The following is a 72,089-nucleotide window of genomic DNA, read 5'->3' as shown; positions in this document are numbered from 1 at the left end:
CCATACCAGGTCATTTCTCATATTCATGGTTAATCTAGGATAAAGTCAGAAAACAACTTGACTTTTTCTGACAAACATCCAACAAACGTTACAGTCGTACCAGTTGCAGCTTTCTGGGAAGGTTGATCCTCATTCATCATAGCTCTGTACACAGATACAGATACACATATTTTTGTGTTCACAATCAATTCAAACATTAATACAAGAGCTTAGCCCAGACTGAAATTAGACAGTTAAATTCTTCACTGTAAACATTGGATTTGCTTCTTATATTTAAAATACAGTTCTGATTTCATCTTATTAGATCTTTTTTGATGCTAATTTTTACCCATTATTTATTATACAATCCAATTTTTTTCTTAGAGCGCAGCATCAAACTTTAAAATTAAAAGCAGGTGCAGGCCTAATCTCAAACCATTAAGGGTCTGCTAACATTCTTTACATATTAATTGAGGTCAAGTTTCTGGGAAAGCCACAGGAGTCTCTGACCTGAGTCAGAGTCTCTGACCAGAGGAGTCTCTGAACTTAAATGCTTTCTGAAACAATCCATTTTATTATCTATGCAGATCTGCCCTAACAGTACTGTTAACAGGGTAAACTATCAGTTCAAATATCAGAGTCACTGTATGGTGCTTCAACCATAGACAATGCATTTTTGCTGAGGAAAATACTATAAGCTCAACATGGCTGAGAAGGCAAAGCCTTCTCCTCATCTCTCCCAGCCCCCTCTCCCTACACTTGTCCTGAGTGTGGGGTCATCCAGGTAGACAATGGGGCTGCATCCCCAACCCCAGAGCACACCCCATGACAAGCAGGGCTGGCACAGGAGCCCAGCAGCATTATATCACCAAAGCCTGAGTCCTGTGTGAAAATGATGCCTGACCATCACTTTCACAAGGGTCATTACCCTCTGTGGGAATGATGGAAGTTAATGTTTTCCCTCCCTTTCCCCAGTTACTGTCCTGCTAATCATTAAAGCAATTCCTGGGAAAAAGATGAGAGTTCAACCCCTTGGGGCTGTGGTGAATCTACAGCCATTTTCTGGGTGGTGCTGCTTAGATGGGATTAAAATGGTAGATTTTCAGGAGAAGTCATAAAGCTCTTTTTGGTTTTGATATTGCTTTTTTATTAGCTGCACATGGCAAACTAAGACAGAATTATTTTAAATCCAGAAAGCACTCACATAGCAATGATTTTCAGCCTCTTTTCTCTAGGGTTGGCAATTCTTGATACAGCACAGTTCAGTGGGTATCAAGCATCCCAGGTATAATCATGATCAGAAAAACTCTGAATTCAGGAATTAAGATATTAAAAAGCACACAGTGTTCATCCGACATTTTTCAAACGTTTTATAGTTTATTGCAAGATGGGTTGGGTTTTGTTGGGTTTTTGGGGTTTAGTTTTGTTTACTTTTGAAAAATAACCTGACAGGAAATATAAACAGGCATTTGCACAACTGCCTTAAAATTACTCTTTCATCACATTTGCTGGCAGCTATGTTTCATTATAAACAATATGAGTGAAGCTGGAGGAACAATATAGGTTAACATGAACCCATGAAAGAATGATGCAAATGATTATGAGGAGGTCTTACAGGAGACTTTTTTTTCCTTTTGCCTTCTGCACATTTGTGCACTTTCCCTGAGAAAAAGGGCATTCCATCCCAATTTTGCTACAACAAGTAAACTTTAGTTTATTTTAAAGACCATTATGGTCTTCATTTTAAAAAAAATTCAATGTTTATATTTTGCATATTTGTTTATGATGGAATTTTTACCACTTTAGGCCAATATACATCCATCATACATCCTTAACAACTTTCCACATTCACACAAATCCTAGAGAAGTTAGACATCAATCTTAGGACTTTGTGGGAAGTGGGAAAAAATGAGAAAAACTGGAATAAGAGAAAAAATGGATTGCCATTTAGTTTCTTGTAATTCCTGGCTTTCCAGTGTAAAATGGTATTTAATTCCACATATGAATGTGCACATGAATATAAATGTAGGTTGTATGAAGAGAGAGAGAGAGAGATGCATTTATTTCTTGTGCACTTCCTCCTGACAGGCCTATTTCTACAAGAAAAGCAGATGTATGTGTGAGGCTTTATCTCTTAAGCATGACAAACCTCAGCTGAAGGGTATTCGACAGAGATGCCATGGACACTTGTCAGTTACATTTTACTTAAAACCAATCAATTTGTTTTCCCTTGGTCTCTCTCCACCTGTCATCTCTAATCATCTGCTAAATCTCTTTCATTGACAGCACTTCAGCTTGGATGATGATCTCTATTTCAGAAAGGTTTTAAAAATTTCTCATATATAAAGCTTTTATATATTTTCTTCTTGCATGGCAAATTTAGAGATACTTTATATTTTTGATATCTCACAATTGAATTGGATTATTTTTATATGACTTGACCCTATGATTCAAACAAAACACCTGTGCAGCCCCCTTTGTACAGTGAAACATTTTGAATGTGAAGTTCATACATGTGACATCGGGATGTATTTCTTGACCTACACAGACTTAGCCCAGAACTGACAGTAAAAAAATTAATTCAAAACTAAAGTTTTAGATTATGATCTATTATTTTTGTTTCAGACAGGAAAAAAGATTCTCCTCTGATTATAAATGAATTTATTTGTGATGCCATGTGATAGCAATGATATCCTGTCTCATACACACAAATAGTTCCGTATGTAAGAAGGGAAGATACAAGTACTGGCACTAAATACCTCAGCATCTTTCACTTAGAGGTCAGTTGAAAGAATCCTGTAGCTGCAATCCTTAAAGTCTGACTGTCTTCACTTTGCATGCAGATAATTTACTGGCACTGATGCTAGATGTACAATAGATTGAGGAATGTGTTACACATAGCTTTCTTAAATATTTATTTGCTGACATGGGCTACTAGGTCAGAGAGGCAGCCATGGGGTGATCTGTTGCAGATCTCACTGAAGTTCAATAGAGCTGGAGCACAGATGCTCTCAGGCAGCAAATGGAACTAGCTCATGGCAGTCAGTATTTGCAACTCTCAGTACTGGTTGCACGGACCAGAAATGTTGTCTGTGCAGCATCGATGAGACTGTGGGGAGACCTCATTGCAGTTACAGCTTCCTCATGAGGGGAAGCAGAGGGGCAGGCACTGATCTCTTCTCTGAGTGCCCAGTGACAGGACCTGAAGGAATGCCCTCAAGTTGTCAGAGGAGGTTTAGGTTGGTTATTTGGAAAATGTTCCCCACCCAAAGGGCTCCAGTTGAGCACTGGAACAGGCTCCCCAGCGCAGTGGTCACAGCACCAAGCCTGACAGAGCTCAAGTCTTTAGATGTAGACAATGCTCTCAGCAACACTTGGAGTTGCTGTCATACCCTGTGCAGGAGGCAGTCAGTGCTCCTGTGCAGGGCCAGGAGCTGGACTCAGTGATTGTTGTAGGTCCCTTCCAACACAGCTTATTCTGTAATTCTGTGAAAAAGAACCAACTAATAACATTGCATTCCCTGCACCTTAAAGCTCTTTTCTGTGGCTAAACCTGCCCAGACAGAGGGAAAGTAATACATTGAGGTTCTTTTTCTGAATTAAATCAATATTTATTGAGACAATAAAGAGCTAAAGTGTTGATGTTGTTGTTGTTGTCATTGCTACTACTACTACTACTACTACTTCTTCTACTAATACTACTGTCGTTACTTTTATTGTTATTTTAGTGCCAGCACAATGCTTGTACTCACAACGCCTCCAGAAGAAAAAGAGCAAAGAATAAGCCAACATCCACAGCACTGTCCTGCAGCATTAGGCAGCATGATCAGCACTGTATAAATCTTGCCTTCTCCACCCTACATCCCCCAGCCCTATATCCCACTTACCTTCTCAGCTACACCTCAGTTTCATACCAGCGATGCTGCTGGTACTTTGCAAAACAGTGCTCTCTTTATTTCAGATGCCGAGAAATAAAAGTGAAAAAAGCACACAAAAATAGTCCTGTGGGCAAGAACTGTGTGGGGCAAGAGGACACCGGGGAGAAAAGTGGTGCAGCACAAACATGGCTGGCTGGGGACCTGGTTTAGAGCACCTCCGAGCTCTGCCTTATTCAGAAGCACAGACACAGGCTCACCAAAGCGGGCCACATAGGTCACTGACACCAACTCCAGGCAAGTGTTGGGGAAGTTATTCATGGATGACAAAGGATATCAGGCACAAACTGGGAAGGCTTACAGTGATGGTCTCAATGAAAAGATGATACAATGTGACAGTGATAGAAAAAGAAATTATATGCCAGTATCTCCAGTATTTTCTTTACATTTAATCTATTGTTTTTAACAAAAAGTGAAAATGAGACAAGTGGCTGATTGGCAACTATAATTTTTTTAGTTATTTGTCTGTTTACTATGCTGCTTTCCAGCTATGTCCAATAGAGAGTATAGACCAGTCAGTGCAAAAGTCACAGACATTTTGTTGTTCTTATCCCTGACATGCTGTGTCTTTATCAGTAGAACTATTCAGATAGTGAACCCATATAAAATGTAACCTTAGCTAAAATATGTCCTCTGTTTTATGGTTGATGGCGATTTAATATTTTTGATCTCTCAGCTAGGACATTAAGGCCAGCAGTTTTAAAAACTCTCACTAGGCAGAATAAAGTCTGTGTCTGAAAAAACAGGCAGGATATCATTGATTTGTTTCTAAACAAACAGGGAGTTATAACAGCTCTTTAATCTGAGGACGATAGATCCTGAGATGGAATGAAGCACCTAAGTGCCAGCCAAGTTCAGTGAAAAGTGAATAGAGTGTATGTCATAATTTATTGTGACGTTATTTTGTGATCTACAAGAAGGCATTCATTGTGTTGAAAGTTCTTGAGAGAGACAGCTATTTGTGATCAATTGGTGTATATGCTATATGTTCTTCCCTTTTGAAAGACTGACTCTTTTTTCTCTGTCTATCAGGGGTTTTTTTATCCACTCAGTTATTTCATTATCCTTCCAGAAACTTCAGCAAATGGGCAAATCACTAGAGTACTTTAGGTTACTAACTGGAGCACATATACCATCAGCCTGTATTTATGAATGCAAATGTGCAAGCTGTAATGCCTTAATCAGTGAATTCAGAATTTACTGTGGTTGAGAAGACTATCTTAAGATGAAGACTGAAAAATGCAGTTTTACAGACTTGGGGGGCATTTCAGGATTTGCCCAACCATGATTAGATAAACTAAATATTCTCTTTCATGGTGACATTCATGGAATTCTTTGAAGACAGCAAATGAGCAACAACTCATGATAATCAAAAGAGGATTAGAGGAAAGGTATGTCAGCAAAATACAATAAACATATTGTTTAAAACTTGAGGAATTACATATATGTAATTCCAGTGCTTTGTTACCAACATTACAATAAGATGAAAAAACATTGCAATAGAATCACTCATAAAAAAATTGCAATAGAACCACTCATAAAGAAATTTTTAAAAACCAAACCAGCAAGAAGTCTTATACCAAAGGAGAATGAAAAGGTTTGGTGTTTTGGTACTGTGTTAGACCAAAGGCATGTTCACACCAGGTGATGTGTCAGTCACCAAGGCCAATGGTGAAATTAGGCATGACATCTAGATCAGAGTGCTTTTTGACATTCTGCAAGAAGCATGCTTCATATCTCAGTTGCAACAACAAGACACAGTAGACACTTTAAAACAAAATAAAAGCAGATTTTGAGGGACATAATAATGAGACATTCCAATTTATTAAAGCCTTGGCAAGAAAAAAAAAAAGGACACAAAGAACTGAAGTCACCTTCAGACCCAGAATATCTAATGAACTAAGGGCATAATTTCAACTTAGCCTTATTGACCTTTCAGAGCTGATGACTGCAGCTTCATTTTTGCAAGTTTCTACATCTTTACTTTCTGAAAAGCAAAACCACAGATGAAATTGTTTTAGATCAAGCTGGTATGCTTTATTTTGTAAGTGCTCCAAACTGGAAGACAGTTAATTTATCAATCCAGTGAGTACTGAAAATTTATTGGGTGAACTTACAGATATTGCTTCTTCCATCACCCCTCTCCCTAAAATCAGGGAATGACAGAAAGCACAAATAATGATGTACAGATCTTGGAGGGAAAACAGCAATACAAGCATTATATGGGTGCACTGAAGTTGTCAGTGGTATCTAGCAAAATCCCGCTGAACAAAAGTTTTGATAAAATAGGCTGCTAGCATAACACACAGAAGAATTAAGAAATATTTTCTGCATGTTGATAAGGGTACATCACAATGAGCTTACCAACAGACATATAAGTAATGCAGAAGTAAGCAAATTGGTTTTGGCGTGCCCTCAGCTGGAAAAAAAGTGTATTAAAGGAGAATTGAGATATCTGAAGTCATTGTTGGGTGAAAAACCTAATACTGTAATTTAAAACTCAATACTTGTTATAAATGCTAAAACATGTGCCAAAAATGTGATAAAATTAAACAACTGAACAAATTTAAAAAGATCTTCCCATATATCTACTGGCATAAGCCAAGTTTAGCTTCTGCATGACAACATTGTGGACATTGTCTTCAGATACTGAGATACTTGAACTTAGTGAAATCATGACAAAAGAAAAAGGTGAAGTATATATAGTACTGTGAAAAGAAATACCTCCTGAGAGATAGGGTTATCTTGGCTTGGATTGCAAGCTAAATGTAAGGTAAATTTTATCAAGCTGTTCAGAAATTAAAAAATATTTTCGAGGAACTGCTTGCATTTCACATGTGACTTCAGTGATTATAGACAGCCTGTCTTCAAGAGTTGCTCTCTCCATTGATGTTAATCTTGCTCAACTGATTCAACCTGATTGAAAGGCAAACCTGTATTTTCCACCAGCATGGATTTTTATTTTTTTTTTCACAGATACTGGAATAGCACATGAGTGAAACCTGTCTAAGATAAAGTCTGCATAAATGGAAGATATTATTTTGTTTTAGTGGCTCTGGGTAATGTTCCTATAAATTGACAGCAGCTTTGAAAACATTAAAAAATCTGACATCACACCAGTGTCATTTCTTAACAATGGGAATTTCCATAGAAGTTCATAGGAACCATATCATAGTGCAAGAGTTTGTGAAGACACCAGTTCCATGACCCAGGGGTCCTGGAGGATCATTGAGTACTTTTTTAGTGTTCTGTAGACTATTCATAACAGCCTGATTTAATTTCAATTTGAAATCCCGCAAAAGAAGTACATGAAGCATGTTGCTCCAAGTGTAATTCTACTGCTTGCATTTCTCATGTGTCCTACATATTAAGAATGCCATTCATCTAACATGCTTTTCACATTTGCTCCAGGATGAGATTAGTTATGTGCTGGCAGCATGTGTTTTTCTCTTGGCACTAAGGGACTCCTGAGTGACCAGCTCAGAATCTGATATCTTCAGTGCAAAGAAATATCCACAGCATAGTTTAGTGAAATAGATGGCATCTATGTAATTCTAAGTACAATATGCTTTATTTACAAGTACACACTTATTCTGAAAGAAAGGGATTACCAACTATGTAATGCAATCTCTTCCTTCTAGGATCTCAGTCCAAAACCAATGCCCATTTACAGGAGGAAAACTCTACCTTCGGAATTTACCCTGGTCAGCAAAGATAACAAAAAACTACCAAACTTATCCAGTTATCTTTTGCAGGAAAGTAAACATCTTCTATTGCCGCAGTAGCTGGATGGTTTCTTGCATCACAATAAATTTTAGGAGTGTTATTTTCCCTGACAAAAATTTCAGAGACACAGTAAACTAACTGAGCTCTATATTTGCTTGTCAGCACAGTGTTAAGCACCATCAGCATTCATTAAGCAGTAACCTTTACTAAATCCAACATCTCTGACTTAAAATAGCATGTTACAGTCATTTTTTAGGTATATATGATAGGAAATTTGAAATAATGCAACCTGACAATCTGTTCATTACTTTTCTGTACATATACGGTTATACTGGATATCGTTTAACAGTCTGGTCTGTTTAGAATATTTTATCTAGAGCTATAATGTATGGAGGGAAAATATTTTTCCCCAGAATGGATTTGTAAAAATGATCAAAAATAACAAGCTTCATGGACTAAAGAGGCTTACCCTCAGCAGACCTTGAAACTTGTTATTTTAATGTTTCTTGATACTACAGTTTTACGCTGACTATGTAAAATATGCTACCATTTCACACACCATCTCATATACTGGGAATCTTAAAACCAGACAATGAATGCTTTTTGATGAAACTGAGGTTTTCATGCCAAATTTCTTCTAAACTCATATCATAATTTATTGATTAAAACTTGTTTGAACTGCCTCCAGCAAGCAGATACTTGGATCAGCTAGCAAGGAATCAGACAATGTACATTAAAAATTTAGCAGATGCCCTCCAAGCATTTCACACTCTCCTGACCCCTCGCCCACTATTTTTTTTTCTCATTCTACTTAGTAATTTGGATTTGTTACCAGGATTGCTCCCCTTTTGCTGGTAGCACAGGAAACAATCAGAACTGCCTGCAGAGAGCATGCTCCTTTTCAGACTGCTTTAGGTCCAGAAATTAAGGATATATTTCACTCACAAACTCCTGTGTGCCAAACACGGGGTGCCTAGGGGTTAGCCCAATTTTACTTTTTGGGTAAAATGGTGTCAATGATGCTATTCTGGCTTTCAGCATCTGAGGACCTGCCCTGCTCTGCTGCCGCTGTTTGGTCAGGAGGAATGACAAACGTATATCCCCTTGAAATAAAATCAATCTGGTGATCAACTAGGTCTGTCAGAAGAACCAGAGTGACATTTTGCCATTTACTAGTTCCAGACACAGATCTATATTTGCCCTATGGGAGCTACTATTGTGAGAGCATGATTCAATAGAACACTTTAATTACAACACAAGTCCAGTCCACTAAGCTGATCTTCCCTTCTGTGACTGCCTCAGAGAGAAGCTGATCTATGACTCCATTCTCCCTCTGAGAGACACAGTAGTATTAGGCATGCCCCCAGCAGTTATTGGAAAATACTCACTCATCCAGGGAGAGCCTTCAAGTAGGTTTCATATGTTTTAAGAGAGTGCTTTACAGATAAGGTATTTTAATTAACATAAATAAGGGGTTGTTTCATAATACAGTTTTGGCAGTCTTTCAGGAATGGTGGTTTGCAATGTCTTCAATCTGAAGTCATGGAGGGAGAAGGGAAAACTTCCTTGAAAAGTCTTTCCATTTGGGAAGAGCCACAGTAGCCAGATAAAGTATATTGCAGAGATGTGAGTGTTCAGCTCTCCTAGATGAACACACAAGAGAGATGACCCAGGGGACAGAGCTACTGTTGCCTGTGGCTCACTGTGCTGAAATTGATGTGTGAGTGAAGCACCAAGCAAATACTACCTCTTTGCATCATCTTGTACTGGACAGTCTTCCTCCCTTCTCCCTTCTCTCCCTCCCTCATTCCTTCACTTGCCTCTCCATGTTCCACTGAGAGAACTGCAAAAAGATATACATAAAAGCTGTGGCAGAGATAACAAGAAATGAAGGAGTCATAGCAGGTGTTTAGCATTACTGTACCATCTGGGGCTGTCTAATACCAGCTAAAACAGTCTCCTCCACAACCACTCAGAAGGGTGGGATGCCACAGTTACTCGAGGTCAAGCAGGCAGAAAAAAAGGGAAGCAGAAACTCTGGCTCAAGCTTGAAGATGTTTACAGGAGCCAGCAAGATTGACCTATGCTATTAATTACTAGGCAGTATTCATACAAGTGCCAGCTCACATTCTTTCTCTAATTACTTTCACTGGTGTATCTTGAAAGTATTGGACATCTTGAAATCGCCCTTGACTCTGGCTGTGTGAGCCAGATTCCAGAAATGCAGTGTAAACCACATTAGCAAATACAGGAAAAGTATAGACCCTCCCTATCAAGATTAAATTAAGCTGAAATATTTCTCATCCTCCTCAGTCAAAAACAGAACAGACTTGAGGCCACCAGAATACACTGAAACTCAAGCACGTCTCAAAGCCTGGCACATGAGCCTCAGCAGGTTATTATCAACATTTGAAAGGTGAACCAATATAACTCAGTCCAGGCTTCACATCTGCTGTTTTGTTTATCAAGTGTCCCCCCAAGTCTGGCAATATTTAGTTATCTGTATTCTCTATCAGCTACAGCTAATGGGGGAACTTAGTGATTCTCTGCTCCAAAACATGGCCACTGCTAAATGTTTCTGCAGTAATGATCAGCTGAAATGCCCACATTTTGCATCTGGCTATACTGCGACAATCAACTAGGAAAACACTTGTAAATTCCTTTAATATAAGAATGCATTTGACTCTGGATCTACTCTTTTATTGGGAAATTAACATGCAATTTTTAATTATAATTCATGACATTTAAGGTATCTCACATGCTCAAACTAAAATATGGTGAAGATCTACAAAATCAGACTTTAGATAACTGGAAGACGATGAAGCTCTCTCTTTTCTGCTCTAGTTTTTTTGGGTTATTTTTTTTTTTAATAACTTATTTGTATAGTTCTTGTTAGGTAAGATTTCATTAGATGCTCTAGAGAAATGCTAGCAAGCTATTTTGCACTTGTAGTTCACAAACTTAAAAAAAAAAACTGTCATGATTCCAAATGAACTATCCAGATGAAGAATGGCTGGTCTGATTCAGAAAGCAACCTGTGATTTTATGCTACTGCATTGTACAGCAGAGGATTTCTGCAGAACTGATGGTGCATGCTATGATCCACTGGGGATGCCATGCCTGGCAACACTGCTGGTCATTCATACTGTCTCCTCAAACGTTCAGACCAACACACAAAACAAGCAAACCAAAAAAACCCCAGAGGGCCATAAATGAGATTTTAGAATGTATATTCTATAACTGTCTTTTAAATATATGTACAGCTCATAATGCTACCAGTAGGAGAGAGAGATCTTGAAATTCAATTGGCCAGAATTGCATTTAAGTTTCCCAGATTTCTATTTCATATCAGGTAGATGATTCTGAAGAGCTGAAGCCAACAAACTGAATCATGGAATGATTAAAGTTGGAAATGTCCCCTGAGATTTCAGAGTCCAGCTGTTAATCCAGCACCACCATATCCCCAGGTGTCACATCCACACACCTCTTGAACACTTCAGGACTGGTGAGTCCACCACTTCCCTTGGCAGCATGCTGCAGCACAAGAGGCATTGGCAAGGACTTGGGTGCACTTTGAGCTTACCCAGCTGGCTGAACACAGACTGAATACTTTGCGAGTTCCACCTTATCACTGTGTCATCTTGTTCTGCTGTAAATACATGGACTTCATGATCTTGCTGAGGTTATGTTTAATCGTCATTTCTTCTTTGTCATTCTTCAAATGACAGAATCAATTAGTTAGGTAAGATAAATATTCTTTAATTATATTCACCTCATATATGCTGATTTTTATTTTAAAAAAGGATCAGCGTGAAAGAAGTTGATGCAGTTACATGCAATATGTATATATACATATACATTTAGTGTTTGTTATTGCTGTGTTTGTAATGCTGAGATGAAAACAATGCTGTAATATTATGAGCACAAAAGCTATAAGGCTCTTACATATTTTCATGTATGTTGCATATTCAAGGCCAGCAGCTACCAGTATGATCACAACCACCTCACAGGAGTTAGAGGCCATATCTTCCACTCTGAGCTCTTGGTTGAGTCTTATGATGCTAAGAAAAAAGTGAATGTGCTGTCTTGTAATGTGGAAAGGATAAAACCCAAGTGCTATGATTTTTTTTTCCTATATATTTCAAAACCACACCATGCTTTGAAAAATCTACATGTAGGTTTGTTCAGAGGTTTTGGATTCAGTTACTGGTATCACAAAGCCAATATGGTATTATTTCTAAACATTAGGATTTTTCTTACTGTAATACATAGGAGTCAACTGCAGATCGAGCCCTGGAAGGAAATCTTCTGCATAGATGTGCCCTCCTAAGCAGTTCCTGCTTTTTTAAGCAGTCTGTTGATGCAACACAGTAACATGTCAGCTCGTTTTGCATTCTGTCTTAGAGTTTTGAAAAGGTTGGTCTTGACATATACTTCTTTAAACTAAATCCAAATGTCAGTGCTAAGCTTATAACTACTGGCCTCTCTTCAGAAAAGTATGCTTTATCACAGATTATAGGCATATAAATGATGGAAAAGACCTCTGATATCATCTTGTCTCTTCCCCTGAGCATGGGGCTGTTCTCCACAATATATGTCAGGCAGCTTTGTTCTTTCTGGTCTTAATGAATCTCAGGCTTTCATCAGACTCTTTTACAGTCTAATTTATCTTACTATCATGACATCCATCCAGATGTTTAGCCTACATTTTATTATGCTATGTTTCATCCAACACTTTTGAATTGTTGTACTTCATTCTAAGCAAATAATTGGGATTTGTGTTCTGTTCTCTTTGAAAGTGGAAGGAATCTGGACTTAAGTAGAAAATGTAAGAGGGTCTCAAGTGCATACAACACATACAGTAAAGGTGCTCACCATAATACAAACATCTTCACCTCAGAACTATTCAGAGAAAGAAATAAGTTAGCTCTTTTCTAATAGTTTTTTCCAAAATTAGCTTTCTCATCACAATTTTCTGGTTTGGTTTGGTTTGGTTTGGTTTGAACTGCAGTCTGCACACATCTTCTGTTCAAATACAATAGATACATTTGAATAGTAGTTGAATAGACACAGTTACTTCTACTTCTACACAAGTGTGTCTATTGCGGAATTTTCCTAATAATGTTTTTTTAATTGGCTGTTTTAAAATTACATCTGTGCTAACGCTCATGTTTGCACTGTCGTATACTCTCCAGCGTCCTAACACTGATCTTGGTTTCACAGTCACTTGTCCTCCAAAGCATTCTGCTTCATACATCCACATGCCCTTCAGAAAAATCTAGCAGGCACCCACCCTAATTAACAAGAAATGTTATCTAACTAATCTCCTTACAGAGCATAATCCTGATTAAAATGTCCAGGTGACCAGTATTTAATGGGATGAGTAAAAACATGGATCTAAAGAAAATCCGTAGTTTTAATTGGTTTCAATAAAATACTGGGTTCTTCTGAAGGCTGTTTACAAATAGTATTAACTAAAAAGGGTTCACCATAGTTTTCAGTCAACTGCACTTTCAGTACCTTTTCAAATAAGCAACAGACATATACATTAGGCTGGTCACTATATAGGTGTGTGTAAATGTGTATGGGAATGCTGTTTACAGATATTTGTACATACAGATGTGTGGACTGGCTGTTGTGCTGTTGTTCTTACGGGATTCTTAGCACCCAAAAGAGGGATGTGCAGCAGGAACAGCAAATTAGTTGCATCTTTTGTACAAAGAGAAGCACCAACACCTGAGGAATGCTGTGCCACATGAAACAGCAGCTATACCTATTGCTACCTACACCTATTACTCCTCTTGTCACTCTGCCTTTACTTGGTTTGGCATTGTGCACACTTTCTACTACAAAGTGTGTGGCCCAGTCACTCCCGGAGTGGTATTTGCTCCAGCTCTGATGACAGCTCTTTGAAATACAGTCCTCCCTGCTCAAAGTAAAACGTTGCTTACTCTAAGCTAGAGTTTGCCAGTGTTTGCTAAGCAATTTAAAGCATGATAAGCTTTCTAGCCTCTTTACAGCCTAAGTAAGAACTTTATTGTCTCTCCTCTCTTGAGCACCCTTCTACCAGAAGAAAAGCAAACCTAAGATACTTTATAGCCTTTCTGGCAGGTATTTTAGTAGTATTTTGTACTATAACCTCTGCCTGCTATATTTAATTTGCTTTAGTAATTACAGGTCTAAATTCATCACTGCCAAAAATCCATAGATTCAGCAGAAGACCCCCTATAGCAACCTCACCCCCAATTTTAAGTGTCTGCTGTACATACTCAGGCTCAGCTCTACATTGACCATGAGGTCCTTAGAAAATGCTCATAGAAATATATCCATCCCATTAGCTCTGCTAAGTAGATATTTATTCCAGGAAAGTTTTTCATTATTTCATTCAGTTGATTTCACAGTGCTCAGTTGCAACAATCTGACGGAGAAAATGCATTTGTTTCCACTGGAAGAAATCACCACTTTTCTTTCTTCACTGTGGCAGATATTCACCAAACTCGAAACATCTGCACTAGCTACTGGCTTCAGTAACATTATATGGAAGGAACCAGAGACAGAACCTCAGAGGAATGTAGGTCCCTGAGCACCACTGACGGAGTTCCTACACTTGAAAGCACCTGCTTCTCATAGCTGCTGGAGAAGACACTATGGTAGATTCATATTTGTCCCATAAATATTGCAAATTCTGAAGTATCTTTGAAGAAAAATGTCCCCAGTGCCTCTGTCATCACGTAGCCCTACTGTAGAGTTTTGATGAAGTGATTTCATGTGGCCCCACCTGGGCTGAATTTTAAATCTGCCATGAATTATGCAGAGATCAGTACAGCCATGAAGTGGATTGAGGAGGCTGCACAGCTGCTCTCCTTGCATGTGACATGAAGCATGTGCCACTTAGGAGAAACAGGGACAGTCTCCTGCCCCCCTCCCCACCATCCACCAGCAAATCCTCTCCTGATTAAGCAAGTTCACTTAAAGGTTGTCTGTTATCTGGCTTTATTTCATACAGATTTCCCCTTTTTTTTCTGCTGCTGAGCCCTCTGCAATGTCTTTTTGGTGAACTTTTATAATCTGTCTTGGCTTCCCATTAAAGATTGGTTAAGGCCCTACAGTGAGTTTGTGTGAAAATACAATGTGTTTTTCTGTGTCTGCATGTGTGTCAGTTTGCAAATCTCAGCAGGCAAATGACTGTAAACTATTTATTGTTCATCCTGCTTGAATGATCATCTACAGGCATTATGTGTAATAAAATTTACATACTAAAATGCTTTCTTGAGATTGTAAAGTTCCAGCCTTGCTTGCATAAACTTAAATCCCTGCACAGTCAGAATTGCCTGAAAAGATTTATGCATACTTATCTCTTCTGGGTGGAAAAGAAACCAGAAAAAAATCTCAAAAAGGAGATAAAAATGGATATAATATTGTAACAACAGAATAATACACACCAGCTAAAATTTCTTACTCATCCATAGAGACTCATGACATTTTCATGGTTTGCAGACACAACAATTTCATAATCATGCAGCTGCCAAGACAGTTGTGGATTATAACCAACCCCACAACTCATAGTAAACCAGCTGTGAAATAGAAAAAATAATTTGTGAAGGATTTCTTTAGTGTTAAGCCAACTTGAATGTTAGCACAAACAAATCAAGCATGCTTTTTCACACACTTAAAAATATCTTGGTCGATTCCATAACACTCACTTTATCTAAAAATGAAAGTGCTTGTTATACTTACTTCTATGCAGGCCTATCCGCCCCTGGTAATGTTACAATTAATAGTTTAGGACTTTGAGACTGCCAAAGTGACTCCAGTTACTTTAGAAAAGAAAGAAGCTATATAATAGATGAAAGTGCTATAACTTAAAATAATTCAAGTACAGAAACATGCTCAAGGAACTTCCAAATGCTTCTGTCTTCAATCTGCCACACAGCAAATCACAAAACCACTTCTAGAATTTTTAGTGTTTTTCTCAAGGTTGTTCAAGCTGCTTTGCAAAGTGCCCAGAAGGGCTGAAGGGACGGGCCTGCAGGCTGTTGATTTTAAAGGCTGAGGTTAGTGAAAAGTGCCATCACCACCACTGAGCACCTCCCACTACACCTGCCTTCCTGCTGCTGGGAGGCTGGCAGGGTGAGACCTGGTGCAGTGAGGGCAGAGCGCAGTCCAGAGACCCTGGACAGGATGGGGACATCCTCCTGTCCCCATATCCCACCCACCAGCCAGCAGGAAGCACAGCCAGCAGTCACAGGAGAGAGAGAGAGCCCAAATCAAAAGGCACACAATCTGATAGGAAAAAGAGAGTTAATAATGGCATGGGCAGTACATGTATATTCTTTCCTGTATATTCTCTCTTGCTGTCCTGAGCCTGCTGTAGTCATCTTGTCTGGGTAAGGAGCTTGGACAGGCATACAAACACAGGTGATTCCATAGCTCCTTCATACAAAAATCACACTTCAGCACAACCCCAGGCTAACACTCAGGATGAGGGTAGGCCCAGAGGCATGGAAATTTGCAGGGAGCTGGTGGGAGCTTGCTGGGAGCCCTGGCCAGCTGAGGAGCTGTGCTGGCCTAAAGGTGCTGCACAGAAATGCAACTGCTGCAGGCACAGATCCCCCCTGGCACCAGACAGCTGCTGTGGCCACCATGTACCCCAGCCAGGCTGGATATGCAATGTCCTTGCCACTGCTGACAGCTTCTGCCATGAAAGCTGTCTTGTCAACCAGCTGAGACAAAGCAACATCATTTTCCCACAAGCTATGTCTCCAAAGAAGCTGTGCATGTTTCCTTAGCCTGCCGAACCAGACTGAAAAACATCTCCCTCTTTCTGAAAAACAACTGAAGTGGAGCAATTTTGCCAGGAAAGCCTGTACTTGTCTAACCACTTGTGCCACAGAAAGCCTGGCATGCATTGCAGCACTGTGCTGCACCCCAGGCCATGTGGGACAGAGTCCTGCACGGGTGCTGCATCCCTTTCAGCTGCAGCACCTCCTCTTGTCCACTCTCATGCTCCTGTTCCTGCATCACATCTATTCATTACTTCAAACCAATGTATATCAAGGTTTTTGTTACATTTGTAGCAAAAAAGTTTCTCTTTGCAATTATTTTTTCCATTCATATATGTTGTATATATGGACGGACACACCAAGCTGAGAAATGTGAGATTGCATGATTACAATGCTAGGCTTGAGCTAAAAAATCTGGCTTATCTTTGTGTCAGAGCACAAATCAAGCGAGTTTGTGCCTGTCCATCATATGCAGAATAAACACACACAAAGTATTCAAGTGGTCCCAAAGAGTTTTCAGTTTCTTTTGCCAGGCCATATTTTGACCCACTTAGATGGTTGTGCAGTCTCTGAAAAGGTCCCCCCATAGTTCAAAATTATTTTATATAAAAGCCACTTGTCAGCACCAAAATATATTTTCTAAATTTCTGTTACACACTCATTCTAGATAGCACAGTGAGAAATGAGCACACTTTACAACAGCCCTCCTTCAAACACCCACTGAAGTATTTCAAAGTACATCAGTTCTGTATACAGACCTTTTTCTATTAATAACCAATGAATATTATTACAGTATTATTATTTCCAGTAAACCGGAACAGCAAAGCCTGTGCAAGCAGACTGCAGCAAAAGAGAGCAGTCTCCCAATTTAGTATTTAACTATTTCAGTAAGGCCACCTTGCTCCCACAGCCAGGATATCAAGTGACTGAGCCCTGACCCATCATGGCCATTTGGAAGCCCTTTGCTAGTCCCAGAACTGCTAGCCAGGTGTGTGACCCTGCTGTGGCCTTCCATATATATTGTACTTCACCTTGGCCTCTTTTCCTAACCTTTGTATGTTCTTGTCTAGGTAGACTGGAAAATCTTGGGAGCTCAAGACTTTCAGGCTGGGTTTCAGTCCTCTGGGGCACCATGGGAGCACAAGCCCTGCTTGGCCTCCCAGTGCCACCATAATTTCACCATAACTACAAAAGTAATTGTACAGGTAAAGGGGATGTCCATAAAGAGGTCTGTAAGTCTGAGAACTATCACAGCTGCATCAAAGCAATAATTAATTCTGCTGCAAACTAGAGTCCGGATGAGTTGCAAATCTGATGCCCCTTGGGATGTGGTCATAGTGTGAGTCTTCTAAAGGATCAGGTTGTTTAGCCCAGTGTTTTTGGACTTCTCCTGAACCTGCCTTTGCCTACTGAGCTGCTTAACTTCAACTTCTGACAGTGAGTGCACTACATATAGTGAGATACCAGTTAAATGTTTGCGTTTTTGTTTGAGTTTCATTGGGACATGCTTAAATTGCCACTTCTGGGCAAGTACAACAATGCCAAACCACAGACTTGCATGCTCCATTACTGCTAATGCACTTGTCACCTTACAAACCTGAAGTAAATCTCATAATCCTGGGTAAAATATCGACAAGAGTCCCAGGTATGCTGGGAATGCAGGACTAAATCCTTTGTGTCATAATTTACAGTTTGCATGTTACAGACACCTTTTTTTCTGTTTGTTTCTCATATCTGGGGCTCTGGCATACTTTGGCAGTGAAATGTAAAATATAGCAAATCAAATGGACATGTACCTTTAACTATCCCAAACAAAAGGAAGTAAAAATATGTTAAGCTTTTCTTGTATTTTACTAGTGCATATCTACTACCACAAACGTTTTCAGCAAGGCTCTCAAAGCTTACCATTCATAGATGATTAGTCATGCTCTATACTGTTCTTTGATATCTGGAATGGGACTTCATTAATTTGCAGGCATTCTTAATGCACTGCATAAGGTCAGAGATTACTGGTTTCCCACAAATGAACTTTTCTTCCTCCATTTAGAAGGATTTAATGGAAAGTAATATAAATGTTTCTGCTTAAGAACTGCTCCTGCTCGTTCATGGAGCCAAGTGCTGATCCCACACCACCACCTTCTGGAACTCTGCAGAATCAGAGGACGGCCTTGGAGACTCCTCTCTGCAGGCGTCTGAAAAGGACTGGAGACCCGGGGAGTGGTCAGAGGAAACGTCATTCACTGCACATTTGTCCTGCAGATTGCCAGAAAACTGCTGGTGAGTGCCATTCAAACACTCGTTACTTGTCTAGGAGAACCTTTGATCTAACCTGGAACAGACACTTTTTTTTTCACCTTATGTTAGCTTGTAGAATAAACAATAACAGAATTTCTTAAAAATAAATATAAAAGTGAGGATTTGCACAGAAATTTCTCTTTATCAGTGTAACACCACAAAAGCGTCATGCCCCATCTCCAGCTCCCTGGTGTCACAGACAGGACAGACAGAGACCTGTGTACCCAGGACAGACACACCAGACACGCCGTGACTCCCCTGACTCAGCAGGTCTCCACACCCACCCCATCTGCTCCTCCAGATGCATACCTGGCTCAAGCACTCTGACAGGCTCATCAAACCAGCCTTACACCATGCCAGAGGCACTGAACGCAGCTTCACACCTGGAATATGATGAGGAAGTTTTTGGAGGGTAACAAGAGAAAGCTAGAAGATGGTCAGGGTGAGAAGCCCAGTGAGAGACTCCCCACTCCTTCTGAAGAGGGCACAACAATCAGTCTTAGAAAAAAGGTTTACTTCGGTTTACTTAATTGTAATCAGATTATCCTTTGGTTAAACAATACCCGTAAACCAGTAACTGTTTAACAGTCCATAGAGAGGACTTTCAAGAGTATTGGCTCGTTAATAAATTTGTTTCACAGGGTGCTCCTGATATCCCAATAAGTCACACCACAAGAGATGCCCTGATCCCATCAAAGTCAAGGGCAAAAAGTCACATTGACTGAGCAGAGGATGTACTTGGCCTTAAAAAATAGGGAGAAAAGTAGAGTAGGTCCTAACTCTGTGAGCACCTCTAAGATACAGGTTAGAATCTGCCAACATTTCAAGGGAGGTTTTGTTCACTTAGAGCATCCTAGACCAGCTCCCACCAGCAAGCACAGCTGACTCTCTCTGCCTGTTGAGTGGTCTGACTTCACACATCTGAGCTTGGTGCTAATCTTCCAGACAGAAGCAGATGGGGCTCAAAATTGTATGAGGAGTTAGTATTGTACTTTAAATAGTACATAGCATTGTATTTTAAAAGCTTAACAACCAAATTATTACTAGTATATATATAAACTGGAAATGAAGATTGATGGTATCCCTCTGTCAATTTTGGCTTATGTTCCCTGGATTCCATGCTTACCATGCAATACTGAGGGTGTGAACATTCAGGCTTGTGACACACCCGTGAAGAAAGCAGGGAAGCACAATTTACTGCCGGAGCTGCTGCCTCTGCAGTGCTGGCTGCTGGCAGAGCGCCTTACAGACGGGGGCACTGCTGCTCCAGGCGCTCTGCAAGGCGAGAGGCTCATCTTTCCTCCAAAGCATTGGCTGTGCCATTTCGTCAAATGGATGCAAAACCCTTGCTCACTTGCCAGGGTCCTCCACAGGGGCAAGAGAAGAGAAGATCTCCAAGCTGAGTCTCTGCTCGTGATGGCAATGTGGCACAGAGCAGGAGCTGGCAGCTGTGAGCACCCATGAGCTGTCAATTTTCAGCCCTGCTCTGCATACCAGTAAATAACATCTACACATTTTAATATATATTTTGACCACTGTGGTTTCACCACAGCTTTTGCATTCACCTAATGAACAACAATTAGAAGGAAGAGAATCAGTTAATTCTAGCCTAATTCTAGCCTACATACAGCAAAGTGCTGATGCAAATGTGGGCAAACGAACTTGCAAAAAGAATGCCCGTGTTTCTGACACTCCCTCTTCATCAGTTTTCTGGATCACTAAAAACTTTCGAAAAAGCCGAACTACTTCTGACAGAATAAAAGTCAGTAATACTTTGCTTAAATTAAAGAATAGTGTAAATTAACAATATCAAAGGTACAATCTTTATCTGCTGCCTATGCTAGCCTCTAAGTCTTTTGTGACTTTGTCATCCCTAGCCAGAGCTGCTTTCATAGGCACTGCACACAGGAGACCATAAGGAATTTTGAGAAATTTATTTCTTCTAAAGAAGCAATACGGAAAGTCAATGACTCAAGCATCCCAAACCTCAGCTTTTTTGGCAGCATCTAAGCTGTGATATATCTATACCGTAATTGAGGAACAGAACTGTGTTCACCTGGTGGTCAGATCTACATGGCGAAAGGTGTTTTGCTGAAGCACTGGCCTCACTTCCCTTCTGATGGATGTAGAGGGAGGAAGATGCCCTCTACATACAAGACACCATGGTTTTCAGTGCATGACACCATGGCAGCTGTGGACACCAGTTTCAGAGGAGATGCCAGGCTTTCATGTAGCTGTGAAGGCAAGCTAAGCCCCAGGCAAATGTGCACAGAGCTAAAGGGAATATTGTGCCACACATGGGACACAGAAGGAATCGGCAGACAAGTGCTTCTTCCCTAGATTGCCTGGCTACGTACCTGAGCGTGCCTCATCCCCAGGCTAATGTATGCAAGAGTGAGACTGAACCAGTAATCCCCAAAGCCACAGCCTTCATCTCAGGAGCAGAATGAAGGGGCAGGGACACAGCAACAGCAAATGAGCAGGTAAAACTATGAGTACATCATTGACTGCACTGGGTGGAGGAGGGTGGGGGATCCAGCAGCTGTGCCCAGGGTCAGAAATCCTGTGTACACAGAGGACAAAGGGCCTCTTGTCATGTGCAGAAAGCAAAGGTCACTTTTGTGTTCTTTCAAGATCTCTAGGGGTAACAATTTGCAGGTCAAAATTCCTGACCAGAGACAAGTCTCTGTGCCTCCTCAATGAAGTCAGCAGCCGTGGCAGCTGATTGAACAGAGTCAATGTATTAAACTAGCCTAGACTGGACTTCACCTGCTGGTGCCACCCCTGGAGCCATCCTCCCACCAAGGAGATGCCAGTCAGGAGCTGACCATTTGCCCACGCAAATGGTAATATCCTGCTCCCAGATTGCATAGACAGCACTTGCCATACAGTGGGTCCCTCCTCAGTGTAACAAGGCTGGCCTGAGACAAGGCAAACCACAAAACAATCAGCAGCAGAGAAAAGAGAAACAGCCTGTCTCTGTATTCTCTGTCTTACCACATGCCTCTTCACAGTTAATCAGATCAGCAGATCACACTGCCACATTCTGGAGAGTTTCAGCTCTTGTGTTTAATTTCAAGCTGTTGAGTCTGTGTTGCTTCCTGGAACATGCGATCCTTTCCCAAACACATAGTTTGAATTTATTCAGAAGGAGGTTCTCAGGATGTGAATGAGCTCCAGACTCAACTCTTGTTGTATCGACATGTAGGATATGTCTCTAGGATGTGCTGTAGTAATAGGAATTGGTCAAAACCCCAGTCAATGCTGGTAATCTAGTGTTCAAGGTAGATTCCAAGTCAGTACATTTATTACCCTTTCTTTCATAAAAATAATGTAGCACAAAGCAAAGATCATGAGGGTGCCCTCCCTTTAAAGTACAAGGTCTGAGTTATCAACTTAGGAAGACAGAGGCCTGATCAAAAACAAAGCGCAAAGACAGTTTGGCAGATACTGGGTTTGAAGTTATGGACCCTGGGTCTGACATCCCGTTACCACGGTTTGATCTAAGCCAGCCCCATGTAGCCCACAGTGGGATGCAGGAGAGAATTGAAGGAGTAAAAGTGGATTGGCTCATGGGTTGAGTTAGAGACAGTTTAATAGAAAAAGAAAAAGCTACATTCGCAAGCAAAGCAAATCAAGGGATTTATTCATCCCTTTCCATGGGCAAACAGGTGTGTTCAGCCATCCCCAGGACAGCAGGGCTCTAACAGACACAGCTGTGACATAGGTAGACAAATGCCGTCATTCCTAATGTCCCCTCCTTTCTCCTTCCTCCTTCCCCCTGCACCTTTACACACTGAGCATATGGAATGGGATAGTCATTTGTGTCACTGGTGGGCAGCTGCCCCGGCTGTGTCCCCTGCCAGCTCCCTGTGACCCCTCCCAGGCTCCTCGCTGGTGGGACACACTGAGGAGCAGACAAGGCCTTGACACTGGGTGAGCACTGCTGAAGGAGAGGTAAAATATCGCTGTGTTACCAACACTGTCCCCAGCAAATCCGCACCTCAGCCCCACACCACTGCTCTGAAGAAAGTGAATTCTACCCCAGCCCAACCCAGCATAGCTGTGCACTGTGTATCTGCTGCACGGTACTAACATACAGCGTTGTAGCTAACACTCTCTGCTTCAGCCGCAGCAGTTTGCCATCACTTGTTGTCCCTTCACTGTCCCTTAACTGACTGTAACTCTGTGGTACCAAACTGAGGGAGGACGGCCCTGCGAGCTGTGCTCTCCGCGCTGGTGCTCATTCAGGGGGGGCCTGAAGGCACCAGGGGCCTGCCCGCGCTCAGGCACAGGCGGGGCGGGCAGCGCGCCCCAGGGCCCTGGTGAGCTCCGGCGGGCCCTGGTGAGCCCCGGCGGGCCCCGGTGAGTCCCGGTGAGTCCTGACGGGCCCCGGTGAGTCCCGGTGAGTCCCGCGGAGCCGCGACCCCCGCCGGGGACGGGCGAGCGGCGGGCCCGGGCTGGCTCTGCACATGCTCGGTGTGCCAGCCCGGGCCGGTCGCACTGCCCTCGCTGGGCTGCGAGAGCTGCGGCACCGCCGAGCTGCTCGCCGGCTCTTGCACTCGCTGAAGACATGGCATTTTTCAGGATCTCAGACAGGCTTCCAGGAGCATCTTTTTAAGACAGTCCATAACAGAATATAATGTTTCCATCAGGCTCTTGCCTTGGCAACAACCTGCAGTCGTATAGCGTGTTTAATTCTCTGAGAGGAAGACTGACGACAGCTATCGTTTAACTGTGTACTGTAATATATGAGATTCTACCCTGAGAACCCTGGAGGTGGCATTTGTCTGGTCTGGTTGTAAATAATGAGATAGATCACAATGGATTTCAGTTCCTCATCCGTGTTTGACCAGCACAAAGGTAAGTCACGTGCTACTAATTTCAAAATCCTCTGGTCCTCCAATGCGTCCCATGCAAATGTGCTGATTGCTTGACAGAATAAATAACATTAATTTTTGGGAAATATTAGGTTTATTTTGGTTTCATGTAGAGGAATTTCTTCCATCAGTTTTAGACTGGATGGGTATTTCAGTCTATTGCTTCAGTGATTTAAAAAAATTAATTTTCAGCAGAATAGTAACAGCATCTGGCTACTCTTATGGTTAGCACTGAGATATATATATATTTATCTTTATCTTGTATTGGTCTTTTTGTGGTTATAGATACTAAAAACAGTTGCAGTACTAGCAAACAGAGCAGTTTTAAATGGAGTAAAAAATTTAAGAACAGCTTCTTTTCGTAAGTCTACACTGAAAGGACTAGAAGCTGGCAACTGAAATACTTTGCTTTAGGAAATTTATCTGTATAGGTGAGTATTGCCACAATTGCAAATTTAAGATATCACTAAAACTCCCAATGTAAAGATTTTCTACATTGTAAGGTTGCTATGGAAATACAAATGTCTCTTTCTTGTCTATTTTGAAGTTAAAATGTTAAATTTCATGTCTTTATTTGTCAATGCAAGATTTATGTCTTACGGCTTAATCCACTACAAGTGTAGTGACATTCCTTTTATGTTCCCAAAGCAGGACACTGTCATTGCTTGATTATGCCTGTTGCAACAAATTTCTCTTGTAAGTTGGCTTACCAAACAATATGTGTGCAGTGGCCACAGTTTCCAGTGCAGACCTGCAAAATATCTGAGCTGACGTGGCCACACAGTCCCCACAACAAAAGGGCTGACAGTGGGACAAAAATGAAAGCAGGAGGAAGACGAGGCACTGACTTTTTGGGAAGCTGAGTGCTACAGGTTGTACTTCTGTGCTTGCCTATACTTCTTTGGTGAACCCAAAGTGAATACAGCCCATATAAAGTGGTGGGTTTATGACTGCCCTTCAGCCACAGTAGCACTCAAAGCCTGAGCAGTCTTGGGAGGACAACCCAGCTGGGACCCCCATGTCATGGGGGACGAGTGGGAAGTAAAACTGAGTGACAAGAGAGAAAAATCTATTACCAACAAGTATAAAGGAGAAAGGGAAGTGCAGTGGTAAAAGGGTGATCTGTACTGCAGGAAAAGAGACAGGTATTCCTAAATCATGTGTGGATGACCTAAGGAGCATTTTTCCCAACAGGACAGAGGTGTGGGGCTGACTGAGCTTCTGCAGCTCCAACCAGCCATTCCAGCCTCTGCTTCTGCAGCACTATGAGTGTCCTCCGTGCCACATGCCAGTCTAGCAGGGCTCAGAGTGGGGAGGCAGAGGTGAAATCCTGCATGCTGAGTGCCATCAGGATGGCTGCCAGGGAGCCAGTGGAAATGGTACCAGGAATGAGGCTGGGATATCACCGAGGCTGGAGAAGGCAAAGCCAAATCTCCAGATTATTTAGGGGGCAGAAGGCAGTGCAGGAGACCTCAGACCCAAACCATTTTATCCAAGTAGAAGGGATAGTGTTGGGAGGCAACATCTACGTATACCTCCCCTTGCTCCTAATCTGCCCCTCTTCTGCTGCCAGGCCACTCTCCACACTGAGCCCACCCTAATTTCTGTCCAGAATCACCTGCAGCCTGTGCCACTCTCCACCTACATCAGCTCCCCTGCCAGAAGGTCCCTTCACTATACATTCATCACCTCTGCTGTGCCGGCGCTGCAGGAATGCTTGCTCATTAGGTGCTTTGTGATTTACTGCGTGCCTTCCCGGGTAGCTGCGTGGGAGGTGGATGGGAAGCAGGAGCACAAAACACGCAGTAATGGGATACTGAGCTCATTGGTTACTATGCAAAGAATACTCTGTTTAAAACTTACTGTGTGGATAGTGGATCGTGTCTAAATACCATCATATTGTGTTGGTACATTATTGATTTAAGCAGGTATCCTTTTTTTAGCAAGAAGAAGGGAAATGTCTTTCATTGCAGCAATTTATAACAATGAAAGAATACAAACTATCTTTCAAACACACTAAATTTCTCTCTCTTGGTCCAAAAAAAAATTCAGCCCTCCACACAAACCCTTTTTTCTCCATCCCACACATCAGAAGATTCTCCCAACTATAAATAAAAATAAATCCCCAGCATTTCAAGTCTGAAAATCATACTGTCTCTTTACAATTCTTTTGCTCAATAATATATCATAATACTTACAATAGTAACAGGAATGTGGGACTTACGGAAGGCAAACAGCACCAGAACCCCTTCCTTCCTAATATTGCTTGGTGCCATTTAAATAAATGTCTGCTGTTCCTGATTTCAAATGTTTACTAAATAAACAGAGAAGCCAGACAAAGGCCTACACTGGTGCATGCGCTGCCAGGCACCCACAGGGATTATTACTTTGTTGAGTGTTCAATAAAATTGCAGTGGTAGAGAGTAAGTTACACTTTTCAAAAACTGCCCCCCCTCACCGCCCCTGGATGCTGATGTGCTGAAAACCAATAAACTACACAGTACTGTGTCCTGACAGCCAGGTGTAGAAGGTCATATATGGCCTTTGGCTAGTGGTGGAGACAAGGGGATTATGAGACAGAGGGTAATAAATTACATGCATAAATGGTTCTTTTTCACAATGAATGTGAATTATCCTATTATTCTGTCTTCAGTTTTTAATGTCTTGTGTTTAGGAAGTCCAAAATCAATCATTATGTACATGAACATGTACACCAAGCTCCTGCAAATTTATATAGAACTTAAAAATCCAATGTGCTAGAAAGCATGCACTTACGCGCCTCTAATGTGCACTTTGTAGAACAACAAATCAGCCAACATCACAAATCCTGTAAAACATGCACTCTTCATAGTACATCAGAGGAGAATTCAGGAGGAAAATTAAGGTAATGAAAAGTACAATTTCACTGCTCTGAATCCTGTAATAATTCTCTTTTGGTATACTCTCTTTCTTGATCAAAAGAAAACTACTTTGCCTTGAAGAAATTATACATTCTTAAAACACTGCAGGTTATTTTAGAGAGACTGATGTGTAACTTTGATTGTTTCTGAGGATTTTAGCACCACCCTCTGTCATTTAATCTTTTCTTCGAGACCTTTCCACACCACTACTGTCAGCCTGCAGTTTCTCCCCTGCCTTTCTCTATACACAAGCACTGAAATGGATCTTCTGCCTTTCTGAATGTGAGTAACAGCTTCCTTTCACCGGTATCACAGCAATTCTCTAAAATGTAAAATGTACTTGAAATGGGACCGTACTTAGTGACATTTCTTGAACTGCAGCATAGCAATGGAGTAACTGTAACACATCAGAAGGTGAAGAGTCAGGCATTTGGTTGTTCACAATCCCTTTCTGCCATGTGGTGCTTGTGACCCAGCCACAGCAAAGCTCCCAGCAGGGTAAGCTCACAGAGGGTGGGACACAAGCACTTCAGTACTTCACTGTTGCCTTCTGCAAAATGCCCACTCTCTGAACCATTCCTCTTCTGCCCAGGAAAATGTCTTCAAAAATAAATGTCCTACTAGCTTTGTGCCCATACTTCTCCATTCCTTGACAGGGTAAGCTGGAGGAAGATAAAGGGGTCATGTTGTTCACCTGGAGCCAAGACCGTCCAGCACAAATGGCATCCAGGCTCTCCCAGCATTTTCTGCTCTCTGTCATGTTAAGCATCAGAGGACCATTTATCTGTCCTCCTTCTCACTCCCCCTCCACAATCACACAGGTCAAGACATGCCACTTGAAGTTATGTCACCCTACAGAAATGGAATTAACGTCAGTCATCTTTATTCAGTTCCCAACAGGAGCACCCATCCATTCCTCCTGGCCCAGGCTCCCAGGCAGGGTGACAGCCTGCTCCACCTGCCTCTCCTTGCTCTGGCAGATTGGACTTGTGGGTGGGGAAGTGTAAATCTTTGTGGCTTCATGCCACCATCCTTTAACAGGAATAGAGCCTGTGTTCTGCAAGAAGAGGCAAGGGCAAAACTTCATTCCATTCATTTTTCCATCCATCCATCCATCCATCCGTCCGTCCGTCCATCCGTCCCTCCGTCCATCCATCCACAGTTTTACTTCCCCTCCTTATGCAAAAGGATAATAAGCTCTGGGGAAAGCAGACTGAGCCCAGCAGAAGCAAAGGGGAAGTGTCTTGGTTTTACCTAGTGGAGAAAGGGCAGAGATGTTCAGAGACACCCATGAAGGAGTGCACCCTTGTCCTCATCTTCCTGCCACAGCACCATCCAGGTAAGCAACTGCTCTGCTCAGGAGATGGAGATTTCCCTTTGGTGGCTAGATTTCTGTGCTCCTGACTCTCAGCAGGAATACTTAACAATACCTACAAGGCAAAAAAAAAAAGAGTACAATATTTACATAGGTAATGCATCAAAGGAGGTGAGGGCCCCTTTGATTCACAGCCTGCCTCACTGCATCTCGCAGTTTCTTTCCTAGTGCCTGCAGCATCTTCCCTCTAGCACACCCACACAGCACCTGCACAGCTGTACACGACAGCAGCAGTGAGAGGAGCCATGCTCAGGGCTGGCACCACCCTCTCTGGGTGTACCTCCAGAGACTGGAGGACAAGAGGAGCAGCACAAGCTACCAACCACCCAGACCTGAGCTTGTCATTAACATGTTTTTGCTGAGTGTACTGATTGTGGGAGGCATCTTCCGGTCTGATGTAGTAAGGAAATATTACTAACTGAACCAGTGGTGAAGTCACTTCTTTTTCTTCACCTGCTGATGATGACTCTCCAGCAGCAATGACTCCTCATCCCTCTGGATTTCCCAAGCCCACAGGACAAACCTCCTGAGCCAAATGAACAGTTGCTTCAGCAACAGACCCCTCAACAGAATAAAAATCAAGTTAACATTTTTATTCACAAACTTTATGAAGTGTGTAATTTAAAATACCAGTTAAGAAAGAAAATAAATTAGATTCTCTTTAGCTGAGGAGAAATGGAGAGGGAGTCTGTGGCAAAGGCAGATTAACATCAGCTTTTTAATTTTCCCAGAGTTCCAGCTTTGACAGACTAACCCATTCCAGGGTAAGAGCAGATTGTGTTTCCATGGCAGCCAAATTTGAAGTCCAAAGTACTGATTGCACCCAGTGAGAGAAGATCACGAGCAGAATTAGGCTAGGCTGTGAAATCCAGCATAGAGCTCATGTAAGTTCATCTGATACAACATCTGATCACAACATGAGCAGTGTGGCTAATAATTTACAACATTATTTGTAGATCTTTTATCACTTAAAAAATATAAATAGTCATACTATCTCCAGAAGTTTGACAGGACAGATAAATCACCAGTCACTTAATCTGTCATCAGATTATCTTTGATCAACTCTCTAGTGTGATTTAGGCATTTTCTCCAGTTATCAAGGTAGTGGAGTGGCTGGACAATGTTAGGTTTTACAGCTCTGACCCTGTCCTGGTTTAGCCTGGAATAGAGTTGGTTTTGAGACTAACGTTGAAAACACAGTTCTGTTTTAGTTGTTCGTAGTTAGTGCTCACCCTAAATCCAGGACATTTCAGTGTCCTGTGCTCTGCATTGCTCAGGTGCCCCAGAGGCTGGGGGAGCAAGGCCAGGAGAGCTGACCCGACCTGGCCAAAGGGATGTGCCCTACACAGAGCAGCATGGCCAGGATGGAGCTGGGGGAGCTGCAGCATGACAGGCTGGACACCAGTGAGCAGGTGGCGAGCAGTTGTATTGTGCATCACTTGCCTTTCTTAGGTTTTATTCATCTGTTTCTCTCCTTTTATTACAATTATTAATGATGCTGTTGTGGTGGCCGTGGTGATGATGATGATGATGTGTCATTTCAATTATTGAACTGTTCTTACTTTAACCCAATAACTTTACCATTTTCTGTTTCTCCTTCCCACCCCACAGGGGTCAGGGCAGTGACTGAACATTGGGGGCATCTGGGGTTAAACCCCAACAGACCCTCGGCCATTGTGAACAATACAACTCACTGCAGCTGTGCTTATTTTTGAGTTAATAGGGAAAAGAAACATGAGACTGTTTCTGACCAACAATACATATCTAGAGCATTTTACCATTACGTCAGATTTGACTCTGCACCCAAAAATCTAGTCTTTTGACTCCTTGATTTAAGAGGTTAATAGTTCACTTGAAGCCAAAGGAGGTGCATACATGTGGAGCATGACATGACAAGTTTGAAAGGAAGTGAAAAGGAAAGAAGCAAAGAGAGTCTTATTTCTTTAGAAAGAAAAGCCTGAGGAATGTTCCAGAACAGGTCCTGCAAGGCATCTGCTTTAAATAATAACTCACACTGTAGCTGCCAAACAAAATAAACCTCTCCTGGCTTCCAAGCAATAGTCCACTTTTCCTTTTTGCAGGAATTATCAACACAAACCATTGCTGCCAGAAGTTTACTCTCCTGAGAAGAGAATTCCCTTGGATATTACAGGGAAGTGAAAAGCCTCAGTCTTCTGACTGGTACAAGGATAACACCGAAATTGAAAACACCTGAGTCCTGATTTCATCCTATCTCATAAAAGTGCAGCCAGAAATATTATGAGCTAGTTCAGTTATTACATTTTTTTTCAAGTCATGTTACGTTAGTATGATTTCTTACAAGAAGTGGAAACTTTCCAGAATCTTTCTTAAGTACTTTCAGTGTCTATGTTTGAAAGTTTTTGGAAGAAGTTATGATGAAAACTAATTTTCAGATGACTAACAAAAACCACAGTGCTGTTTAGATACACTTTGTTCCGCCCCAAGTTACACAGTCATTTAAACTGAGTGAGACAAGTGTCATTATTTTTCCTGTTTGTCATTTGTGCTTGCTCTCTCTTTGCTCATGGATGTGCTCCTTGTCTGAAGGTGATGCAGCAGAGGAGATGGACCTGGCTGTGGTTTACCAAGCAGCAGCAAACGGCGATGTGAACACCCTGACTGCAGTGATCCGAGAGGATCCTTCCATCCTGGAGTCTTGTGACAGAGAGGGTAAATGAAGGCCCAGCTTGTTCTCAGGAGATCTGTGGCTTCAGCTTGCAAATTAAACTTTCCATTTTTTTATTCTGATTTTTTAGTTCAGAAAATTATATTTAGTAGCAGAATATGGGAAATTTGAGTTATTCCTTGGAACATCCACTGGAAATACACAGTTTGGATAATTCCTTCCCCCTGTAATTGTAAGATATTTTTATATGATTACAAATAAGCTGTTTTACTATGATTAGACAGTCCATTACCATTTATTTAATTTATCTTATTTAGGGGTATGCTGAGAAACTGCTGACATTTCAGGGGAAGAATATTTTTACCAATGCCAAATGACATACATTCTGGACATCTCTAAAGCAGAGGTTATAGTATGTGTACAGTCACAGTTTGAATGGCTTGGTCAAGTAATTTTTTTGCCAATGGTTACAATGTGCAATTATCTAAATGATCTGTTTTATCTGTCAGGCTGTGCTCATTTTGTGTTCCAGTTACTATTTAATGTTATTACAAATTATTGTACATTGGCTGGATTTTATATGCATCTATTTCCGAAGTGAGTAAGAACCACAGATCTCTGGAAGCTGTTCTCAAGGACAACTTTTTTTGTCAGAAGTATTTTTTTAATAGCAGTTTCTTATAAGGGATCCATTTGAACACTGTCTTTTCTAATCTTTAACAGCTTTTACCAAGCTACCAATTTTTCATATACTTTAAACCAGGCATTCTAACTGATATCTTTAAAACATCTACTGGTTAGCAGAGAAAATTTACTCAAGACAAAATGGTCCCTGTCCACTCGTTAATGGGCGAAAGACTAGGTGTGAATAGTGGGTGGAGTAGGAGGAGATGGACTGGCCAGGAGTACTTCAGCTCTGGAACTAACTTATCTCCTAGGTTGTCCATGCAAATGTAACTAAAGAGCAGTATCGCAGCACAAAACATACAGCTCATATCCTGCACATTTTTTAGGCTCTGCATGACCTCAGGTTGAGTAGCACATTTCCTCAGCAATTCATTGAGTTCAGTAAGAAAAATTATTCTTCAACTATAGATGAAGTTTCTACTAGTCTTATAGTTTCTAATACTCTTGTTTATTCCCAGCCTAGTAATTTTAAAATGCTTTGTCAGATTCTGCAGGAAAATCTCCTGCTGTTTTTCAATGTTTAACAGAATGGAAGGAAGAGGGAGCAATTAAATTGTACAACACTTCATGAAGAAATTAGAGTATTAGGTTTAAAAGGAGATTTCAGGCGTTTCTCAAAATGGAAAATTTTTGCAGAATATTAAAAAGGTTTCTATAAAAACAGGAAATAAAATATCGTAGAGCAAATCCAGACTTCAGATTAGGTTGTTCTCTGCATAAAGGGCCAACTTTTATACCTTTGCGAGGGAAACAGCTTGATTTTGTAAGTCTTTTGAATATACAGACATAATGAAGCTGGGGTTTGAGAAAATTAGACAAGCACCATCTGGTTACTAGTCATTCTGAAGGATATCAGCCTCCAAAATGGCGTACAAAGCCAAAAGTTCATTTTGGGAACTTATCAACAGAAAAGCACTTTTTCCTCCAGAAGCAAGTTAATGAGGCAAAACTTTTGCTAATATGGTCATGCTCTTTTTAAAAACAGCAGTCAGCGACTGTCATAGAAATTACTTCCTGACTAAAAAAAGCTGAGTACAACTATTGGACAGTTGTCAGAGAAAGGATTTGTTAGTTTGCCAGTGTTAAGATTAGAAAATAAGAAACTATATCTTATAGACATGACACAACAAATGTTAAAATAAATTTGGCTTTCTTCCCCAGGTTGCACACCTTTGATGCATGCTGTGTCAGGACGCCAGGTTGACACAGTGAAGCTTCTGTTGAAGATGGGAGCTAATATTAATACTCAAGATGCTTGTGGACGTACCAGTTTATCTCTGGCAACTTATTTGGTACCAAGACTTGGGGGACAAGGATGGAGTGAAGGGAGTAAATGTGCAGACCAAATAAGATTTCTGCTTATACTACAGAAAGAAAAAAAAAGCACAAAACATTTGGTTCTAGACAAGAGTGGAATTGGTTTTGAAGCTTTACTACAATGCAAAGCTGAGCAGTTATTATTACAAGAGGATCAGGTCTCCTGTCAGGCACTCCTGTCAGAGTGTCCTTTCTCTTTTGGCTTGTAAAATCAGTGCATGATACGAGGATCTCACAAGAAAATTGCTTTTTTTTGTACACTGCAAGTCCCCTTTTGTTGTTATTAGGCAGATTGACTTCTCCCCCTTGAATAGCCAGCATTAGATATTTATGCTCTAGTGAGGGCTTTCCTGTCTCAAGCTCTGAAGATCAGCAGGCAAGTGTTACTGCACATTGTATGAACCAGGGCATTGCTTCTTTTCACTGTGATGCTGGACTTTGGATAGCCAGGTTGGGGGCTGAAGTTCTAGGTGCTGCAGGTGCTGGTGCACTTGCTCAAATCATAAACAATGCAGCCCCTGATGTTCAGTCTACCTGCAAATTACAGGAGGGGCAGACATCCCACTCAGACATTTGGGAAAAGAATTGTACTTAAGAATGTGTCTGAACTGAAGCAACAATAGTCTTTTTCTCCTTAGTCTTCTACTCCTTGCAGGAGGTAATTCAGGTTTCAGAGAGAAGGTGGGGACCAAGTTAGCTGAGCAGACTGGGTTTCCATCATTAATTGGACAGAAAGGAGGAAGGAGTGTGCAACCATGGCTGCGCAGTATGAGTTAAGCTGGATGACTGCCAGCTCATTTAAACAGACACTGTGGCAACCTAATTAAATGACATCCCTTGCACGTAGTTTCTTCCTGAAAATTTAGGACAAAAACAATGTTCCTGCTTAGCTATGCAATATTCAGCCAGAAAATAAGTGTAGAAAATAACAAAACAGGCAGTCTCATCCAGTGCAAGGAGCATGCCCAGCTTACTTGACAACAAACATTTCCTCTGCAAGATATTTTAAAAAAATCCCATAATAAGTGTCACGCTTCTTTTTTCCTTCCTCTTTTCCCGGAGGGGAAGAATATTCTTTGGAAAAAAATAAATGACTGGAAAAGACTTAAACCGCCCAGGCTTCTAAGTTTCCATTTCTGTTTCTGTGAGGGATATAACGAGAGGTCCAGAGAGAATTCTGCTGTGATGTCTGTCCAGACAAATGGATTCAGGAGCGTTGCACAGTCAAAGACTGTGTGTGGCATTTGGAGGTCTTGTACTTCCACCAAGAGCTCCAACAGGGGTGTTTTGACCCTATCATTCCACACATTTTCCCCAGAAATGCTCGTAATGCCAATCCAAAATAGCTCATACAAGAGGGAATGGTCTTTGTCAATTGTCTGCTGAAGTTTTAACAAAACACTTAAACTCATGCTTGGTTTTCTTCCGACAAGTATATGCTGAAAGATTTATGCAGTCACAACCAGACTGTTTACTTGCTTTTATGTTGAGGTGATCAATAGAAGGTTTTAGTCCAAGAACTGATTCATCCCATCTGTTTTGGTGCTATTTTCAGTCTAACACTGCCACTAGTACAAACTTCTGCAACAACATTTATAAGACTGCACTCTAAGGCTTTTTACCATTGATTTGCCGTCTTTGCTAAAATCTCACAAACAAAATCAGATTGAGTGCTCGTGTTCTTGGTTTAATCCAGCATGATTGAATTCACGTGCAAGAATATGTGTAGTATCTGCTAGTGATACAGGAATTAGCAGGTTTTTAATCACTGTTTGTGCTTGCAGGGGGAAAAGAAACAAACCCAAAAAAAAACCCAAAAAACACAGTGTAAATGAAACACTTCATCAGAGAAATTAACAGCTGAGGTAGTTTGAGACCCAGACTCCAAAGAGGAACTACTCCTAGTGCTTAGAAGCCTCTACTGAGGAAAAAAATTCCAGTTTCTCTGTTGACAGAAATGGCTGCAGTCACATGTGAATCCCATCATCAACAAGAAAAGATCTGGCCCTATACTTTTCACTTTCCTCTTTGATATGGTCCAATTTCTTTTTTAGGGCTGGCTGGAAGGCTGTGTCAGCCTGCTCAGGAATGGTGCTAAGCAGAACATACCTGACAAGAACGGGAGGTTGCCACTACACGCTGCCACCGCAGAGCCTGACGTGAGGTATGTGCCTGGCTCCCCAAGGAGAGCCCACAGCAGGAATAATAGTTGTGACAGCTATGCTTGTGACCTGTGTCTTTGTTTAGTGGTTACCGTGAAGGGAGTAGAGAGGAGGAAAAACATTGTGCAATGCTTGTGTACCAGAGATCGATGGCCGGGTAAAAGAGAGGAGCCTGTTTTAGTATTGCAATAGCTGGAGGAGGGAAAATGATTAGAAGAGAGATTGAAACCCTACGTTTCAATCTCAACTACCAACTACCTTTTTGTCCTACCACATGAAATAGTACAAGACTCCTTCTCTGGATTTCTCCTCTGAGTGGCATGGCAAATGTGAGAAAAGTTTTCCACAAGACAACCTCTCTGAAAATCCCCAACCCTAAAGGGGAAGTTAAGGACTGGTGGTCTGGCTCATTTTTAACCACTTTTACTGAAGGTAGAGTAACAGCTACAGAGTGTCTTCACAGAGCTCCTAAGAAAGATTCTCTTTTTCTGATTCCAGCTTGTGACAATAGGACAATTTAATAAATTTTGATTTGTATATCTGAATAAATTCACTCAAAAAACTCCCCTAAGTCATGCCTGAAGGTGTAGAATGACATTAGAAACAGGTAAAATATTCAGTACATGCAATATGTTCATGGAACTTCATCAGTGAGTCCATAATTTTGTTGCTGTAGCCATGTCAGACCAGGTCAGACATCTGGCCATTTCTGCTGGTCTTGTTCTCCAGCCTTTTTTAACAGCTTTATTAGTTTTCCACATTGTCTTTGCTTTTCATGCATCACTTGGAGAGAATGATTTGAGGTTTCTACAGAAAGAAGATCCCTATCATTAAACAAAGCCCACACAAGAAAGAAGACAATGTTTGTACAGCACCACACATGTTGCTACTTGAAGGGAACACTAATCTCCTCTACCAGGAGCACACTAGGTCCCCTGAATGTTTTTCACATTCTCCAAGGATACAGACAGACCCTTCTTTGCTCTGCATGGTTTTCTTTTTCCTCTGTCTTCCCACTGGGTTTGCTCCATGCCCAGACACAGGCCTGTAACACTGAGCAGAGGTTTTCCCATCATGGTCATTGTCAGTGCCTTGTCATCCTATGTCATTGCCAAAAGAGAATATGCAATGGCCAGTTGTGAAATGCTTTTGCAGCTAAATTTGAAAGCTAGCAGTCTGCTGCTACAACCTCACATGCTGAAGGCAGCATGGAAAGACAAGAGACAATTATTGTATTGATTTGATAATTGATTTATGTGCTCCAGTGCATTCCACAGAGCCTAACAGGCAAGGTGGAAAGAAAATTCATTCCTGATCTATGCCTTTAAGAGTAGATAGCCAAGAAACCTCAGCTGCTTGGGTGGATATCTACATATTTAAATGTAGCACTTATGTTGCCATAGTGGTCTAATGGTGTAACTGAGTCAAAGTTTGTTCATGATAAGCATTCTAGGCAAATAATTAGATTTCTTTCACATACAGTGGTATCATTGATCATATCAGGAATTGAACCACAGAGTCCTGTATCAGATGACAAAACTATGTGATAAATGGTTTTACAAGCATACTATGGTTATTTCACTTTGGTTTTCCTCTCTAGCTGGTATTTACCAAGACGTGTTTTCAGACACGGAATTTCTGAAGTTCTGAGTCATTTTGCTAATCTTTCTTAACTTTTACAAACTTCTACCCAACCACTCACAACAAGCATAGTGTCATCCTTTTCAGATTTCCTGCAGTATGACTCCATTTAGAAACGGAGATGTGACCTCTTTTCTACAAGAATTTGTATCCATATGCAAATGGATTTGAAGTCAAAGCAAAATCCCTGTGCTGGAATCTGCCCAATCATCACCCTTTGGGGACTCTACTTTAAAAAAATCCTAAATTTGGACTTTCAACACCTGAGGATGATGTTACCTATAGATAAGATTTCCACCTGCAGAATTGTCAAAATCATCCCTAAGCAACTGTAAATATCTTCTTTTGAATATTTTATGTAGCTAGTTCTTTATTACCAGTAGGGAAGAACAAAGTTGACATGAAACGTTAATCTGATGCACACACTGAGCACAGTTCAATCCAGAAGATACACTAGAAGTGGTTGAAGATAAAAAGTAGCAAAATATTTTTATTCAGTCTCCTCTGCATAGAAATAAATGCAGGGTTTTATACATTTGTTTCTGTGTTATCTTTACATTTATCAAATTTCCTTCCTTTACACTTCATTATTTTTTACTTTCCTTGCTAAACAGTATGTCTTCTTCATGTCCATGTTCTGAAGGTTTCTACCAAATTCACACCTTTAGATGAGCCACAGGTTGGCACACTGATCCACTGAGGTTATATCCTTCATTTTGCTATAATCCTAAGAACTGCTCATTCATATTAGGATTGGCTTTGCTGCAGCATGTGAATGGAAGGAGTTTTTAATTTCCATGGTCCACGTACATGATCTAAACAATTAGCATCCTGCTATAGAACACAGCCAGCTTTGCCAAACCTGTAGTGATTTCAGAACATCTTCACAAGATTGCAAAAGGAAAAGATGTTAAAATATTATGGTATTTGAATAATATTTCATTTAACTACGTTATTTTTCCCACCACCAGACAGGAGTGCTTGTAGTCCAATATTCTATAAAATGTGAACCTATGCAGTGCTATATTTTAAGCCATAATAATGGCCCTATTCCAGCAGACATTCTGTATGGCCTTGTAAAATATTGGGGTTTGTGTGTGTAAACATTCAGCAAGCATGCATCTACACACGTATGCACACAAATGTGTGCACGACATCACAGTACTCCGAGAGTTAAATAGAGTGAAAAATCCTTACAGAAGCTGGCATCTCTGTTACTTAGGACATTATAAAATATGTTGGCAGCAAATTTCTAAGCTACCAAAACCTGCACACATGTACAGTATTTTACATTCTGATTCTAGCCCAGCAGTCAGCATAAGAGTTATTCTGAGTGGATCTTCTTTTAATTCCAAACTCTAAACTTGTGTTGTTACCATAAGCCTTAAAGTCCAATTTGTTTTGCTCATATGACAAAGCTGAGACCTAAGATTCTGACCTGTGCCAGTCGCTAATACTGATTTTTCATGAAATTGCACATTTTGTTTTTTAAAAACTGTCGGTTTTTCAAGTTTAGTCAGGAATACAGAACACTGATTATATCATTGTTTCCACAGGCTTCTGAGCTTGCTCCTGCAGCAGTCAAATCTTAGTGAAATTAATCACCAGGACAATGAGGTGAGTGAGCTTGTGCTACAAATCGCAGTCCTTGGCACTGGAAGCATAGAACTGTTCAATTTTACAATAAGGCTAAGTCAAAAATTTCTATAATGCTTTTGCTAAACTCTGCAAAGTATTATCTCTTTCTTCTTTCTATGTACTATGCACCTGTAGGCTAATAAAGCTTCCCTCTATTGAGGTAGCTATGAGGTACCTTGAATCCATCTCTTAATTATTTGTCAAGACAAGAATTTCCCTTTATTCTTCTGAAGTTAGACACTGGACCAAGTCTTCACCTTTACCAATCCTAAGTGTTCAAGGCCAGGCTGGATGGAACTCTGGGCAGCCTATTCTAGTGGAAGGTGTCTTTGCCCATGGCAGGCAGGTTGGAACCAGATGATATTTAAGATCCCTTCCAACCCAAACTATTCTATTATTCAATGACTCCTTGATCCCACCATTCAACTCCTGTTCTCAGGAAAAGTATCAGAGAGCTGGCATTACACAGAACAGTCACGGAAGCACAAAAATTGGTGCTGTTTTCTTCTATTATGGAGTTGTGTCCTGCATGTACATGCATTGTACATAGGAAAGAGTTAACTTCCCACATCTTTTTCTCCAAATAGAGAAGCCAAAACACAAGAGAAATTTTGAGTGTATTTTCATATGTTTCTGTTCATTTTGACAGTTGCTCAAGGATGTGTCTCTTTTCCACAGAGTCAGAATGGCCAGAGGGCTGTATATTTTTCTCTTTCTTACCCACTGAAAGGTTTGCAGACCCTGCTCACAACACTCTAAACCAGACACATGCATTGCCTTGATGTAGAACTATGTTACTAATGAATTGCATGGAATGGTGGATCATCATTTCAAACCAGAATATTTTGCTGTAATGCACTGCTGCATGCAATTTGGAACTTTTAGTCCATCTCATTGTCATTTGGCACTGACAATATATTTGTTCAAGTGTCAGTATTAAGCCCTGAATACTCATGTTTTTTGAAAAATGTGGATCCTAATAAATGATTGCAGCTAACAGAGCTGTTCTCTTGGCATAAGTAAAACACTTCAGTTTTCGCATTTGACTCTTGAGAAAATCACCCTGATGAATGCATGAACACATAAACAATAAGAAATACATCTGGAGGTTTCATAGCTTCCACAACCGTGTCTTTCTGTGTGTTTATTAGTGAAGCCTGTGAGATGATAATGTGAACAAACATTCCCTGTAAAGCCTTGAATCTGAGCAAAACAAGTATCCCACTATATTTCTCACAACCATTTATTGGGGTTTGTCTTTTTATGTCCCATATTGCTTCTTATTTTTTATGAATGTGCAGTTGTTTGTCCATCTCACCTCTAAGACTGTTTTCTGCTGGACCTTCAGCTGTGGCAGTTCTGATACCACTCTCGTGTTTCCACTTGAGAACAGCAGTTTGTTTACCTACAGATGCCACTCCAGGGTGGTATCCCCAGTGCAGATGGGGTGGGCAGGGCTGCAGAAAGCCCGCGGGAGCGAGCTGCTGCGACAAACAGCTCAATGCTCTTTGCTCAGCTGGGTGCTCCGAAAGGACGCGCGGAATGCACAGAATATTAGAAAGGAAACGGAGAAGAAAACAGGAAGCTCTGTTTGAATCCTTTGTACAGCCACAATGGCTACAAGAGTAAGCTGAAAAAGGATGTACAAGAAAAGGAACAGAAAAAGGACTACAAAGATGATAATAGTTACAGAGCAGCGGTCTCACATGGGCAGGCTAACTAGAGCATACTAACTGTAACAGGACTTTGAGCTTGGCAACTACATCAGAGGGATGATATAAATCTGTGATATCATAAATGGCATGGAAATGAAAAGAGAATTATTATTAATTGGTCTGGAGGTTTTGCATATAAAAAAATGGACACTTCTACAAAAATTACCATTTTCTACAAAAATTACCAAAAATTTCAAAGAAAATTAAAATAAATATTTTTTCAGAAAATGCATCATTACCTTTTAGAGGGCGGGATTTCATATGTAGTCTTTAATCTGATTACCAAAATATTAGGTGGCAGTATATTGTCAAGCCTTGTTCCTTATATTTTTGCACTAAGCATCTGCTACTGACCTCTCTGAGTTTTGTCGTTGTACTATAGCAATTTTTGAAAACTATCCACAGTTTTACACTCTTATCTTACAGCTGATTTTGCTGGCTACCATGGAAGAAACAGAGAGAAAGCTAATTTTTCAAGGATTTTTTTTCTTGGCCATATCAACACAATGACAGAGGATAACAGAAAGATGGCCTAGTACGCTGTAGTTTCTCCTTCTTCAGTGATTTGCATGCTCCCCAGGACCTGTACTCATTTCCCAGCTGGAAATCACTTCTCTGATGCCTCAGAGATAATGTGTGTCCATCAACAATGCTAGGCCCCCATGCCTACTGACATAAATGGCAGAGCTCCCATTAATTTCAGTTGGTGCAGGAGTTTACCCTCAGTTTTGGTTTTACAAAACCGAAACCCCCATGATTAAGCTTTGCAAACCCTAAGTAAAACCAAAACTGCTCTCATTCAACTGCTTTGTTTTGTTATCACCCATACCTCGGCCACAGGGGAACTTAAAAGTCTTATAAGATGTGTGATGAGTGAGAGAAATTAATGCCACGGCATTCAGGCTTTTAGTCAGAAAATCACTGCAAACAGCTTCCACTTTAATGCACTGATAAGCTGTCTGCATCAATATAGCTCATACTTTACCTGGATTGTTTCCAACTGGCTTTACTGGGGTTCTAGTTAAAGTTTTAATTGTTTTTCCACTCAACTTTTTTTTCTTTTTTTTTTTTTTAATACTTTTTATCCTTTTGGAAATCAGGCAAGACCCTTGAAATGCATTTTTTCTCATAAGAGAGTAAACAGCACCTACCGAAAGGAAAACGTTGCCACACCTGAAAATATTAGAAACATAATAAATTACTCAATTTATGCAGGAAATTCTTAATTATTATGGATATAGAGTAAAATACAAGTGAGTGTAAGAATGCTGAAGGTGCAAATATAGGCAATGAATTCTCTGATCTATCTGAAGGTGCAAATATAGGCAATGAATTCTCTGATCTGTTAAAACCGACTGGATGTAGCTAAGATGGAATAGAAATGCAGCTGAATAACCTACCATTTGCTTTGTTTTCTCCCTGAAGAGTAAATATATAAATGTTTATATTGTGACTTTTTTGTGGGCATCACTCTGTCAGTTCTTTAGCTTGCTGACAAGTGCCAGCTGCAGTAATAGCTTATAATAATTTTTTTGGATCGAAGATAAGACCAAGCACAAACATCATACTGTGTAATGCCAAGGCACCAGCCTAAGCCAGGCTTTTCTTGCAGGATTCAAGCTGAGCAGGGAGGAGCTGTCCCCCCAGCCATCATGGCCTTGACCACGTGTTACTTATAACAGGCTGTAGGCACACATGGAGGAAGCATTTGTGTTTGTGTCCATTTTCTGTAATAATTCCAAAAAGCTAATTGCTTGGTTCCCCCTCGTGACTCCACTAATTCAGAAGCTGCTACTAAATATTTCAAATCAGGGTGAAGAGGGAAGAATGTGTCCACCCTGGATGGTTTCAGGGCTGCCTACCTTATCTACATAGACTTAAAGGGTGCTCCTATGAGTGACAATAATTTGCCCTCTGGGTTTGTGGCTTGCAGGGAATGACTTCACTCCACTGGGCTGCTTTCCACAACAGACCTCAGCACACCCAGACTCTGCTGCACAAGGGAGCAGACCCAACTCTGGTGGACAAGGACTTCAAAACAGCTCTGCACTGGGCAGTACAGGTGAGCCACAACACGGCCCCAGTGGGATGTTTATTGAAATGAGTTGGCTATTGCCCTGTTCTAAATACTCTTAAGGAAGTAGTTTGGGCTGTGGAACAAGGAAATGGGATGCTAAAAATGCCCACTAAGCCCCAGCGTTTTGCCAGTGAATATAGATCAAGGATCTAGCATCTTCTTTGGAGACCAAGGCATACCTAATAGAAGCATAGCCCTGTTGCCCCAAAGTTTTCATTTATCTCAAGTGGGACTACGTGTATGCTTTATGTTGAACTTGTGCCTATTTTATTTTCACTAAATCAGGGTTGCATAAACTAGCAGCTTACTTGCCAAAGGCCTTTGGGAATAAGATAGCATAAGCACAAGTGAAAACATATTTTGAGAGCTACAGCTATGAAAGAATTATCTGAAGGGCTGAGACCCTGCTTCTCTGGAGACTGGAGAAGACATGGAGCTAAACACATTTCCTGTTGAACTGTGTGTTTCTATCTCATGTGCAAAAGAGCATTGTCAAATACTCAGGCCATCATTAGAGAAACAAACCATAAAGGTTTAATATGGTATTAAAAACTGTATTATGTAATTGTGTTAATAAGTGATAAGTCAAATACAGCATAATATACTGGTATTCCTAGTTTAGTGCAGAAGACTGCCCGGATGAAATTGCATGTTTTCAAGTGCTCTCTAAGCATAGCAAATTCAGGTATCAATGTTCAAAACACATACACAACAGGTAAACCAAAATAGAAATCACATAAAGATCCAGCAACCTTTTCATACAATTACCAAATGTTTGCATTCTCATCTTTTGGTCTAAGTTTTCTCTTCTTAAAAGAAGTGTCACCAAGGAAATTTGAAATTCTGAACTGCCATATACAATATTACAGATAAGGACATCTGAACAAACAATCTTCAACCACAGCCTCACAAAAAGGATTAACATATAATAGGCCTAACTTTTTTTTTCTGAAGGATATTTTGAACAGGTATATTTTGACCTCTGAAACTGGTAATATTTCAAAAGTTTTGTTCTTCTTTAATCATAATCAGTCTTAAATTTGACTTGTTATTTGCATTAGAAGATTAAAGATATCTACTCCCTGTTGTGCATTTTCACCAGGCTTATTCCAGTTCTGTCTGCTTCCAATGGGAAACATCTGAATCCCATGCCAACTCCTGCATGATAGCCAGTGGTCTATATCATAGGTCTGGGAACAACCTGTCTGACAAACAGAAAGACAAAAGTGAATCCACTTTATAACCCTCAGAGTTCCCCTCCTTTCTAGAGGGGAAAGCTTTCCCTGATTCAGTTTTTTGTATGTTTCATTATTTAATTCCATTGTTAACTCTCACCTCCACACTTCTTTCACAAATGTGCAGAAAAAGTCTTGGGGAAAAGAAATGGGGAAACGGAAACTGCACAAAACCCACTTGGCCTCAGGTGGAAGGATCTCACAAATGCCCTCTTTTCCTTTAAGCTGCTCCCGGAAATCAAGAGGAAGTGTGCAGAATGACACACGCACACCCCTTTTTCCCTTATTGTGAGATTTCTGCTGTGAAACCCTTTAAGTTACTTCTTCCTTCCACATGCTTCTCCGCTTTCTAGGTCCAGAAGTGGCCTTTGAAATGCCAGAGCATGAAATAGATCTGTTCACATTTCTACATTTCTCTTACTCAAATAAGAAAACTCTTGGCCAAGAAAACAACAACTTGTAGCCAGTGCTCTCTGCTGCCCATTTAGGCCCAGGAGATTTGGATACTGTGGACAGGCACAACTTTCTCTGCTGTTGCAGAGAACAGAACAACAGCTCTCCTGGATGGGATCATCGTTATGTCTAATTGCCTCCTCTCCTCTGTGACTGCTGGAAAGGAGATATTTTTCCTTTAAGAATTGTATAAATATCTTCAGAGAACAAGAGACTCACAGAGCTCAGGCAGTACAGCTGCAGGGGTTATTTTTGGCTGAATAGGGCCCTGTGTTTAATTTCTTTTTTTTTTTTTAAATGTGAGGGGAAGACCAGACACTGCACAGAAACTTGTTTCAGAAGTTGCAGGAAAGAGGCACTTTGTTCACACTGGGCTGAAACACACAGTAGGACCATATGAAAATCATTGCCCACCATTCAAACCCAAATTCATGAGCATGAGGCATATTTCATATGAAATCATTGTTCCGTGCTGACTCTTTCCAAGACTGCATGTGTGTGACTTTGTCTTCCATCAGGCATCGTGGGATGATCAGTCCCATCCATGTAGCCAGACTGACCTTGCCCACGCCAAGGCCTGCTCTTTTGAGAAACTCAAGTCTCCTGCCGTTCAAGTTCACATCTCAAGTGCAAATGTATCAGTTTCAAAAACACTGATCATTACTGTTTGGTATGAGAGTATCTCATGCCAGATTTTTTACACATGCAGTGTTTCTATGTGCTGGTGCAGACAGGCCTATTAAAAGTGTCTCAGGAGGTATTTCTCTCCTTTCACTTCAGCCACCATTAATTACTGTAGTGAAAAGGAAACACACCTTTGAAATACAAAACTGTAAATGATACAGGGACAAAGGGTATAAAGCCATTCTAACAATTCTACATAATGTTATTATTGAAATCCTGGTAAAATATAATATAAAATATACCGTACAGCATGCATTATGATGCTACACAGTTCTGTACTATAACAGTATTAGTACTACCTTGGAAACCGCCTGGGAAGATTTGGAATCTTGCTACATTGCCTTGCCAGTTGTAATCATTTTTACCAGAATTTTCTTTGTCTTGTTCTCTGTCTCTGGCTCCCAAAGTCAAATGATTACATGAAAATACCAGCTTTCTACTAAAGGAAACACAAAAAAAGACCAGATTTTTTTTTTTTAAGTAAAGAAATTCAAACCTGTAGGAATAAAAAGAATGCAACTAGAAAGAAGCTATTAAAAATAACAATCTGCCATGGGGAGTCGTGCCTATGATTTTTAAATAGGCTGATTTGGAGTGCAAACTTTTAAAAAATTGGAAGCCAGAGTATTTGTTCCATAGCAACAATGCAGTTATTTCATTCCTCTGTTTCCAGAGAGGAGAGTGAAATACCTGTATATATAAAACACACTGTAAAGGAAATGCATAAGTAAGTATTAATTTGTGTTTGGTTGGCGAAGCACCACAGTTTCTCTGTAATTGGTTGGAAGGTGAAAGCACACTTAAATGCCAGGATCTCTAGGAAAGAATGTCTCTGTTGCTGCAGGACATCTTGAGGACACAGCTGGCTATCCAGCCAGAGCAGAGGAAGGGGCCAGAGAAATGAGTCGTGGCTCAGAATCTCTCCCAAGGGATCACTTCTCTCCTTCTCTCTGCCCAGCATCCATTTTTTTCATGTGGGCTACATACAGTGGAAGAATTCAGAGAGACTTCCAAAGCCATCTTAAAACCCAGTGAGTGTTTCTCTGCTGCAGATATGTCTGTTGTTGGACTGACCAGAAAAGGTGCATTTGCTGGGCATGGTTCACTGTCTAGTTGGTTTCAGGCAGATTTCTTTCCCTGCAAAGTTGTACTTCATTTCTCCTTGTTTCATGCAGTTTTCTAAAGATGGCTTGAAAGGAGGAATAGCGATTTCCTTTTTTATGTCACTAAGCTTTAAAGACATTTTTGACTATTAACAAACAAGTCAAAAAGATATTCAACTTCCATTTTTTAAATATGCACTTTTAAAATCACCTTCTTTTGTAAATATTGTCATTCTAGCAATGGTACAACTCTTGCTTGCGGAGCCTGGAACATTACTTAGCAGCAGGGATCTACAGAGTGAGCTGTCAAGTTGCAAAACAAGATAGAAGAATTTGCAAATAGTTTTGAGTAAGAAATAAACTTGCTTTAATACCAGCAGAAGCTTTTTCCATTAAGTGCCCTAAATATTTGTGACACTGTCTAAAAAAGCGAATTAAATGTGCTTGAGTGTTGGCTCTGGCACTGAGGCAAACTATCATGGGACAACCTGTGTCCCTACTGCTATACTCTCTTACCCAAACAGGGTGTTCATACACAGACCACTTACTGGCAATGATCTGGTACCCATTTTAGCTCCAGCAACTGGTAGGGAAAGTATTAATTGACCCAGGCCTAAAGAATGCCAGGGAGGATTTTAAGAATTATTTGGTACAGACAACTAAATTCCAGTGCTGAAGGATGTTCATAAGTGCTGCTTCATTTTTTATGTAGCTGCAAACTATTTCTTCATTTTAAGTTGTCACAGAATAAGCTGAAGAGACTCACAAGGATCAAGTCCAACTCCTGGCCCTGCAGAGGTCACCCCAAGAGTCACACCTCTGCCTCAGAGCATTATCCAAACTCTTCTTGAGCTCTGGCAGGCTGGTGCTGTGACTGCTTCCCTGGGAAGCCTGTTCCAGTGCCCAAAAACCCACTGGGTAAAGAAACTTTTCCTGATATCCAACCTAAACCTCCTCTGACACAGCTTCAGGCCATTCCCTTGGATCATGTCACTGGTCACCACAGAGAAAGAGGCCTGTCTGCCCCTCCTCTTCCTCTCATAAGGAAATTGTAACTGCAGTGAGGTCTCCCCTCAGTCTCCTCCAGGCTGAACAGACCAAGGGACCTCAGCTGTTCCTCATACAGCTTTCTTGAAGTCCATTCACCATCTCCATTGCCTTCCTTTGGATGCTCTCTAGTGGTTTAGTGACTTGATTATACTGTGATATCCAGGAGTGCCCCCAGCACTGGAGGTGAGGCTGCCCCAGTGCAGAGCAGAGCAGGACAATCCCTCCCTTGCCTGGCTGCTGATGCTGTCCCTGATGCCCCCAGGACACGCTTGGCCCTCCTGGCTGCCAGGGCACTGCTGGCTCATGTTCAGCTTGCCATGGACCAGAGCCCCAGGGCCCTTTCCATGGCACTGCTGTCCAGCCTCTCATTCCCCAGCCTGTCTGTACATCCAGGGCTGCCCCATGCCAGGTGCATAATTCAGCACTTTCCTGTGTTGAACTCTGTATGGTTGATGGTTGCCTCTCTCTCTAATTTATCAAGGTCTTTCTGCAGAGCCTCCCTGCCTTGGAGGTTGTCAGGAGCTCCTCCCAGTTTTATATCATCTGCAGACTTGCAGTATTGATATAAAAACTCACAAGTACAGCCAGATCATCAAAAAAACTCTTACTGAAATAATAAACTGTTAAAAAGTAAGTCTTTCAAGTATGAACATGCCATAGACAATGTAATTGTTCACGCCAATCAAATGTCTGAGGTAATCAATTACAGAATTCCCACTGAGCTTAGCAGGAATTTGTCTTGGGCAGATCCTGTAGGTAGGTACAGAATAATTGCCAGATCTCTTCCCAGCTCACAGTCTATGTGTAACTGCACAGTGGATGCCAGAATATGAGTAATGTATGTGCCACACACTTCTTGCATATCTATACATGTCCTGATTTCCTATGCCTGACAAAAAGGCAGCACTTGAAGACAAATACTTCCATTTCTCTGATAGAATAAATCCTTATTCTTCTGCAGATTTAAAAAATTACCTCTTTTCCAAAGCACGCAAACAGCTCATTTGGAGAAATCAGTCCTTGCAACAATGCAATAGCAGGGGAAAGTTGCCAAGTGATTTTAGTCATAGTCATAGTCATTTACACAATAAATCATATGCACTTAGACTCCAAGGGAAAATAAATTCTCACAGAAACTTGGCCAGTGTTTCATGCAGGGTTTTGTTTGAGCAAAGAGAGGGCTAGAGAGGCAGGGACATGTGATAGCCGGAATCATGCCTCCATGACTGCCTTTGTCATTCAGTACTTTTTTCCAACACACATGAAGGCTGCTAAAAGGAAAAATATTTTTTTAAATATTTTAAATGCCCTAGCTGTACCAGAGGCAGCAATGCTCTGAGGACCACAGGACTTTCCTGTACAACAACACATTCTCTTTCCCACAGTGCCACAAAGTCAAGCCAAGCTGGGTTGCTCTGACTCTGCAGAGATGCTGTCTCAGTGGGTGTGTAAAGCTGCAGCGCTTGGGTTAGGAGAAGACAAATGAGCTTCTCTCTAAGCTGACTAAGTCTCACCAATATATCTACAGTGGTGTCAGAGTTGTTAATTTGTATTGGTTTGCCATAAGAAACACACTCTGTGAAGTGCCTGGGCTGCATTCAGGGAATCTCTGGCACAGTTTCCCTGGCAGGAGGTAAGATGAAGATGGTATTATAACTTGCTTCTTTCCTCATCACAGAGACCAGTTTTCTGTGTCCTCTCAGGGTAGAGAATCCACAGGGTGCTCTGAATTTTTGCTCACTTCCCCACTGCCAAGTTCAGCCATCTAGCAGCCAGGAAATTAGGTAGAGTGAAGATGTTTCCATTTCTTAGCTTTGTCTCATCTTGGGTGCAGAAGGGGGAGGTGCTGAAAGTCCTCGATGCATGGGGGAAAGCACCAATGTGTGCAAAACTCTTCAGTAAGCCAAACTGCCAATATAAGGACATTTCCCACAGCACTGTTTGCTGCAGACTAGAAGCAACATTATGTCTCTGTTTTTGAGTTCTGGCATTCCCCATCCTTAAAACAGCAGACACCGCACCTACCACAAGATAGATTTCTGAGAACTGCCTTAATATCTCATTCCAACCTGACTTATCCTCACAGCTGATGCAACATTCATCTTGCTCTGATTCTAGAGTGAAGTTCTAAATCATATTACAATAAAAGTAATGATGTGATGCACTGCTCCAGTGCTCTGCCTGTGAACATGAGGAAAATGGCACATCGGTGAAATTAATCACATAAGGGAAAAGAACGAATTGGAAGAACAGCTGAGTTTTGCCAGTATAGCTGTAACTAAACACAGTTTCTTCCAGAATAGCCTTGAGTTAAAGACCAAGGCTTTTCAAGATCCAATCAAGAGAACCATGTGGAAAATAATGTGGAATGGCTTCTGCTTTTGGTAAATACTGAATTTTAGAATAAAGAAAAAGGTTAAAAAGTTATTTGAAGGGAAAGATGTATTTACCAACATAATAGTTTCATCTAGGGTTATAAAGGAAAAGTCCACAGACAAGTTATTTGTTCAAATTTTGCTATAGGTTGCTCAAAAATACTTTAAATGGCTCATGTTTCCTTATTTCAGCAACGAGAAAAAGATTTTTATTTCATTTGGCTGTTTTATTTCTAATGGTCCTGCTGGTGTTACAGTTGATTTCAGCTTAAAGGATACTATGTGTGTTTGTTTGTGAAGGATAAGAGGAAAGACAAAAGGAATTCTCTAACATAATAATCAAACAGCACCCAGGGATAGTTTCCAGGAGGAAGCTAGAAGTATTTATGTAGATGTAATTAATTTTGCTTTTTTTGTAAAAGTGAGTTACCTCCCAGAGTAGTGCAATGGTGACAGTATTTGTTTGGTGCTGCAGAAAGGAGTGAAATAATGCTCAAAATCTCAGGCTGTTCAGGGGTAGCTTTGTGTTCATAACTGAGAAATCAGAAAATGACAGAATGGAAAAGAGGAAAACAGGAAAACACAGGCAGACCTAAAGTTCAGTGCTAATGATAAGAGGCAACATCAAGAGCTTCTAGTGGGGACTTTCCTGACAAAGATGGCTGTACGTATAAGAAAGCTTTAAACTGCATGCTAGTACAAACAGACAGGAAATATAAGAGAACTAATACAACCTAACCATATAATCTCCAGAGGCATTTACTTGGTAGAAAGGTATTTTATCTGGGTTTCATGAGACCAGTTTAGTGGTCCATAGCTTGTTCCTCTACCCATCCCATCTCTCCATTACTGGTTGAAGGCTTAGCAGACTCCTTTCATATGACTCCTCTTGGACAACCCATTATCTAGTTTACTAGAATATTCTGAAGAGGGGAAAAAAATAGCCATCTATACAGTGCAGTGTAAACAAAAAACAAATTTCTCAATGTTTATTGACACTGAAAACCTGGCAGAATAAAATGTAATGTTATGGTAAAATATTATGAAAGTGGCAAGAAACTTTCTAAGTAAAATTATTGTTCTGCTTATCAGTTGGACATAGAAAGGGCTGAAATATAAGAATCATGATTGTAGTAACAATGAGGATAAATTAAGTAGACATAGCTGAAAGAAGTGTCGAAACTGGAGAAGTGTCACAGAGATTTGGGATTCTCCTCATGGTACTTCATTAGATAGATACTTCCTGAATAATTATTTTCTTATTTGGATAGCACTGAGAGACGCAAGTCTCAGAAGTCTGACTTTCATTAGCCAACTTATAGAAACCAGAGTTGTAATCAAGTGTCAGAGTTAAATATCTGTTAGTGATTTGGCTGTTCGCCATTGTCTGGAGATGATACAAATCTCAGACAAAAATTTGCATAAAGCGCAGAGTTTTTCTTACAGGGGCTCAGGGATACAGGCTTTAGGAGATTTCTTCTTCATAAATATCCTGGTTTGAGACAAGTAAAGTCACCCTGGAACAATAAAGTATGTTTAATTGAGACAAGGGATCGAAGGAAGAAAATTTCACTGAGGAGAATCAATAATGGGTGGAAGCAGATAAAAGTGTGAGATGGAACAAAAGTCCTGGGGGAGGAGCAGGGGAGGGGTGGGAAAAAGTCCTGCAGAACTATTTAGAAACAAAAAAGCAAAAACAAATAGCAAAAATGACTGATAATCTCTGAGAATATTTTAATCTCTGCTGTAAAGAATTTGAATACAAAAAGGGAACATGAAATTTAGTGATGCGTACAGTAAGGTTACAAAAACACATAATTTTCCTATGGTAAATTTACCAGAGAACATCCTGGTCTAACAATAGTACTGCGGTAAATTTACCACAGGAACACTACATTTTTGGTGACCACAGCTCAAAGCTATCAATCTCAGAATAAGGGCTCTGTAAGCATTTTTGGAGAATTTTGAGTGCAATTTCAAAAGAGCCAAGAGGAATTTAAAGATAAGAAGGCATTCCTAAGAAGAGAGAACTGGAAAGCCACCAAGCAATCGCCCAGAAATCTCATGCAGCAGAAAGTTCAAATATTAGGAAATATTCTTGATCACTTAGAAAATGGAAGTAACAATTTGATTGAATTGTTGAAATGAGGCAGAATTTTTATAGCCATCTTCAGAGCAAATACTGCTTCCTCAGATAAGAGGCTTCTATACCTAATAAGGTATAGTATTGTAGTTTATATAGTTTGAATGTCACTTAATCATTTTAATCCCATGTAATAAAACACAAAAACTCTGGAAAAGTGACAAAATAATGCTCATCACATGGCACAGAAGCCTTGCTAAGCATGTGGCAAATACAGTGGTCATTAAAAATCTAATTCTTTGTTCCTTTCTCATTTGAGAAGTTTAATGCAAGTTTAATCACATGCAAGTTTAATCACATTGAATAACATCAATAACACAATTTTTATAGGCACAACTTGCTGTAATAGACACAGAACTCTCTCCAGGATGTCCCACAGGGGAATAAGAAGGAGTGATGCCATCAAAATCAACCAGAGACTTGTATCACACATCATATATTCTCTATCAGACACATTCAAGACAGTTCAAATAATCTTTGGAGGTGAATATCTCATAGACTGTCCAACCAGGGGTGTATCATAAGAATGTTTTTTATTTGTTCCATAATGAGGTGTCAAAATACAGCACACACATATAACCCACAGTGAAAATCAAATTACAGGGACATCAAGTACTTCATGGCTAAGGATGAAATTCAAAATGATTTTGAGAAATTGTAGGAATTAACTGAAGTTAATAAAATAACACTGTATACAGAATTGTGAAAAAATTAAAGGGTTTTGTGCAAAATTAAGAGTAATAGACTAGCAGATTACAAAAGTGATAAGAGTTCAGGTTATGGTGTTGATATAAATCAAACAAACATTATTCTGGGACGTATTAACAGACATATGGTACATGTGGGCTGCAGGAAGTCATTTTCAGTGTCAGGAGAGAAGCCTCTGCTGGATAATTGTGTTGTTTGGAGTGCCATGGTTGAAAGAAACTGTAGACAAACTGGAAATAGGCCAAAAGCAAGCACCAAGTATGATAAGTGCATTGGAAAACATGACCTGCACAGGGAGGTTGAAATTGTTTGTTTAGTCTAGAAAACAGAAGATTGGTGGGAGACAGAACAGTCTGTAAAAGTATAAAATGCCAGTCAGAAAAGTGGGAAATTTCTTATGTGGATGCTAAGAGTTGTGAAAGAACATGGAGGGACTGAAACTGCAGCTGCAGGGTGTGAAATTTGGACTTAGCAAGACAGCATGAAACTGGAGGAATAGTAACTAGAACATGAATACAGAAGTAGTAAGGTACTAATGTAAATTATTTTTTGTATCAAAACTGACTTAGAGAAGGATGATAACACATAGATATTTATTATGGTAGTCCTAGAAGTATGTAATAGATTCTAGATTTAGTTAGCCTTGAATGTGACTAGGGATTTCACTGATGCTAATGATGAAAATATGTAACTGGGAATTATTACCAGTATGGAGGATATTGGTATCTGGCATAAGGACTGGACCATAAAAACAACAGTTATTCATAGGACCTCAGTATTCCTGAATATGGGGATCAACAGTCCTCTTCACTAGATATTCAGACAACTATAACTTAATTTGGGCATGGTTAATCAGGATGTTACAAAATGCTGGCCATAGAAGATAAGCTTGGATTACATTATCAAGATTAGACTCTAAATTAAGCAAAATACATGTAAAACTAAATTCCTGATTTCAGAGGGACATATTTTGATAGATTAAGGAAATTCTCAGCTGGACTGAGTAGTTGTGAGATCACAATGTTCCAGGGACCTGGAATGTATCCTCTCAATGGTTCAAAATATGGCAGGAAGCTGAATCCCAAGAGCAGAGAGGAAAATTGTATAGTAGAGTCTTCAGATAATGGATGTCTACCCATTTTTAAAATATATATTTAGAATAAGTAGCTATCTTACAAAAAAAGATACAAAAGTACAGAGAAGCAAAAGAAATTGTATCTTAAAATTCAGAAAACAAGAGTGTGATTAAATGTTGAATAGAGGCTGGAAGGAAATTACTTTCAGGGATAAGACTTGATATTACTCTTGTTTAATATTTTCGTAATAACTTGACACATAATATAGGAGCTTTCTGATGAAATCTTCCAATAATAAAAAACAGAAAGACTAACAGGAAGGAAAGGGGATATCATACAGGATTATGGATCACCTTTAAATCTTGAGCAATACAAATGGGACAAAATTGGATAGGATAAAATGTACAAGTCAGGCACTTTGGTGTTAGTAACAGAAGGTCCTCCCCAAAACTAGAAACTCTATGCTTGGAAAAAAACTTAAGGAAGTACTGAGGTGCAAAGGGTCATTCCAAAATGACTAGGAGCTTCTAATGGGACGCAGCTGTGAACGAGGCAAATGCTGTTCTATGACATACTAAAAGAGGTATTTCTAACACAAATAAGGAAGAGCAGTGTCACTGTAAAAGATCTGGCAAAAACATCTTTGTATGACTAGTACAATTTTAATCATCTCTCTTCAAGGAAACATAACTAAAACACTATAGGAAATTGGTTACTAGGTTAATGAGAGAAACAGAAAGCATATTTAAAAAAAAAAAAAAAAACTTTAAAAGACCATGATTGGTTAGAGCAGCAAGAGAACAATGCAAAAGAGATGTGATGATTGCCTATAAATACATCTGAAGAACAAGTACCAGTAAGAGGAAAGGAGTATTTAATCCAAATAATAATGCTGGAACAGAAACAAAAGGATATAATCAGCCCTGAGTGTGAATAGAATTTAGAGATACAGATCATAAAAACAAAGAAGTTCTTGAACTGTGTTCCTTTGAGAGTAATGGGGGCAAAAGTAACCTAATTGCCTTTAATGGACAAAGTTTATAAGAGGAATGATGTAACATAGGTTCAAGTGATTGCATGGATTGAATTTGATGATACAGAAAGACCTTTGCAACCTTGTGTTTCTGTTGTTATAAAAAAGTAATGAATTCTTTTGCTCTGTTTCCACTAAGGTAGAATATAAAATGTTCAATTTCATTTGCAGGTTAGAGAACAATGTCGACTTTCTATTAAGACACCAGACACCAGAGCAAACTAGCTAAGAAAGTTTTCAAGAAGCACTTGAACAAATATTTGACATGGCTTTTCTAAGTGTACTGAGACAGACTTACAGATATGGGTTGGTTTTCTGAGGTTCTTTTCAGCCCTAAATTTCTATTGGAAAATATAAGCTTGTATTTCTGGACTCTGGCTTAGCAAAACAGGAAAAACCACAAGTAATTTCTGTTAAGTAATTTACACTCTACAACTTCTGGAGATATTTGCAGTGGTTCATTATTTATTATTTTTCCAGTGTTCAGAGTGTTTTAGAAAATTCATAAAGTAAGTACAATTCCCAGCTGGAGATTGGAAGATTTTGGCTTTTATATCTTGAGATTCTGGTGTACACACAGAAGAATACCATTACTGTATTTAGCATTCTCTAGCAGAGAAGATCCAGCCTGGTGTGAGCTCCATTGTAAAACACTTTCCCTCTCTGAACTTCCTTCCAGAGTGGCAACAGGATTCTGTGTTCCATCATTCTGGACCACTGGCAGGGACCATCAATAATAAATTGTGATGATGAGAATGGCAAAACATGTATGCACATTGCTGCTGCTGCAGGCTACAGCGATATCATCAGTGAGCTGGCTAAAGTCCCAAAGTGCAACCTGCAGGCCCTTGATGTGGATGACAGGTAACCATGGAAACTCTGAAATTGCTGCTCCCTTTCTAATAACCTGATACCAGCTCTGTCTTGTAATCATGTTTCCTGTTTCACAGGCCATGGCCTAGTAATGCCCTGCACTCCACAGAGAGCTGTGCTTGCTCAGAAACACTGTCACCCGTCCAGCTCACATGTATTGTACTTAGTACCATAACTGACTAGAAACAATTATATGTAGCTTTCTGTTTGTTCTAGAAAAAGAGCTTATTTCTGTAAGGACTTTGCCACGACTCACCTAAGTTTCTTTCAATCAAAAATGAACATTCTTTTTAAGACAATACAATAGGATCCTGCAACTTGAAGCCAGGATGCTGCTGTTATTTGTATTTAAGAAATGGCAGTGTTCTCTTATGGTATTTAAGATGAAAATATACTCCTACAGGACCAGAGGAACCTCACCTTCTATTCTGAAAAGACCTGTGATTTCTTCTGCAATTAAATCTCTATTTCATAAGTACAGAAGAGTCATCTTTCCTCTTTTTCACCCCACACCTACCTTCCTTGGAACTTTACTCATAAATGTATTTAATGCAAAGAGAACCAGCTGGCTATTCACATTGATTATTCTGCTCAGTGAAGCAAAAGCCAAGGTTTTCTTGGCTTGGGCCTTTAGGTACTTTAAAATAATATCATTCTTCATGGAAAAGTGCAATAAAATGGAACAGAAATAAAATGAACAGGGTTCTGGAGCAGTTTCTAAACATCATTAAAATGTAGTTGAGCAGGCAGTGTTTCTATGGAAAGAAGAGCAAAGGGAGCAAAGCCTACATTTCAAAATTCATTAAGACATGACCACCTATTCCATGTGCTCAGATATTTCCACAGAATGTATTACACTCAGAGAGGGAAAAGGTAAGCTTTTCACTACAAACACATCTATAAGATTTTTATTCTACAGTGTTTCTGATTGCACCCAGTCTGAAATCACTGGGACTGAAAAGGAATAGAAAGAAAACTTTCAATTTTATTTTTTTTATTCTTAAACACTTCTTTTGTGATGTTGTCTGTGCTTTCAGGTTTTTCACAAGAACAATTTGGAAACAGGACAAAAGTTTCTAAATACAGGATGCAGATTTTATGCCAACAACAAAATCAGTTTGATTCTTCTGCAGAGATTCAAAGAAATTATATGTGCTCTGGTCTGTGCCTGTACTAGAACTCAGAAACTGGCAAAGTTGCAGTCTGCTAGATGTGTTCAGTCCTTGTCATTCATCTGGGAGAGGCTTCTCTAATTACCTTCATGGAGAGTCCTCTGCCAACCATGGTTAATTGTGGTTGGTGTGAAGATGAGAAGAGTTTGCCCCTATGCAGTGGACAATGAAGTTTTTTTTCAAATTCTACTCTGAAAACTTCAGTCACTTTTCCTACTGTACAATTCCATATGTGGAAGAGATGCTGTTGTATAAGGTATAGGCATTTTGCAGCCCCATGTCTACTTTATCTGCAACTAAATAAATGCAGCTACAGCAGTTGGCTGGAGAATTTCTTAAAATGTATATTATTAATCTGCACAAGCATATCCTGTGCACACCTCACTATGTCATTAATAGCTTCAATTGTAAATCTATTCATGTATTTTAATGATACTCCCCCTTTCCCGTAGGACTCCTTTGCACTGGGCTGCAGCAGCAGGGAAAGCTGACTGTGTGCAGACATTGCTAGAACTGGGGATAGACAGCAGCCCTCGAGACATCAATGAAAACACTCCTCTGACATATGCAATATACTGTGGGCACACAGCGTGCATCAAGCTGCTGACTCAGGAGAACAGGTAAAAAAACGTCTTGCTCACATGTTGCCACTGACTGGAAAACAAATTTGTTGGGTTTTGAATACTCCCGAAGGGTTTGGGCCTTCAGTGGTGTTTCCCTGATCCATAGGCAATATTTGTTTCATATTCCACCAATGCTGAAACATTACAATCAGTTCTCTTCACAGAGACTCTTCGCTCAGGTTGAATACTGCTCTAGCAAGCAGCAGAGGGCTATGAAGAACAAGTGTGTATAGCTCTTGCTCAGTCACCTTCATGTAGAAAACTTGTATAACAGAATAATTTCAACCCTCAGATATATGTAACTTGCACTTCTTTGAAATCTCTGCATGCTGTCTGTGTGCTCATATAATCAGATGGACAGATAGACTGAATACAAAGGCAGATTTGACAGAAAATAAAATAAATCTTAAGTTTTCTTTCTCAGAGTAAGGGTTTGGTAGTATTATCCTAGCCTTCTTTAGTTCTTTACCTTGATGTGTTTTTTTATTCTGAGTTCTTGTCTGTTAAAAAGTATAACAAAAGACTTACCGGTTACAGTCTTCCTTTCTTTGTATTCTTCCCTTTTCAGCAGCTGTTGTCTAATTAGTTTCCATTCTTCTACTTCAAGTATGCACTTACATTTATCTCCCCATTTCTTTGCACTTTCCCCTCCTTTCCAGTCAGAAGTTAGTATTATGTGAGACACGGGTAATATTGCCTCTCCCTTTTTCCTGAACTCTGTGTATTAGAGAAGGTCAGAAATTAACAAAAATCTTGTCTCAAAACCACTACAGCAATACTGACGCCATTTTTGTATTTGCTTTTTTTATATGGTCTCTGTATTCATCATGCTTATATTTGTAGCTCTGTAGCCTATTGTACTAGTGGCTAGTTTTCCCAGTAATTTTCCATGGCTTTTCCCTAGGCAGAAAGACAAAATAAATTCCAGAGCTCCAAGTCCCATGGGGGACAAGGGCCCCATGCTGTCTTGGTTCTTCCTGGCTACCAAGATTGAGAACAAGTCTATGAGATACATTCTCATGGACAGAGTACAGCTAGTACCAAGAGAGGGGCTCCAGAGAAGGGGCTTGATCTGGGGCGGGGGTGAATTCCATCACCACCCATCCTCCTAATTGGTTCTTTTTATTAATTTTGCTAATTTCCTAAAACCTATAAAAATGTACTCACCCTTGTGGCGGTGGGCTTTTGTGGACATCTTTCCAAAACTGCTCCTGAAGACCTTCAACAAAGGTCCACTTTTATATTGCCTCCCATACTAAAATTCTCTTGAGTTTCATTTCTAGTTTGGAAAAGGCAACAACACTAGTGTAGGTAATTATCTTGACCAATCTGAAACTGTGCTGGACCTCTATAGCATAAGCAAGGCAAGGGAAAGGGCAAACGGGAAAGAGGAAAAAGGAAAGGGGAAAGGGACAGTAGGAATGGAGAATTAGTGCCTTTTTTTACAGTGTTTGCAATGACCAGAAATACCTTTTTCCAAGTATGACATAATACAAATACCTGATTTAAAAGATCACAGCATGTTCTTCTCATTATCATTAGATCTTCACATCTGGTAGATACTGAAGCCACAAAAATGTGTTTGTTTTTTTCCCAGATAGCTGTGCTAAGTTACGATCATTAAGATGATTGTAAGATAATTCACCTATAAGAAAGAGTGAATTAACCCAGTAGCATTTTCAGTCTTTTAATTACCAATTGGGATCCTAATTTTCTTGAACCACCCATGCAATATTGCTTCTTTAATGGAGTAACACAATTGGTATTTTCTCATTGTTTGTTAGTATTGACATCACATTTTGTTTTGTATTTCCAGTAGATCTGAGTCAGTTCATCAGTTGCACTCCCAGAACAACAGACTTATAAAGAAAGAAGGACGATTCAGCATGCTGAACCAGATCTTCTCTTGCAAAAAGAAGAAAGATGATCAGAAAACCAGTCAGAAGGAGAGAAGCAGGGATCGGTATCCTGGAGAAGAGACCTCAGAAGTAGATGATATCATCACCCATTTTGATGGCATTGTGAATAAAAATTGCAAAGACATTCCAGATGCGTGTAAGACCACCCCTGACTTTGAAAGAAAGAGCACAGACACTAAGTACTTCATAGCAGAAAAGAAGAAATCAGTATGTCAGGGACTCCCACCCATCACCACCCAGAGCTTCCCTCCAATCACTGCAGGCAATTCCTTCCTAACTGCTTCCCAGAGCAAAATGTCAAGCTTCTCCTCCAGCTCCAGAACCCACCATTTTCCATTCAAATCTCAAAAGAGTAGTGGTGAGCACAACTTGCTGGACAACACAGACAGCTGCCAGGCTTTGCTGGATGGTCCCTGGAACACAGATTCTAACCAAAGGCTCTCTTACAACATCTGTACTAGGACTTCTTCAGACAAACTGATGAATGGCTTAGACTCTGATAGGTCTCACCATGTGCTTTTGTGCCCTCCCTGCCTTCCCTCACTTCCCAGTTCTCCATCAGGTAATTTTTTTTTTCTTCTCTATATCCTAAATCCTATAATATCTACTCATGTAGCAAATTGAGCCAGAAAAAAAATAGAGATTAATAACTTTTCTGTTTTAATTTTTTTTTCAGTGTCTCCTTTATGTGGCCATCACAGATAGCATGTGGGTGGGACATCAGTTGGAAGCTGAAGAGAATTAGGAGAAATAGGAGATTTAGTAGGTCTGATGAGCAAGCAAAAATGCAGGTATCTAGGAAGTATATTAGGCACGTGAGCAATAAGGGCCTCCACGTAATATGTATGTGCTTTGTGAATTGCACATTAACACCCACTACCACACCTGCTGCCTTGTGTCCACATCTAGTCCTGGATGTAGGTGTGCAAGGGAACAGTCTTGCCCTCAAATCTCTAACTGTGCTGAGAGCTGCCTCTGGATCCAGCCAAGTCTGGTGCCATGCTGGACAGCTTTATGCCATGCCCCCTTACCCATATAGTTATATTCTGACTCCAGGCTGCAGTGGCACCTCTTCCCACCCTAAACACACCCTGAGTGCCAGCTCTTTGGTCTGATGTGCTGTTCTTATGGTTTCTCCAAAGCTGAATTAAGGTTGCTAAATTTACAGAGCTGAGACAAATGCTTTTATGCTGTGGTCTGGAAGTTGTAATGCAGCAGTAATGAAGCAGAGCATTAGAATTCTAAGGTGAACTTGATACCAGAGTTTGGCTGGATTTGGGATCTAGTATTTTGTTTGACTCACGTCCATGTTTAAATGAATCTGCCTGGCTGGCCTGCATTCTGGAGTTTACTTTAACATATCAGTGTCTCCAAATTCATCTCCTTTGGGATTAGTCCCATGCCAAAATTAAACACATCTAGCATACCTTCCAACCTCTGCAATATCTAACTGAAAATGAAGCAAGCAAAAGCAAACCCCAAACTTCCAGTATACCATTAAAAGGAGTAAAAATTTTACAGTAAGTTAATCTACACTTAGCCCAAGAGACGTGAGCCCTTACCCTTCAGTGGAAAGAGGAGTGAACAGAAACCCTGAGAAGAGCCCCAGTTAGTTGCATGATAGTGCAAACTGTTCTGAAGTCTAAATTAAGTGAACTACAAAAAAGCAAATCTTTGCACACAGGTCTGACAACTAGAGCAGAGACAGCAATTTCAGAATGACAGGCCATTATACATGCAATGTGCAAATAAAGGCTGGAAATAGCTTTCTGGTGTAAAAAGGAACTACTTTAAAAGTGCCCCTTCCTGGATGCCAGGCCACATTCCTGAAAGCTTAATAGAACTGCTCCAAAGGTGTCACTACTTTTTTACTATGCACTCTTCAGCTGCTTACTCAACCATACAAGCCCCAGACTCCACATGGCCAGCAATGATTGCTCCTGCACGACTCCTTCCACACCGCATTCTGCGAGGTTCAGCTCACATGTGGAACACACGAATACCTGCAGGGCTGCTTTACAGACTCGCTGTAATAGGGTACAGGGAGGCTAAGATATTTGAGATCATTGAACTTGACAGCAGTAGCAGAAATGAGTTCAAGCTGGATAAACCAAACTGGAGGGCAGCTATTTCTGGGAAAAATTCCTGTTGGAATTTGCTAGACTATTTATACATTTGATATGGAAGTAACTATCATGTTATTTAAAACGTGATTATAGATTTTTCTTAATATTGTAGTATACTACAGTGCTAAGAAAATGGCTAAATCCTTGTCTGCTCTGGACAGGATAGGTGGTTTTCCTGGAAAAAATGTTTTTGTGGAAAACCTTTGACAAAAATCTAGTTGTTATAATGAGAGCCATCTTTGAATGCCCAAATGGAAGGTAAGTTATCTTATTTTGGACAGTTTGTTATCTCTCTCAGAAAATAAAAAGCCTGAATCTTCTTTAAGTCCAGTTTTCTTTGTACCAGCTCCATTTTAAAATTTAATACCATTTTCCAATAATGAAACTATGCCTGTTGCTGGCAAAAAGGACCTTCCTCTGAAACATGAGAATTAAAATTCTCTAAGGAGGAAGAGAGTGTCTGACAGGAATGCATTGCGCAACACAGATATTGTCTCACATTTCTTCATGATAAAAAGATCTCCTTATCCCTCTTCATGCCTATGTGTGTGGTTTAAATCTGTCTGCTCCTGTAATTAAAGCCACCTGACTTTCTGTGAATTAGAACTGCATTTACTGTATGAGCTCCAGGGCTCCCAGGTCTCCAGTGTGCTGTGCCTGCAGGACTTACAGGGATCAGCAGGAAAGTCTGGTTCCAGCCCAGCCAGCAAGGCTGTGCAGGCTGCCCTCTCTCTGAGGAAAAATATCTTTTGTTGGTTTTTGTTAGCTTATTGTTGGTTTGGGGGGTTTTTTGGGGTTTTGTTTTGTTTTGTTGTTTTGTTTTGTTTTGTTTGGCTTGGGGGTTTTTGGGGGGGTTTTTTGGTTGGTTTGGTTTTTTTTTTGGTTTTTTTTTTGTGATTTTTTTTGTTGTTTGGTTGGGTTTTTTAATTGACTTTTCTTTCTTTCTGCAGGAGACTTAGCTGAGGGGGGAAAAAACAACATCCGGTTTTTGAAGACACTGAAATGTTAATACTTCATTTCTCAATTCATGACTGGGGGGGACTACATGTAATTTCCTAATCACTGAATATCTAGGCCAGGATTGTGGGTATCAATATTCTAAGAAAATGCAATTTTAAAATTCCTCTCTGTGTTGACACAAAATGTTGATTGTCTTGCATGACCATGTCTATTGTCAAAGTCAAAGCTAATTTTTGTGCTCACTTGCTACAAAGGCATCTGGCACATATATGTGTCAAAGCCTTTGGAGGTTTTTTCTTCTATTATCTGTACTCCTGGGAATGAAAAATTAGTCCATTTACTAGCTGAGCATTAACACTCACACAAAGAGGAGAGGTTGCTGTGTGTAGCAATGAGAATTGCCTTACTACTGTGCCATTGGTTTCTCTCAGAATTACTGCCCTCCACTGAGAAGAGCAAAGACAGTCTATACTAAAAACTGTCAAAATTCCATGAGAGTTGGCCACCCACAGTACTGAGCTAGCATCAAAAATCTGAAGCATTTACTTATGAGCTTTGCAATCATCTCTTTTTGCAAAAGGTACTCCCATCTACATTCTACAGGGAAAAGAGTGGAAGTAGAGAATTCCAAGTGATATGGGTAACAGGAGCCTGTCTCAAGTATAAGACAGCTCTGAGACCCCTATCACCCACTTGTCTTTTGGGTTACTAAATTTCCAGATGTAAGATGATACTTTATTACAGATTTTATTACAGTACCTTCTGTTTACTTGAATAGGTAATGTAAAAAATGGGCTATTATTAAGTTTATGATGGTATAAGCAGTATGGTATAGTTCAACAAGAAGCATTTTTTGGCTAGGAAAGCAGAGCAAAGCTGATCAGTGTGGCTGTCACTTTCTCAAATTTACTCTGAGACATTCATCATAACATTAACAACTTTTACGCAAAATACATTACTATGTGGTTCACCTTCCTAAGTGCAAGGAAAAATTAAAAGAAAAAAATACAGCCTCTAAAAAGACCCAAATGTAGTCCTGCATTTTATAAGAATGAAATTGGGTTTTTTCCATTTATTCAAAAATAACTGCAATCATAAATGTGCTCTTGGGGACAGCAAAGATGATGTTTTAGAGAGAGAAAAACTGCTTTTCCAGATGTTACATGAAACAGATAGAAAGGAAAAGTAGAAGAAAACTTCCACTTGCTGCCAAAACTTTTAACAAGGATTCTTTTCCAAGCATTCATATAATCCTTGCAAACATGATTATGTTTTGTACCATTGTTTAGCTGACAGATATCCCATTTATGAAATGAACATATCTCTTGATAGCAACAACTACCTCCCATCATCAAGGCCATAATGGTACATACAAAATAAGCCATTAGTTCTCAACATAAGCATTACAGAAACCAATATAACTTGAATTGCTCTAATGAGAGCAACAAACGATTCTCTGCTATATTGGAATTGATATATTTAGTCCTTTGTGCAAAGTGGATGCAAGGTCTATAGAAGAAATTTACCAACTAGACACTAGAGATATTAAAAAGTAAAACACAGGGAAACCAGGCTGAAGTCTGTTTCTGTTAAGCAGTGATTCTTCATGCAAGATTCTTCATACTTTAGCTCAAACACATCAGCTTAACCACAGGATCCAGCAGACTGCCCCAATGTCTATCAACTGTTGTGGCTTTTAGACCAGATCCTTGCTCCATGCTGGGCTGAAGGCTGCACTGTAACATGGTGGTTTGCCTGACCAACACCACAGTAACTCCTTGCACACAGAATCTGTTTAGTCATCCACACAGTTACAGCAGCCATGACAGATACTTCTGTGCACCTTTAGAAAACTTAGAAAACTGTTTTTCTACAGCTTTATCTTGCACAGCCCAACAACACATAGGTATTTTCAAGTACCAGCTGCAAAGCCAGAAAGGCAATTAATGTCATTCCATCTCTTCCTCCTGCTTAGGATGCCTGCTACATCCACCCCATGTCTCCCCTTGTCCCTGTGTGCTGACAGAGCATATGCCTGCTCTTCAATGAGCTACGTTGCAAAGCCATGCTGGATGAGCAGCTGCTTGCCAAGACATCCCATTACATGGCTCATCACAGACTTGGTGATAACATGAAAAATAATTTGAGGGACTCAAGCATCACAGAATAAGATCAGCTCAGGAAAAAGATCTGGTAAAAATGTTAACTTGGTGCTTGAGTTCCTACTTTTTTCAGTATTAGACGTGTCCTTTATGCAATGAAATGCATTACATCATCTAACTTACTGTCTTTTTTAATAGTATTAGACCTAAGTTAACTTTAATCTTAAATAATGACGTGCCAGAATTAACCAACCTTTCCTTTACCAGTATATACTCTTCTTGATGAAAATGGTACTGCCATAAACATGATTTTATAAGGATCAGTATAGCCTTCTGTCAGTTATGATATGCTTTCATCTGCAAAAAAACCCTTTCAAAGCTCATCTTTACTGCTAATAGCTTTCAATGTCCTTTTCCAACCAGCGATTGAACTCTGGTTTTGTTTTAATACTTATAAAGGCTGAGACCCTATCAGGACATTTTGAAAACTAAAGCTTCAATTTTAAGATCAAATCATCTATTTGAATAATTTTACAGGTTTAGATTCCAAAGATTCTTACAGAGACCTAGCTAATAAACTGTGCCCATTTTAAGACCTAAAGCTATATTATAGGAGAGGAAACTATAAGGGTATATGTGAAGGTTGTACTCAATCAATCAGCCCTTTTTGTGAGTTAAAGTGAACTACGCAATAGCTTCTTTTTTTTTCAGTCAGTGGTTTCTTGTTATTACATATTTCTGAGAAATACTAAGTAAGTTTTCTTTTCTGGAAGCCAGAAATGCACAGTTCACCACACTAGTTACAGTTGTTTCCATTATGATTTTCTTTTTCTTTCACAGGTAGAAGTTTTCGACAGATGTCCATAGACCAACACAAAATGAAAAATGTTATACCTCTACAGAACAGCCTAGCTCAAATACCCAACCACAGTGCTCACAAAAGTAAGTACAGACAAGTGTCAGTTACTGTATCACACTGCATGCCTCCATCTGAGTGCTTGAGAGAGGTTTCATGTTTGTTTTCCACAGCATCATGGAATGGCTGAGATAGGAAGACACCTTTGGAGACTGTCTGTCCATCCTCATGTCCACAGAGAAGTCACCTACAGCACATTGCCTAGGATCACACCAGTTTTGTTTTACATATCTGAGAATGGAGATTGAGACTACACACTTTATCTGTGTCATCTCTCAGTGTTTGACTACCCTCGGAGGAAGAAGTTTCTTAGTACTGATTTGTGGCCATTGATTCTTTTCCCTCCGTAGGACTCCACTGAGAAGAGTCTGTCTCCTTCTCCATTACTCCACACAATCAAACATTTATACATATTGACAAGATTCTTTGAGCTGCCTTCTCTTCTTGGCACTGAACAGCCCCAGCACTGTCAGTCTCCCTTTTAAGGCTGACACCCCAACCCTTTAGTCATCTTCATTGCCCTCCACTGGATCTGTTTCAGGATGTCCCCCTCCCTCTGTGTACTGGGAGCCTCAGAACTGGACTCAGAACTCCAGATGTGCCTCAGCCAAGCTGAGTGGAGGGGAAGAATCACTTGTCACAATCTGCTGGCAGTGATCTTCCTGAAATACACCCACAGATGCCGTTGGCTGTATTTCTGCATGGGCACATTGTTGGCTCATGTTCAGCTTGGGGAAGCAGTGGTCTCAAGGAGCAAGAGAGCTTCCTGCTCTCCAAGGACCACTTCCAGAGTCCCAGCAGAGTGTCAAGACTGAGATTGTTCCAGGCTGTAGTTTTCTTCATACACAGACATCAGCCCTACTCCCAGCAGCATCCTAACCTCACATTCTTGTGCTCAGTGGATACTGGATGAGGATTTACAGTTTTCTGATTGTCATCCTGTGGATCAGCCAAGTCCAGAAGACATTCAGGTATAAATTTAAGATTCCCTGCAACGTATAATCTGAATGTCAGAAGCAATTCTGCAATAATGACAATATTGCTAGAAAATGGGCAGAGACAGCCTTACAGGGACCATCAGATTGGGTGGGGATATACAGAATCCTGTGCTGCTGCTGTTTTCTACATGAGACAGGAAGAAGAAAAGGTGTTTGAATTACTGAGGTGGTATTCTCTGTCTGCTCAGAAGGAAGAAAATAATTTAATTGCTTTTGATTGCTTTTAAAATCCCAAGTCAAAGCATTCTGGTTTTTAAGCTTTCTACTCCTGTTTTCTGTGTCTTCTAGTTAAATCAGAGTTGTAAGCAAAATCCTTAAAAAATCTTTCCTAATAATTGTTGTTCTTGCATTAATTCATACAAGTAGTCAAGAATTTAGTTCTAAAGTCATGCCAAAAACTGTTTTACAAATAAGATACAATTGTCACAATTAAAGAATCATGTTTTTTTAACTAACACAGCACATTTATCCAGGTGCTATTACTGCTTGAGCATTAGTTCAAGCCAGTAACAGAAAAGCAAAATTATTTGAAAAATAGACTGTATTTCTTGTTAACACAAATGGCATATTTGCTGATGAAGCTTTCTAAATTACTGTTTCAGAGTCTCATCTCAGTATGAGATTTCACACTCATCCTCCATCCAGCCCTAAAAATATTATCCTTTTGGACATAGCCTTTATCCAGGTAAAGTGCTCCAGCAACAAAGTCTGAGTATAAATATTTGTGTTTTCTCTAGTATTTTTAATACACAAGATGTGTGTTAAAAATACCCTAAGGAAAAAAAAAGAAACCAAAAAAACCAAAAAAAAAAAAAGGCTACCAAGAAGTTGGAAGAATAAAATAAGCAAAAACTAGAATGAGAACTGAAACTACTCAGAAATAGAGAAAGAAGAAGTATCTCCCCCCAAAAAGGAAGGGCAATGAAAAAAGAAGGAAGAACTTTTTAATCTCTCAGTAAAAATGTTTTAAAATACACATTAGAAAGAGGAAAATAGGAATGAAACAGTAGCCTGGGAAGAGTACTTGAGTGATTTTAAACAATAAATTCTCACCCTTCAGATATTCCCAGGGCCAGAGATCCCTCACCTGACTTCTTGAGTAGCCTCAGCACAGACTGCATCTCCTATTCTGCAGGCTGCCTCTTCATCCCCCACACACTCTATCTCATCATGCAACACTTCCAATAATCCCTGGAAAACAGACTGTCACACACTCCCCACAAAGTGCCAGAAAAAATCTTCAAAAAAATATGGAACTTCTAGATGTAGTTAAGAAGGTCAGATATTTCTGGAAGCATCAGAGGAGACAACATGTGTCTGATAACCAAAAAGGTGACATTATTAATTGCTGGGAAAAATACCACCACAACAACAAATTCAAAAAACAAACTTAAAATCTCTTTCTATAGGTCATTTAACAATATTTTCTGGAGATCTGTGGTTGTTTTTTGACATTTTTCATCGTGATTTGACATTTCTTCTTTCCCAAGTTAACAGCAAAGCATTCCACAAAGCACCCACACCACTGCAGAAGGCCACTGTTGTCCAGTGCTTGCAAGGGAGGGGAGTCTTAAGACCCATTCTTCTGTTGGACTCCATATTCTTTGGGCAATGCCTTTCTGACAGCCTTGTTTGTAATAGCAGCCACTCCAGAGTCTCTGCTGAGTGGAAAAGGCTTCCTGAACCAGTAGCTCCTGCTGTTCAGGTCTTTGGTGACCAACTCTGCCCTCTGTGTGAATCATTAATGATGCTTTTCCTGTGTGTAGCTCCTGGGGCCTTAAGGGCTCTGCCTCCCACAGATGCCAGCTCTGGGTCCAGGCTCGTGTGTTTCAGGACATGTACTAATACTTGTCATTATATGCATTGTTTCAGAGCCATCCATGTACCAGCCCTGAAGTCCTAAATTGAATATCCTAAACTGAGCACAGTATGTGGGACAGTGTGAGAGGCATTGGTGTTTGGGTTCTTTGAATGAGCATGAGTTTGTGATGGCTGCTCAAATGTTTATGATTTGCTGTCATGGGGCTGAAGTTAAGCTGCAGTGGTTTTGGCCTACTTAAGTCCATCATTTAAAGCTTTTAATGCGCATAATGCATTTAATGCTTTATAGAGCGCATAAAGCTTTATAGATATTTTTCACACAGATGTGAACTTTGAATATATTAACATATGACTATGTTCCAAAGAGGGACACAAATAAGCCTCTCAACATTTGCTGAATGCACACCAAAATTTCAGTGAACTCAAAGTATTCTACCACATGCCAGAAAACAAATGGCTCATTTATTGTATATAGCCCTCCCAGACTCACACAAATTCAGCACCAACTAAAGCAAAGTACTAATGATTTGGGTGTTTTTTTATGGAAAGGAGAAGTGATTTACTGAATTTCTGAACATGAATGAATCTTAAATATGACCAGTGAATTACAGTACACTGCTGGAGGCCAGGCAGCTGTAGTAAATACTGTCTGCTCAGGTAATCACAACTTGAATAGTAATTGAAATTAGCTTAAAAAGAAAAGAATCTGCCAAGTTTCTAAATCCTCTCTATAAAGATCCTGCTTTGGCCTAAATGTATACCTGGTAAGCTTTAGAAAAGTACTGCTCCTGAAAAATAAATAATCAGTTATTAAATTAGTATAAGGTGCATGCCACAGTGGATTATGACAAGAACTTTAGCCTCTTTTGTACCATGTGTATAGTTAGATAGATAGATAGATAGATAGATAGATAGATAGATAGATAGATAGACAGATAGATAGATATCGATGATATAGGTAGATAGATGGACAAATATATGCAGTGAGGGCCACAGCCAACATTAGAGAGGTAGCATTTATTTTCAGTGGGGCAAATTAAATGAAGCACAAAATTTCCAGCAAGAACACTGAAGAGGAAAGTGTTAATAGCCTTTCAGATAATTCATCACAAATACACAGATGGAAGGAAATCACAAATACAGTGAGAACGCAACCAACAAAAAAATGAATGTAAAGAATTGCAAAATTCTGTTGCCAAAACAGAGACGATGTAGCTCCAGGAAGGACTCTTTATGTGCTTAAACTATAAAAAACAAAACTGTTTGTATACAAAGAGCTTGTGAATAAAATAGAGATCAAATGAAAAGAAGCTAATGCAATTCACGATAAATTGACAGCACAGAAAAATAGGTCTACAATTATGGTTTTGAATTCTCCTTTTAAAAAAATCAGGGAATTAGTGAGTTGTCTGAAAGAAGGATCCTGATAATTTCAATTTAAAGAAAATACAGAACTATATTAGCTTAGAAGCACAAACAATGTTACACTGATGACTGTGAGCTGGAGATTAGGCATTATCTAAAGCCACAATTTCTTACAAGACAACAAGAGAGGTACATAATGGGTGTGCCTCTCAAGTGTTTTGGTGTGTCTTGGTGTGCTACAGGGTCATGGGCTACTTTTGTGGCCCATGAATAGTAGAGCATGTGTGGACTTTTGTTTATGATTGACTGTGCCTAGAGGAACCCAGACACAACATCCCACATTCTACATTTCATCTTCTTTAGATTATGATCAGCATTTACCTTCAGCAATAGAGCATTTTTGTTAGAAATAATATATTCCCATGGAACACTTCTGTTGCAGTCAGTCTGTGATTTCTAATGAAAAAAAATATTGTGAAGATTTCTGAAACGGACCAATTCTCCTCCAGACAAATGATGGGTTCTCTGCTTATCAAAAGTGAATTTTTGAACTTTTCAAGACTTACTGGTCACTAAATCAAAAGTAAATCACTTAACACTGGAGTTGTTTCCTTCAGATGAAGATAACTCTTGCCAGGCTTATCTTCATCTGAATACAAAAATACAATATTTTATGAGTATTTTGATCACATTTTTAAAGTACAGGCTTGAGTACACACAGTAAGAGACAACAGTTCAAAGGAAGTTGCAAAATCATTTGTAAAAATGCCATGCTTTTCACTTTCTGTGCACTTTCTCTTTTTTCCTGTTTCCTCTAGTTCAGCTGCCATCTCAGGATGCTAAGAAGTTTAAGTCCGTACGGACTGGTGCAGTTATTTTCCCACCAGCTCCAGTCTCCAGATCTCCGAAAACAGGATATTCTCAGAGTCAGATCCTCTATTCTCTCCTGCCTGGTCTATCAGGAGAACATCTAAAACCAAGCTGTGTCCTACCTGCTATCCCAAACCAGAAGAAATCTAATCCTGAAGAGGAGCTTGAGAAATCAGTTGCCAAATCAGATGCTGGAAATTAATTAATTACAGTGGCCTAAATTAGTTGAAATATGTCCAAGTGGCTGCTTAAAAGATAACTTCACAGCTACTGTTTAAAAGATAACTTTACAGTTAAATCTCATTAATTTGCACTAATGATGGAGCATAACAAAAACCAAGGTAAGGTAGCACATAACAAAAGCTGCACTGCGTGTGTATCTATATATATGCATTTGCATTAAAAATTTCATTTATGATGAAATTACTTAATCAACATCTAATGTGTAGTAAATTTATTTTGTGAATGGAGCCCACCCTCATAACATGATTTTGTTGCAGCAATGTGCTGTTAAGCCTTTCACAGAAAAAAGGAACAAAGAGTAAGGTTTTCTGCATGATTTAAAAGTTGAAACTAGGGAAACAAATTGACAGGGCTTCTCTGTAATTCGTAAATGCAAAGGTGCTGATTCCGATGCTGTGTGCCATAAAAAGAATCTTTTTAAGACTGAGAAAATAAACTCAAAATAAAAGGCAGCTTTAGCAGTTGAAGTCTTTTGTCTCTTTGTTTTTCACACATTTTACAAATTGTAAGTTTGTGGGTTTTGTGAATTCAACAAGTTAAAAAAGTACAACGAAACACTAATTACTGTGGAACAGACAGACCTTTACCATGTTCTGTTCAAAACTGTTCATTTCACAGACAGATTTACGTCTTATTTAATTCTCCATACTCCTCAGTGACAAATATGCAATTGTGTACTGTTATCTTTATAAAACAAGGGTTGCACAGTCCTGAGTTTTAGGCATTGTTTCACTTTGATCACTGAACTGGAGGAAATTTTAACTAGACTGCTGTTCAGTCAAGAGCCTTTACAAGTGGTATAAGCCTTTAACTAAACATTGCACAAGACTGTCCTTTCCTAGAAGCTAACAAAGGGGCCAGCGTTTGCTTGCTTCGGGGTTCTTATCTAAATCTTGCTGCAATTGCTTTAGAGGCTTCTCTCCTGATTATAGAGGGGCTGTGGGCTGGGGGAGGTTGTCCCTTTTTGTCACACTTTTGTATCACCACTTCTAGTAAGCTGGTCCAAAATTAGCTCTACATCAGCAGCTCATTCAGCAAGGACATGGCACTTCTACTTATCTCTAGATAAATGTCCTGTTAGCTGTACAAACATTTATTTTGCTGTGTTACAGTAAAACACAAACCTGACATGAAGCAGAAGATAATCATATTCCAGTAGCTGCAGTTTCCAATTTCCTTGCGCTAACGACTGTAAACAGGATGGCTGGTGGCTGTCACAGACAGTCCCAGAAAGAAAAAGCAGAGCACAATAACAGCTGCTCTGATGCAACACAGGGAAGAGGGAACTTTTGCACACAAATAAAATAATGTTTTATTTTTAAACATCTCACCCAAATGTCAGGGTGTAAAGCTCAAATTCAACAAGTGATGTAAACATCTAGCTTCTTGATGCAAAACATAAGAGTAAAAAGCTCATGTGCTTGGACCTTCCAGACAACCTATTCCCTGAGGCTAGATGCAAAAAACACTTCATGACAGATGCATGCACTTTTAAAAGAAAAATCAATTTTGGCATGCTCTATCTTTGCACCTGAGCCATCCTGTTCAGGCCAGCCTCGCTGAAAAGTCCAGAATTTCTCCTGCAGTATAGCAGACTGGTATTTGCTCCACAAGATCAATGGCTTAGCTGCTCTCTCTGCGCTACAGAGCCCCTGACCTTCTCTGCTAAAAACTCCACCTTTGCAAATCCCAAAATCTCTGTTCTGACTTACTCCACTTTGTACCTGTGTGGCCTCACACAATAGACAAAGGGTTCATAAGTTATTTCCTAGAAACATTAAAGCTTCAGCGCAGACTTTATGCCACTACTTGGTAAAAAGAAAATGGTTTTGGTTTGCACAGGTTGCACAGATTGCACAGAAGAGAAGGGAAATCTAATTCCTACAGCTCTGGCCATAACAAGAATGAGGTTTGTGTTCACAGAATGAAAACCTAAAGTAACCATTCTGGCAGAGATAAATTATCTTTAGTTCAACAAACTGATTGGGAATGGGTACAGCATGTGGAAGTGAGGGAAGACCAAATGGCACAACAAGGAAATCCCAGTGAGGTCAAACATTTGTAACTCTTTTGCCACATTAGCCCTTTTCTGTGGGTATGGAAACCATGCCTTTAGCTATCTACTGGAATGCCTCAAAAGAGTGCGGTCACATGTTGCAACTCCAGATTTTCCTGAATAGAAGGGGATCCTCATTGTTACTGCTGGATTTGAGAGAAGAGGTGGATCTCTCTCATTTCTTGCATTATCCTGCATATCCAGGGTCCAGGAGTCCTGGGCTGCCTAATAGCTACCATGAAAGCTGTGGTGGCACTCACTTTTTTGCCAGCTGCTGTTCTGTGCTGGAGAGGAAGATGGTCTGTGTTGGCTTCCCATAGAAGTTTGAACAAATTTAAAATGTTTCCAGTATTACAGCAAAAAAGAAAGTGAGAGAAATTCCCCTGTGCCTTAGGCTAGACACTTCCATTCCCAGAAAAGAAGCAATC

The 72,089-nt window shown here is 40.1% G+C and overlaps 1 protein-coding gene across 2 annotated transcripts; it reads left to right on the top strand.

Annotated features, from left to right (window-relative positions):
- The first annotated feature begins 23,221 nt into the window (after positions 1-23,221).
- On the top strand, positions 23,222-70,052 carry ANKRD55 (ankyrin repeat domain 55). Of its 2 annotated transcripts, XM_064736328.1 has the most exons (12): positions 23,222-23,581; positions 30,442-30,564; positions 32,369-32,499; positions 34,579-34,688; positions 37,884-37,944; positions 41,614-41,742; positions 54,297-54,481; positions 56,115-56,282; positions 58,102-58,766; positions 61,281-61,334; positions 64,233-64,334; positions 69,311-70,052. In XM_064736328.1, the coding sequence occupies exons 1-12, from the start codon at positions 23,542-23,544 to the stop codon at positions 69,562-69,564; spliced, it is 2,022 nt and encodes a 673-aa protein (XP_064592398.1). In that variant the 5' UTR covers positions 23,222-23,541; the 3' UTR covers positions 69,565-70,052. The 2 variants fall into 2 exon arrangements, with proteins under 2 accessions (XP_064592398.1, XP_064592399.1); XM_064736329.1 differs by lacking the exon at positions 61,281-61,334.
- Positions 70,053-72,089: the final 2,037 nt, after the last annotated feature.

This window comes from Zonotrichia leucophrys, chromosome Z (assembly GCF_028769735.1).
Source record: "Zonotrichia leucophrys gambelii isolate GWCS_2022_RI chromosome Z, RI_Zleu_2.0, whole genome shotgun sequence".
Lineage (NCBI taxonomy): Eukaryota > Metazoa > Chordata > Aves > Passeriformes > Passerellidae > Zonotrichia > Zonotrichia leucophrys.
The sequence above is the reverse complement of the archived record's forward strand: the minus strand, read 5'-3'. Positions and strand labels throughout refer to the sequence as shown.

Excerpts from the sequence above, each read along its gene's own strand:
- ANKRD55 (XM_064736328.1), top strand. The coding sequence starts at position 23,542 with ATGGATTTCAGTTCCTCATCCGTGTTTGACCAGCACAAAG. Across the intron at positions 30,565-32,368 it reads GGAGTCTTGTGACAGAGAGG|GTTGCACACCTTTGATGCAT; the intron begins GTAAATGAAGGC and ends TTTCTTCCCCAG. Across the intron at positions 41,743-54,296 it reads CTCTGCACTGGGCAGTACAG|AGTGGCAACAGGATTCTGTG; the intron begins GTGAGCCACAAC and ends ACTTCCTTCCAG.